Source organism: Mytilus edulis, chromosome 5 (assembly GCF_963676685.1).
Source record: "Mytilus edulis chromosome 5, xbMytEdul2.2, whole genome shotgun sequence".
NCBI classification, from domain to species: domain Eukaryota; kingdom Metazoa; phylum Mollusca; class Bivalvia; order Mytilida; family Mytilidae; genus Mytilus; species Mytilus edulis.
The window spans coordinates 1492200-1564288 of record NC_092348.1 but is presented as its reverse complement, the minus strand read 5'-3'; the positions used below and the strand labels follow the sequence as shown (position 1 = coordinate 1564288).

The window sequence follows — 72089 nt, the reverse complement described above, 5'->3', positions numbered from 1 at the left end:
AGCATGTCACCGTTATATTTAGATTATAATAAGTTATTTTAGAGACAATTGCACAAAAGCATGTCACATTTATATTTAGGTTATAATGAGTTATTTTGGAGACAATTGCACAAAAGCATGTCACCTTTATATTTAGGTTATAATAAGTTATTTTAGAGACAATTGCACAAAAGCATGTCACCTTTATATTGAGGTTATAATGAGTTATTTTAGAGACAATTGCACAAAAGCATGTCACCTTTATATTTAGGTTATAATGAGTTATTTTAGAAACAATTGCACAAAAGGATGTCACCTTTATATTTAGGTTATAATGAGTTATTTTAGAGACAATTGCAGAAAAGCATGTCACTTTTATATTTAGGTTATAATGAGTTATTTTAGAGACAGTTGCACAAAGGCATGTCACCTTTATATTTAGGTTATAATGAGTTATTTTAGAGACAATTGCAGAAAAGCATGTCACCTTTATATTTAGGTTATAATGAGTTATTTTAGAGACAATTGCACAAAAGCATGTCACCTTTATATTTAGGTTATAATGAGTTATTTTAGAGACAATTGCACAAAAGCATGTCACCTTTATATTTAGGTTATAATGAGTTATTTTGGAGACAATTGCACAAAAGCATGTCACCTTTATATTTAGGTTATAATGAGTTATTTTGGAGACAATTGCACAAAAGCATGTCACCTTTATATTTAGGTTATAATGAGTTATTTTAGAAACAATTGCACAAAAGCATGTCACTTTTATATTTAGGTTATAATGAGTTATTTTAGAGACAATTGCACAAAAGCATGTCACCTTTATATTTAGGTTATAATGAGTTATTTTAGAGACAATTGCACAAAAGCATGTCACCTTTATATTTAGGTTATAATGAGTTATTTTAGAAACAATTGCACAAAAGCATGTCACCTTTATATTTAGTTTATAATGAGTTATTTTAGAGACAATTGCACAAAAGCATGTCACCTTTATATTTAGGTTATAATGAGTTATTTTAGAGACAATTGCACAAAAGCATGTCACCTTTATATTTAGGTTATAATAAGTTATTTTAGAAACAATTGCACAAAAGCATGTCACCTTTATATTTAGGTTATAATGAGTTATTTTAGAGACAGTTGCACAAAGGCATGTCACCTTTATATTTAGGTTATAATGAGTTATTTTAGAAACAGTTGCACAAAAGCATGTCACCTTTATATTTAGGTTATAATGAGTTATTTTAGAAACAGTTGCACAAAAGCATGTCACCTTTATATTTAGGTTATAATGAGTTATTTTAGAAACAATTGCACAAAAGCATGTCACCTTTATATTTAGGTTATAATGAGTTATTTTAGAAACAATTGCACAAAAGCATGTCACCTTTATATTTAGGTTATAATGAGTTATTTTAGAGACAATTGCACAAAAGCATGTCACCTTTATATTTAGGTAATAATGAGTTATTATAGAAACAATTGCACAAAAGCATGTCACCTTTATATTTAGGTTATAATGAGTTATTTTAGAAACAATTGCACAAAAGCATGTCACCTTTATATTTAGGTTATAATGAGTTATTTTAGAGACAATTGCACAAAAGCATGTCACCTTTATATTTAGGTTATAATAAGTTATTTTAGAAACAATTGCACAAAAGCATGTCACCTTTATATTTAGGTTATAATAAGTTATTTTGGAGACAATTGCACAAAAGCATGTCACCTTTATATTTAGGTTATAATGAGTTATTTTAGAAACAATTGCACAAAAGCATGTCACCTTTATATTAAGGTTATAATAAGTTATTTTAGAAACAATTGCACAAAAGCATGTCACCTTTATATTTAGGTTATAATAAGTTATTATAGAAACAATTGCACAAAAGCATGTCACCTTTATATTTAGGTTATAATGAGTTATTTTAGAAACAATTGCACAAAAGCATGTCACCTTTATATTTAGGTTATAATAAGTTATTTTAAAGACAATTGCACAAAGCATGTCACCTTTATATTTAGGTTATAATAAGTTATTTTAGAGACAATTGCACAAAAGCATGTCACCTTTATATTTAGATTATAATGAGTTATTTTAGGAACAATTGAACATATAGCATGCCACCTTTATATTTAGGTTATAATGAGTTATTTTAGAAACAATTGCACAAAAGCATGTCACCTTTATATTTAGGTTATAATAAGTTATTTTAGAGACAATTGCACAAAAGCATGTCACATTTATATTTAGGTTATAATGAGTTATTTTAGAGACAATTGCACAAAAGCATGTCACCTTTATATTTAGGTTATAATGAGTTATTTTAGAAACAGTTGCACAAAAGCATGTCACCTTTATATTTAGGTTATAATGAGTTATTTTAGAAACAATTGCACAAAAGCATGTCACCTTTATATTTAGGTTATAATAAGTTATTTTAGAAACAATTGCACAAAAGCATGTCACATTTATATTTAGGTTATAATGAGTTATTTTGGAGACAATTGCACAAAAGCATGTCACCTTTATATTTAGGTTATAATGAGTTATTTTAGAAACAGTTGCACAAAAGCATGTCACCTTTATATTTAGGTTATAATGAGTTATTTTAGAAACAATTGCACAAAAGCATGTCACCTTTATATTTAGGTTATAATAAGTTATTTTAGAAACAATTGCACAAAAGCATGTCACATTTATATTTAGGTTATAATGAGTTATTTTGGAGACAATTGCACAAAAGCATGTCACCTTTATATTTAGGTTATAATGAGTTATTATAGAAACAATTGCACAAAAGCATGTCACTTTTATATTTAGGTTATAATGAGTTATTTTAGAGACAATTGCACAAAAGCATGTCACCTTTATATTTAGGTTATAATGAGTTATTTTAGAGACAATTGCACAAAAGCATGTCACCTTTATATTTAGGTTATAATGAGTTATTTCAGAGACAATTGCACAAAAGCATGTCACCTTTATATTTAGGTTATAATGAGTTATTTTAGAGACAATTGCACAAAAGCATGTCACCTTTATATTTAGGTTATAATAAGTTATTTTAGAGACAATTGCAGAAAAGCATGTCACCTTTATATTTAGGTTATAATAAGTTATTTTAGAGACAATTGCACAAAAGCATGTCACCTTTATATTTAGGTTATAATGAGTTATTTTAGAGACAATTGCAGAAAAGCATGTCACCTTTATATTTAGGTTATAATGAGTTATTTTGGAGACAATTGCAGAAAAGCATGTCACCTTTATATTTAGGTTATAATAAGTTATTTTAGAGACAATTGCACAAAAGCATGTCACCTTTATATTTAGGTTATAATAAGTTATTTTAGAGACAATTGCACAAAAGCATGTCACCTTTATATTTAGGTTATAATGAGTTATTTTAGAAACAATTGCAGAAATGCATGTCACCTTTATATTTAGGTTATAATATTTATGATATAAAAGAGGGAACACACTTCAATGGATAGCGAGTTTCCTTCCGGGGCCGATCACAACAGGTTGTTTTAGATGGAAAGAAGTCAGAAACATCAGACGTAGCATCTGGGGTTCCCAAAGGAACTATAATTGGGCCTCTTCTCTTTTCTTAACTACATAAATGACATGTCAGAACTAGTAACATCTAAAGCTAGATTAGTTGCAGATGATTGTTTAATTTACCGACAGATATGTAAAGAGGAGGATACCATCTTACTCCAGAAAGACCTAGACCTCCTACAGAAATAGGAGGACAAATGACTCATGCAATTCAACCCTGACAAATGCGAGGTACTACGGGTAACCAATAAAAAAATTACCATTAACTATACCAAACATGGAAAGACATTAGAAGTAGTGAAGAATGCTAAATATCTAGGCCTTAACATCAGCCACAACTTATCGTGGAACTACCATATAGGTACAGTAACCAAGAAAGAGAACAACATCAATTCTTTCTTGAGAAGAAATATCAGCTCCTGTCCTAATACGATCAAGGCCCAATGTTATACCACACTAGTAAGACCAATTATGGAGTATGCTTGTGTCATTTGGGACCCGATAACGCAGAACAACATCAGACAGTTAGAAATGGTGCAGAGAAGATCAGCACGCTTTGTAACTGGGGACTACAGAACCACTAGTAGTGTTACCCGGATACTTAAAGACCTGCAATGGATTGAATTACAAGAACGTAGAAAGAGTGTAAAGACCATCATGCTCTACCGCATAATACACCATCTTGTTGTAAAACCACCTGAGCAATACTTAATACCAAGGGGTGTAGCATTAACAACTAGAGGACATGACACCAGATTCCTACTACCCTACTCGAGAATACAAAACCACCAGCAATCATTTTTTCCATCGGCAATTCGTCTGTGGAATGAACTACCATCAGCTGTCATCACAGCTTCCACTGTGGAAGGATTCAAAGACAGCCTCCAGACAACTGCTTCATGTAAGATATTTCAGTTTTAATTGTATATAACACCACGATGGCTTTTAACCAAATGTTTGTATATAGTATGTTGGAAAGATGTTTCCTTTGGGCATGTGTAACTAGTCATTTGCGATAATACACCAGAGGTGGTATGCAAATTATTGGAAGAAGAAGAAGAAGTTATTTGAGAAACAATTGTACAATAACATGTCACCTTTATATTAGATTATAATGAGTTATTTTAGAGGGAAAAAATGCACTAAAGCATGTAACCTTTATATTTAAATTATATTAAGTTATATTAGATACAATTGAACATATAGTTATCAAAAGTACCAGGATTATAATTTGGTACGCCAGACGCGCGTTTCGTCTACATAAGACTCATCAGTGACGCTCATATCAAAATAGTTATAATGCAAAACAATTACACAGTTGAAGAGCATTGAGGATCCAAAATTCCAAAACGTTGTGCCAAATACGGCTAAGGCAATCTATTCCTGGGACTAGAAAATCCTTAGTTTTTCGAAAAAATCAAAGTTGTGTAAATGTAAAAGAGAAGATGTGGTATGATTTCCAATGAGACAACTATCCACAAAAGACCAAAATAGCACAGCCATTAAGAACTATAGGTCACCGTACGGCCTTCAACAATGAGCAAAGCCCATACCGCAAAGTCAGCTATAAAAGGCCCCGATAAGACAATGTAAAACAATTCAAAATAGAAAACTAACGGCCTTATTGGGGTTCGTGTTGTTTATTCTTTAGTTTTCTATGTTGTGTCGTGTGTGCTATTGTTTTTCTGTTTGTCTTTTTCATTTTTAGCCATGGCGTTGTCAGTTTGTTTTAGATTTATGAGTTTGACTGTCCCTTTGGTATCTTTCGTCCCTCTTTTATATAACAAAAATGAACGAAAAACAAATATGTAACACATAAACAAACGACAACCACTGAATTAAAGGCTCCTGACTTGGGACAGGTATTACTTGATTAAATTTACTTGACTGGGCGGAGTTAAAACGGTTCGCTCATCATTGACCAGTCCATCTACTGATAGGTGTTTTCTGATAAAGTCATCAATGACATGTTCAGTTATGGTCACTGTAAATGCGTTTGGTGACACTGATAGGTGATTACAAATCAATGATAATTATAACGGCAATCATCCTTATCACACATATCTTCCAATAGACTGTCCTTATGCAAATTAAAACATAAGCTTCTCCCGATCAGTTAAAATAACATTGGTAATACATACATAAATAATGTGGCGGGGTTAAACATGTCACCTTTCTAATTAGGTTATTATGAGTTAATGTAGAAACAAATACACATATAGCATGTCACCTTTATATTAGGTTGGTCCCCTCCGTAAAACATTCAGTATGCCTCGCTTTTTTCCAGTTTCCATTTTTTTTAATGTAAAAGGTACAGAAGAATAAGCATTATGTAATCACACTTTCACACAATATCACAATCTGAATACTGCTGTATAAAACTTACTTTGGATTCAGCGATATATCAGTTTGACAACTTGCATTGACCATCTCCACTTTATTTTCACTGTCTTTAAAAGCCATAATCCTTTTATACTAGTTCTGACATGACTTTGCTGTTATTGAGGTATAAAGAATGAATACTTTATTTGCAAAAAACATAACTCAGTACATGTACCAGGAACTGTTCTTATGTAATGAAAAACTTTCTGCAATTTTTGGTTTAAACATAGTCATACATGTACATAAACCTCTGAACCAAATATGACAGACTTACTAACATACATTTGTACATGCAGTTGGTTCCCTTAAAATGAAGTTATTACAGGCTGTAATATGTGACTGTACAAAAATTTCAAAGTCAATAAAAAAGACTTGCTGAGTTTAATCATAAAATCTTTAAATAATTCATAAATGTCAAATAAATGTCAATGCCTATACTTCTACACAAGATGTTTTTACAAACATATATCAAATATTAATAAAATACTATGAAAATAATTTACTTACCAGTTCTATTACTTCCAAACATCACATTCAGTGATTCAGTTACTGACTTCCACTCAGTACTGTCATTAAAAGTACACTCTGTAACTGTAGCGAGAAGATTTTCCTTCTCTTCTGGTGTCCATTTATTATAATTATTATTTCTATCAACACTACATATCTACAGTAAAAAGTACCGGTACATGTATTTGAGCAGTTAACAGCTGCACTGCTTACATGGTGTATATAGGATATAAGCAATAGACAACAATAGATTATTGAAATTTAAACCAATTTGTATATTTTACAATGAAGTACTTTATAATATTTCCCACAGAAAGTAACCAAAAGTTAGCGTGCAATAATATCAGATTATTACATGGTATTTTTCATATCGCATGTATTATCAGCCCTAGGTTCAATATCAGCCCAAGAGCCGCATGACTCGAGGGCTGATATTGACCGAGGGCTGATAATACATGCGATATGAAAAATGACATGTTATGATCTTTTTATCATATGCTTCATCAATGGAGACAAATAACAGATTCATATATTGATCCTAAACCTTTTACGTGGTTCCCAAATAGAAGTTCAAAGAGTGAAAAGTTCACGGACGTCGGACCCAAAATTTAACTACATTCGATAGGAAATCTTTCTACCTACAGAGAATTTTCTTTTTAATATGGACGAATCGACAAAAAAAAATTCAACAATATACATTATGAAGACTGTTAGGAAAAGTCAACCTTTTCAAAATAACTTTTAAATAATAAATAATTATGTTTGAAACTTATAAAAAATGCATTTATTTAATAATTTGTTTCTTTTGGTTTTTTTATTTTTTTATTATTATTGTACACAATATACTTTTCAGTATTTAAATAATTGTTTTGTACACTATTTTGTAATGTTTTTTACTGAAAACGTAGCATTGATGTGTATTTTCCGGAATTTGCCGAGTATCACCGGAATGCCATGCGATAACGTTACGGAAAGGCATGTGATAACAATCGAAGCATGTGATAAACTTTTCATATCAGCCCGCTAAGCACCAATTCGAAAAATATGGAATTTACGTAAATTTAATGCTATTATCATACAGTAAAAATCATATGTTATTTAGTCTAAGTATATGATAAATTCCAATATTGCACTAGTGCATTAAATCTTCAAAATTCATGACATCATGAACAACAAAATCTTAGTTGAAACCGATTTTTACATTCAAATGTTATATTGCTATACAATAAAAGGGTTATTGCATGAATATTTGGGATTATTCCATATTGATAAAATTTTAGTAGGGTTTTCTATATGAATTGGATTTTGAATAATACAGTCTGCACGGTTAGCCACTAGTCCGATGCCCCAGACTAGAAAAATTTCATTCGGACTAATAAGTTTTTGCAAAACTTTGTTTGGCCAAATAAGAAAAATGTCAGAATATTGGTCTTCGTCTCCGTATTAAAAACGTCTTATATTTGACTACCTGTAGGGTTCTACCACAGGTAGTACCCTACACCCCGTAAAAAAATATGTAAAATTTCCAAATTTCAATAAAACTTTTTTAGATAACGAAAAAAACGTTGTTTTCGTGTTACACTTTGTACCCGAATTTCCATAAAACTCGCGCGATTCAGACTAAGACCGGGGATAAATTCGTTATCTACGTTCATACCCGTAGATATGGATATGAACGTAGACAACTTATAATATTCATGCAATAACCATTATTCATGACATCATGAACAACAAAATCTTAGTTGAAACCGATTTTTACATTCAAATGTTATATTGCTATACAATAAAAGGGTTATTGCATGAATATTTGGGATTATTCCATATTGATAAAATTTTAGTAGGGTTTTCTATATGAATTGGATTTTGAATAATACAGTCTGCACGGTTAGCCACTAGTCCGATGCCCCAGACTAGAAAAATTTCATTCGGACTAATAAGTTTTTGCAAAACTTTGTTTGGCCAAATAAGAAAAATGTCAGAATATTGGTCTTCGTCTCCGTATTAAAAACGTCTTATATTTGACTACCTGTAGGGTTCTACCACAGGTAGTACCCTACACCCCGTAAAAAAATATGTAAAATTTCCAAATTTCAATAAAACTTTTTTAGATAACGAAAAAAACGTTGTTTTCGTGTTACACTTTGTACCCGAATTTCCATAAAACTCGCGCGATTCAGACTAAGACCGGGGATAAATTCGTTATCTACGTTCATACCCGTAGATATGGATATGAACGTAGACAACTTATAATATTCATGCAATAACCATTATTCTTAGGAGTATAAGCACTAAATATATGTATTGTATTCAATTCAGCAGTTATGGTAGTTTATTAGATGTACTTTTAACATGTTAATAAAATTGTATTGAATTAGACTTACTTCAGGTTTTTTTTTTATTCAGAGGAGATATTGATGGGGATGCTGTGTTTTCCCTTTTTCTCTTTAGAAAGCCTTCCATCTGAAAAATATTATTTGCAATATAAACAATCATCGAAAATAAAATCACCTTAACTACCTTTTATTTTTGTTTGACATTAGAATCTCGTTATAAAATCCGCGTCGCCAGGTAAACTAAATTTGCGACAGTAAAACTACCGATGGACGTCCTTAAAGCTTCAAATACAATACAGTTATCTCTTAAATGTCATAGTAATTTATTTCAACATCTGAATATTTTAGTTGGCATTGAAAAAATTGGAGAGAGCACAATCTGAATGTCAATGAAGACTTTGTGATTGATAAAATGTATAGCTTTCACCTCTAAATATGTTATATCTGCCATCTTAGGCTATCCAGTATCTTTTGTTCTTCAGCAAACAATAATCATACACTGAACTCAGGAGCTGAAAAAAAAATATATGCTTTTTTATATCACTTAAATCAACACTAATCATGTTTAATAACATTTAAGATAGTACACAGTTAAAAGTCTTTATTTTTGCATAGTTTTACTATTTCTTTTTTTGTAACTGTCCATTATATTTCATTTATGATTTTTGACCAAAATAGTAAGTGTCCATTTCTTCATGATATTCCGATAAGGCCTTTTATCATAAAGCTGTCATGGATGTGTGTGTTTCTAACAAATTGTCCAAAATTATATTTTTTTCATAATTTTCTTTTAGTAACAAAATATTGTTAACCTTTTGTTCATATGCCTAGTATTTCTTTGCCTCCAATTTTCAATTTATCTTTTCATGACCTGAGTCATTTTAGACTTTAAATCATATTCTTATCAGCAACCTATCTTAAGGTGTTGGATTACTTCTGTTCTTTTTTTCCTGATATTTATTTTTAAGATGTTTTCAATGGTTGTTTAAATGTGATGAGTCAATCTTTTTCAAAACATGTTTGAATATTGTTCTTTGTTGTTTTATACCACCACCATTCAATATTTTAATCACACAAAAAAATTGTTAACACTACATTATATATTCAGTTTCAAGAAGGCATTGCAAGTAACTTGATATCTAGAGGTCCATATTGGTTTATATTGATATTCTCCTACATGTGTACTTGTATCATAATTTGTATTTGTATTTTTGAAATGCATGCATTGTTTGTGTAAGTTGCTATACTAAAGTCATGATTGTATCCTGATCAGGACATAATGAACATCTATATATTGTATTGTTAAATAATAATTAATAAATTAATTACATTACATGTTACACTTTTGGTTTTTACTTCTGACCCTGAGTAATTTCATGTTTTGTTGTACTCATAAAAATGATAAAACTTGAGTATAATCTATATCATATCTGTTTCCAAGTGAGCCCTAAAATAGAGGTTAAATAAGCTGTCATATTCCTTCAGTATGGTTACATGTAAATGTAACAGTAAGGCCACACCAATTTAATTTCTTGTTCTACGGATTTTTGGACTTCAAAAATTGGGGCGAGCGAGCGATTTAAATATTTAATAAAAAAATATTTGATTTGGAAATTTTTGAGGCGAAGCTTGAAAAGTAAAGGCGAGCGACTATATTTTTTTTTGTAAACATAAAATAGTAGGTTTTGACAATTTTAAAACTTGATTTATCACTTGTACTTTGACCATGTTGACATTTCTTTATTTTTTGGAATTGCTATATGTATGTGTGCCAATTAATGAGACAATTCTTCATCCTAAAAACAATTTTATAAGTATCCCTTTTAATGAGGGGTCAATATAAGTTATAATGTATTTTTTTGTAAATAACACTTTTTAGTACAAAAGGCCTCATCTTTTCCCAAAGAACTATATATCTATCTGGTATTAAATGATAAAAACATGTCCAAGAATTTTGTGATATTCCTGGACCTTAGACATTTTAACACATTTTATTTAATATTATTTAAAACAAATGGACACCTCTAGTTTTTTAAAATATGATGTATTTCACCTCTTTTTAAGTAATAAAATTGAAGTTTTTCAATTGATTTGTATAGAAGCACTATACAAATCCTTAGTATTTCTTTTCTACAACAGTAAAATGATCCCATATGAGCTCTGTTAACACAGGGCATTGACCCAGACCAAACAGCAAGCTATAAGGGACACAAAATTATAAGTAAAATTGAGAAAGGAAATTGGGAATGTGTCAAAGCAACAACAACCCGACCATAGAGCAATCACAATTCGAACTGGAAAACCAACGATCTTATTTATATATACAAACGGGAAAATAACAAATGATTTTTAAACATCAACAAACGATATCTACATTGTAACTGCTGAATGACAGGCCCCTGAAGCAATCAGGAAAGTTGCTTAAACATGCGGCGGGTATGGATTAGTTTTGTATTACCAGCATACAATATAATTGCAGTTGAAGGCATTTCTTTCCGAAGTTCTTTGAAGTTTATTCTAACAACGAAAATTTCTTGATAGAGAATTTAAGTAAGGGGAAGGAAACCAATGTTTTGTTTTGACTGGTATTTTCCTCTGTTACATATTTCTATCGGAGCACTCCCACTTTAGTCTTGGGATAAATGTGTATCATGCTGAATCAAATATTATTTCAGATATTTACACAAATGGGGTGCTTATATGTTTAAAATCGTTATATACAGGTAAGACTGTATATATCTTTTTATAATATTTACAAAAAACGGTGCAGAAAATGGACACGATAACATTTCCCGATGCAGGAAGCGGAAATAAAAAAAAATATTCTGTTTTGAAAAAAATAGGTGCGGGCGGGTCCGTCGAACAAGGAATTAAATTGGTGTGGCCTAATATAAAATTTATTGTAACATTGGAGGGTAATTGTGGGAATGCAATGTCGGGTAAGGAACCAATTCATCATGAATGTAACAATAATATTTGGTTCTTTATAATACAGTTGTATTGTTACATTTCCATCTATAAACTGTAGCCAGTGCTTTTTTTTTTAATTTGCAATAAATTTTTGATCTGTGTTTTAGGAGTAGAATATTGGGAACAATCAGCCTGTGAATTAGAAAGGTTCTCACTAGCCCTTCTTCTATATATATAAATGATGCCTTTAAAATCTATTTCATATTTGTGGGGTTTGGATCGATCCTTCCATGGTGTCAATATTATGTGTCTTAATTATTTTCAATTTGACCCAAGTACATCAATCAAAACCTTTTGTCTAGGGACAAAATTCTACAAGGCAAATCCTCACCCATATTCACACCATAAAAAGTGCAAAATAAAATAGTGGGTTGAAGGTGATTGCAAGAAATTCTGAAAAACTGGTCAAGACTCGCGATGTCAGAACGATTAAAAAATGTTTTTCAGCTCATTTTTCGTTAAAGTAGCTATTTATACACTTCTTTTCATGAAGAAATCTATATACAGTGAAAATACAGTGAAAATTATGATAATTTATGGTTTACATGGTTTGTTTCGTCTCCTATTAGTGTAATTGAAGCTGGTGTTGCGAGTAAAACATAAACAATGGACAAATTGGCCACTTCAAAAGCTTGCCCATTTGAGAATATAGGATTTGCATATTTAAAAACAGAATAATATCGTTCAGATGATATATAAGTTTCTTATTTTCAACTTGGGCAACACAAAATTACTTCAGTCAACAGTTTCAGTGCTTTATGTCCTGCTCTCACATCTTTGAAGCGAAGAATTTGAACGACCAGGGTGAATGCGCATGCTCGGAAATCGGCTGTTTGAAATAGTAAAATTAGCCCATACCGGACGGTATTGTCAAGAATTTCAATAACGGCCGGGAAACAGACTACCTTTATATTTACATCATAATGATTTATTTTAGAAACAAATGCACATATAGCATGTCACCTTTATATTTACATCATAATGATTTATTTCAGGAACAATTGCACAAAAGCATGTCACCTTTGTAATAGATCATAATGATTTATTTTAGAAACAATTGCACGAAAGCATATTACCGTTGTGTTTAGGTTATAATGATTTTTTTTAGAAACAATTGCACATAACGCATGTCACCTTAATATTTACATCATAATGATTTATTTTAGGAACAATTGCACATTTAGCATGCCATTTTTATATTAAGATTGTAATGAATAAATTTAGGAACAAATATTGTATAAATATCGCCTATTTATATTCTGTTTGCTGTCGACGTTTTGTCAGATTTCATTTATAATAGCCCGTTTATTTTCCACAACTTCGAAAGAGATCTATGTAAATCCAATGTCGATCTTTTTTTGTACAATAAAAGAAATAAAATTGAAATTATTCTTATTCCATTTAATAAAGTCAAGTTCGTACATTTACAGATTTAAAAACTTGGGCATATTTGTATACATGTACGTGTGTTGCATGTTTTATGGAAATGTGCCGAGCAGGTGGTTGTGCATATTCTTGAACCACATGTCAATGATGTTTTCTTTCTAAAATAAGGTGTCAGACATAATAATAATGAATATAGGCACTTTCCAATGTTACTTTTGAAAGAAAAATGTGCCGGATTGTATGAGGATGAGTCTGAAATCAGGGGCGAAAGATACCAGAGAGAAAGGCAAACTCATAGATCTAAATTGAAATAACAACGCCATGTCTAAAATAGAAAACGACAACCAGACAAATAATAGTACATAAAACACAACAAATAACACTAATAATTAAGCAACACTTGGGATGATATCATGTGCTACGGTAGGGTAGGCATGATGATAGGTCTTCACTTTGATCGGTATATACAGTAAGTAAACCTATCCGAAATCCTTCAAACGTTGGATGTAGTGACAAAACTGTTCCCATGACCTTGATCTCGGCTGAACTATTCTCACCAAAGTTTATCGAGACTGTTCTGTAATGAAAATTGCATTACGAACCTTTTAATCGTTCCAGGGTCTTTTCCCTGGGTTTAATTTTAGCGAGCAACGTCAGAACCAAATATTTAAAAGCAAATCGTGTGTATAAGTCGAAATTTGAGAAGAGCTGAATAACCCAAATAAGACCTACAAATAGTAGTCAAATGTCTGTAAGATCAACTTTGCTTGAAAGGAATCTATGTCATTACAATTTCTAAATTTATCAACGGAGTATAAATAAAGGGTTATAACAAATTATGTTAAAATCTAAACTTTTGGTATTGATAAAGGCAAATGTACTTTCGCGTTGTTTAAAAGTCATAAATCGATTGAGTGAAAACATATCCGGTTTAAAAACTGAATCTGAGGGAAACACATCAACTATAAGAGGACAACAAACTAATCAAAATTAATGAAAGCTTATTTTGTTTTTGTATCACAATATCATCATGTTTGTTTATGACGTCTTTTCGCTTAATTTATTAAACGGACAGGTGTTTCAATGTTTAAAAGGAAAATGTCAGTTTAAATCTGTAAATAAGGAATAATATTAGATATTAATAAAAGGATTTACTAAGGTTATAATATTGAACTTCAAATTTTTTTTTATGCACTTATTTCCACCTGAAAATTGAACAGAACATCAAGATATATACATAAATGTTAGAATGTCGATGGAAAAGAAAATTTTCTCCCCTTATAAAATCGGTGAACTGGAGTTAAAATAATAACATCGACATTGTTTATGATTTTATTACATGATATGATTTGGATGTTAATAGAATCTAGGAAAGACTTTTAATGATGAGTAAAGATATTCTTGAATTTCCGTCTTTCTCAAGTAATGTTTCGAAATGCATATTATCCATCATCTTACCTTGGATGATGTCCTTGATACATGTCTGTCTGATTCTTTTTCGTAAATATAGTTGCTACTAGTACACACCCGTGATATCACGGGTCCGTGACTGAATTAAAGTATATAATTATGCGTAATATAATTATTTTAATATTGGTATTTTCATCTGATAAAGTCATGCCGATTATAAGATACACAGTTTTCTCTGCTTTCAAATCTTTCTGTTTGAATCCGTCGACCTTGAACTTATCAATTATTGGTAATATTAATTATTTGGAAAACAAAAGGTCCTGGAATGGAGTATTTTTTAATCAACAGCACTGCTCTATATTAGTTATAAATGAGGTAGAATTATTTGATTCTCTGTTTTTACATCATGCCCGCTATCAAATTGAAAACTGTACCTATACGCCTTATTTTAAGTCCAGATTTTTAGTATTCGTATTGTAATCTTAGAAAGTCTTACTGATTAAAATACTACAATAAGGAACAATTTGACAATGATTAAATTAAGTAGTTTCAACCCTGTGATTATGACCCGTGTATACAACAAATTCCTACGTGTAAAAAAGAAGATGTACACCGTTTGGTGGTGCGCCTGTCAGATGCGGAACGTACAGATAAGGTAATAGGTAACAGCTGAATATACTTTTGGTATCGGTATCGGATTTGACCCGGAACTTGTTAATTATTGGCTATATTAATTATGTGGAAAACGGAAGTGTCTGAGGTGGTGTAATTATAATCTACACCATTGTCCAATATTAGCTATATATAAAGTTAAATTCTTTGATTGGTCGTTTCTCTTATATTTGAGTGTGAATTCACTTTACTATAAGACGTGTCACTGTACTTTTCTATGCCAAATTCATGTATTTGGTTTTGATGTTATATTTGTTTTTCTAATCGAATTTTGTCTAATGCTTAGTCCGTTGCTGTGTGTGTTACATTTTAATGTTGTGTCGTTGTTCTCTTCATATATTTAATGCGTTTCCCTCAGTTTTAGTTTGTTACCCCGATTTAGTTTTTTGTCCATCACTTTACGAGTTTTTAACAGCGGTATACTTCTATTGTCTTTATTCTATGACGGCTGACAAATTTGACCTCGTTATTTTAGTATTATAGATAAATAAGACAATTAATTTTTTCGTTTGAAGTGTTTCTAATGCGTATAACTGACGGCCGTACAATGACATATAGTTTCTGATATCGACATCGTTTAAACTTTGATGGATAGTTGTCTCATTTGCAAACATGCTGCATTCTATATTGTTAAGATCTGGTCGGTTGAAAAGTAAACTTTACGACAAGATATGACATCAGGTATACTCATAGAGCTTTTCATATTTATTCACATATCAGTAACTGAAAATGAATTATATATCTCTAACTAAAGTTGATATCATTTATAAAGGCAAATGTCTATAACAAGTGCATGGGGTTTTTCTATTTAAAAAGACGCTTCTGAATCAAGGATTTCTCGTGTTTAGTCTCAAGTCTCTTTTTGAGTTTGTATTGCCATCATAATAATTTAGTTGATTAACATGTCAAATATGTTACCAGGTAAGTAATAGCTCGGTCCACATGCAAAGCTCGAATTCCTAACCAGATTTGCCTACAATTTAGTCCTTAAGGCGAAGTGTACGTAATTGCACGCCTCTAGCGGAATACGGGATTAAAAACGTTCGTCGTTAGTTACGCAAGTTATCTCCCTTACTCCAAGAAAGGACACACGAAAGAGAAACTACTTTCTGCGGTCTATAATGAATCCAACAAGCACTCCTATGCTGTCTTAAACCTCATAGAAATTATCTAAATACTGAACTCCAATTAGAAATCACAGCATTCTGTACGTTGTTTTGTGTGCAGCCTGGCTTAAAAACACTTGTTTTTTTTTTTTTTGTTTTAGACGCGTAGGAGAAGGCATTTCGTGTTTATGATATCAACAGAAAGAAAAAACGCCTCACAACAAAATTATAAACAAATAAACAAATAAACATGTAACAATTTGTCTTCTATTGATATCAAATTGATTAAAATGAAACCTGAATTGACCCAACAATATCGTTTTAAAAAGCCGTAGTCTTGAACGAAAAACACAGTACTCAACGTAAAGTTTTATAATAGGTAACAAATAATTAATGAAAGACGTGTGAATTTAATTGTCTAATTAAAAATACGTTGAAATGTTCGTATTTTGTGCAATTGAAAATTTAAGGACATGATTTATATTCATATAAGAAATCAGACGATACAAGAGAATAATTTGACCACTAGTAGTGCAACACTTACAGGTCGGAAGAACAAAGACGGAAAACATACAAAAAATTAACAAACTAGGCCCCAAAAATTATTCAGTAACTTGAAAGTTGTCTCACTCTAACATTTATCTTAAAATAAGTAAAAAATATGTCATTCAACTCCCAGTTCTCAACTTTTTCTACATGTGCAGAAAATAAACACAGGTGTCTTCTATTCCGTCCGCAATTTATGGGAAAACTAAATCTAAATTTAGAACCATATTGAAATTGTAAGTGCACATGTAAGATAAAATATAACATGTCATTTCTTCTTTCACAAATTCCAATTTCGAAGAGATATATAGCGAAATCTGTTTTCTTTTATTGTGCCTGTGTGTATCATTCAAAATTAGAGAATGTAATTTTGAAGTATCAAGTCTCAATTGAAGATTATGAATGAATAGAATATAGAATTACGGGGGGAGGGGGGTAGGACCTTTATCGGAACTCCGGGATCGGGTGTTTTTAAGCTCGGGATTTCCGGATTGAACCTTTCGGGATCTGGGAATTCTATTTCCGAATTTCGGGTAGTCCGGATTTAATTATTTTTAAATTCAGGACCTCGGGATGTCGTGTTTTTAAGCCCGGGATTTCGGGATCTGGATCCCTCCATCCCTCCTCCCTCTATTATGGTTAAAGAAAAGAGGTCAGGGAAGGTTTGTGATACTTGTAACTGCAATTTAATATTTAGTGGAATGAGAGGTGAAATGTGTTCAGACTTTTACATTTGGATTTTTTTTAAATTTAACCCAAGTTTACTGCAAGGGGTGTTTAACGACCTCGATGATTATCCATGAGGTTCGCACTCGATCAGCTCTAGGTTTTCACCTAGTTCATGATCATACAAGAATTGAGAAGCCTGTGGTTTACTAGTCTCATAATATGAGACTTTGGAGTTCATATAATTTACATTCAACGGTTTTTTATTGAATATTTCAAGGATTTTGGCTATCAATGTTGACTCCCCCCCCATCCAAAATTGATTGGATAAAATGAATGGATTACCGCCCCTATTTCAAACTAAAGTCCAATGAACTGACTGGTATTCGAATTTGTTAAAAGAAAAAATTGGTATTTCTATTGATTCAATGCCGTAATGCCGAAAAACAACCATTTGTTTCCGCGAATTCCGAACAGCTAGAAATATATTCCCGAGTTTCAATTTGAGTAACTCGAATAATTCAAGCCCTTTCCATGTCCGATTTTCTCCCACACGAGAAATGTAGCATTCGTACATTAGCTGAATAATACGACTGAATTATTAGGGTTACAATTTGTGTAAATCCCGAATGCACATAAAAGTAAAGGTCTAGCCCGACTTTCGGGAAAGGACTGTTGTAGATTTCAGATTGATTTCTAGAAATAAAAATCATACAAAAATGTTTCACGCAAATATTCGTCTTCAAACGTGTAAAAGTTATACAACGGTTACTAGCCGGTCTGAATTGTGATAAAAAGAAGCGCATGCAATGCATAAAATATTGTGACGTTTTTGACAGATAACAGTGCCTAAATTTTTATTGATATTGTTTACATAGTTTTGGCTATAGTTCTTCCAACCCTACTTTGTATTATTCTATTAAAGCAGTAAATGTGTGTATTTTATTTCATTATTACCTATTCATGGTTTGATCGTTTTGATATTGTATGTTCCAGAATGACAGAAAACGTGTGTTTTCTTACCGGCAGCTTTTGATTAATTTTACGTTACTTTCACTTTCGCTTTTGCCGGAAGTCACGAGTATTATTATAAATATAGTGACAATAGAAATCGTATAATTTGTAGACTGTTCGGGACATGTTTTAGTTATATTTTTGTATGTTTTTCAAAATAGGGATAAATGTTAGAGTAAGGTTTATGTAGAACAGAGTTTTATTCCTGTTATTGTAATAAGTTCTTATGAACTATTTTTGCACCGACGTTGCGCACCTTTTCACAGTAATTGGGTTGTTATGACGTCATTTGATCAGACGTTAAGTGCAAAGATATGAACCTTATAAGGAAGTTTCCTTATTAGGTCATTGATTTCATCCATATTTGGAATTTCTCCCACGCGAAATAACAACAAGGAGAGTTGCTGATATAATCTGTGTTTCCTGAATGTTGATTTTTGGTGTAGCTATTTTAGAGTATTATCTTATGTCCGTCTAATCTATACGGACTATTGTTAATTGTTGATTGTTGTTTTAAGAGATTTATTGCTGTTATTCCACGTTCCAGTTGTTTTTGATATTATTGTCTGGTGAATAAAAGTTATTATACACTTGAAACTATTTTGTGTTTCCATTCAGAACATCAAACTAAAGACTGAGCTGATACTTGATTACATTACATATAAAAATCCATCCGACTTACACACACACACACACATAAAAGACTTGGCGCCGACCTAGAAACTATATTTGTGTGATATGCAGTATGCAGTAGCAGTATTAGTAATTATTTCATGTATTCTGAGCCTTCATATTTCCTGTTAAATTCTTTTGGTTCGTTGTTGGTGTCTGTCTGGTCTGGTGGTTGGTTTGGTTGGTTAGAAAGATTCTCACTGGTTTACGAACACGTTACAATATATAATGTCGTGGCTCAGGGATGTGTCGTATTATAGAGATGCTTATGCGGCACAAAGATAAGATTAATTTACCCAAATGTACTAAGAATTACCACACAACTTAAATTTACTTAAATATTGATTTGTTATCCTGTGCCAGACAGATGGCTGATATTCTGAGAAGAGACCTTGATGAAATGAAGTTTTATGGGAACAAAGATTTTGAAAACACGCCGCAGTGTTTAGATTTTAACAAAAATAAGGCACCAAGGTCGAAAATAGTTCTAGTTCATAATAAAGAAAATATCAACCGTTTTCTAGCTTGGCGATCTCCGCACGCACCCGAATATAAAAGACAAATACAATACAATAGTACACAAAACGTAACATAAAGAACTAAAGACCGAGCAACACGAACTCCAACAAAACGGTATATATTTCATACAAGTATAGAACTATATGAAGCGTCGTAACTGTTACGGCGACGTCAATAACGTTGTCGTTGTTTTTTGTTTTTTTACACTCAAGATTCAACTTTAACAGGGTATAGCTTGAAAAGTAGCACGGTTGCTAAGGACTTTCTTTGCACCAATCGATTCCTCAGACATTTTAGAATCGTCTCATAAATTTAAAAAAAAATCGATTGTCTAATATAATAGAAAATCTTGGAAATGTAACAATTCCTGCCGAATTTCACGATTTTACCTATATATCCTTGGTAATTTTGGTGTATGATGCTGTTAACTTCAACAGCTCGTATCTCAAAAACGAAAACGGTTACCCCCTTTTTTTATTTTATTTTCCGATTTATTTTTCCAAGCAGAATCTACATGTAAAATTTTTTAAAAATCCATTGTGTAGTTTAATTACGTACACTTCGCCTTAAGATAAGCTTTTCAATTTTTGTATAAGTTTGTATATTTTTAAATATTTGGCCTCGATCTACTTGACTGAGAAGACTAATTGACGAAATGCTTATCTTATACTGTGACAGAAGAAAATGGTTCCGTTATGTAATCACTACTACTTGGTTGATACCTCTACTGGTGGATTGTACCAAATGGTATCATTAAACGAAGAAAATTATTGTGGTTGAATTTTGCTGTTGAGGAAAATTTGAAATATTTTAAAATTAAGTAATATATCTCATGTTCATAAAACTTATCCATTTTTGGGCTACTATTTAGTTCCCTTTTGTTTTTAATTCATTGACTCTGCAGATTGATTCAAGTTTTTGATTTGCAAATATTTGGCCTGGAGCATCTCCAAAATGACATCATTTTTCGAAATGCACGTCTGGTGCAGTCAAATTTGTTCTATTTATCATGTAGCGACCCTGGATGAATTTGTGTTGTTATAAAAATAATTTAGTTACTGATAATCATCGAATTTAAGTTTTAACTTGTGATAAACACCATACAAGGAAGTGATGATGATGTTTAACTTCTTAATAACGTGTTAAAGTGTTCTTTTATTGTCTTTGTAACTTATTAACCTATACTGTTTAGTCCATATTTGGTAATACCATTTGATGTTGTGCTGTGGTCATTTTAATGATATTGTCTTTCATTTTTGCTTATGTGCTTTTTCCTTTTTGCCATTTTGTTTTTCATTGTTGACTTTTTGTTTATTTCATAGGAAGGAAGATTATAACGCAAAGTTATAAAACACAATGTTGACAGCTTTACTCTTATTTTGACATATTGTGCATGTTTGCTTGTTTAGTTAACACAATGGTTTCAATGCAATGGAATTGTATGGGCTGTCATACAAGTGAGTGGTTCAGCAAGCTATAAGTTTTAATCTTCCATGTAATAAACCAGGAAATGCCTATAACATTTTAGGTAAATGAAAGTTGATTACCATTCGTTTGCTGTGTTTGAACTTTATATTCACCTATTTGTTGACCGTCGGATTTTAGTTGTTCTAGTTTCTGTTGTTTTACTCAACCTAAACATATAACCCTTTCTATCACCAGTGTATTTTCTAATGTCTTGAATTGTCTGTGTTGTAATTGTTTGGCTTTATAATCGTTTTGATCTTAGCGTCACTGATGAGTCTTATGTAGACGAAAAGCGCGTCTAGAGTATTAAATTATAGCCCTGATACCTTTAATAACTACACTGGGTCGATGCCACTGCTGGTGAACATTTCGTCCTTGAGGGTATCACCAGCCGAGTCGGTGTTGACCTGAATATAAATTATATGGCCATTTTTTTTATAAACTTCCTGTTACAAAAGCTATAAGCTATAAGCTTAAATACGTGACCAGCCACATGATATATAAATTTATAATTGCTGTGGTACTTGAATTTTACTATTACATTTAATCACAGGGTTCCAAAGTTAATTCGCCTCTTTTTGAATCCTGGGGACACGAAAGACCAACTTGGAGCCTAAAAAATGTTATTCTACTTTTTTTCCATATAATATAAGTTATATATGAATTTGGAACAATTGGATACCGATTTCATGTCGTCTTTTTTGAAATTCGGGCTACACGAGTAAAGCAATCACGTTATATGTCAACAATCTAACCTTACTGGTTCTGTTTAAGGTAGATGTTCAAATATTAGAGGCAAATTTCAATAGATATCTTAAACTAAAGACTAAAAGTAGACAATAATGGTGGCATTTCTTAACGTCATTAGAATGTCGTTCTATTAATATTTGTATGATTCAATATGTGTTTGAAATAAAACAAGATATGTATTATAGAAACTTCTTTTTTTCATCAGATTTAAACATTATATGTTATATCCAATATTATTAAACCCTATCCAGAAATAAATATCTTTACTGAATGAAATGAGAACGTCAGCTCCATTTTAGATGGGAAGTATGTAAAAAAAAAAAGTCGTATTGATAAACAAAATTAGTTTTGGATTTCAATATATCACAAGTAGTTTTCATAACTCTATCTTTCAATTTAGGTTTTTTAATTGTTTGAGCTGTGTCTGTCTCATTGAAATTGAAGTGTTATAGGAACAACTTTTTGTTCTCTTTTAAATTTTAGAGTAATAAAGACAAGGAGGGTTGGTTGAATACTTAAAATTAAAGACATTACATCAGTTATTTCTCATATGTATAAACATATCATTTTCTGCACATGGAGTATGTGTCTTTACACAGTGTTTACGTGCTTGTGTCACCAATCGTACTTCCACCCCGAATGTGATCTACCGAATTAGACTATTTACCGGATTTGAAATATCATGAGCAACACGGTTGGTACCACATGTGGAGCAGGATCTCCTTACCCTTCCGGAGCACCTGAAATCAATCACCCCTAGTTTTTCATGGGGTTTGTGTTGCTATGTTTAGTCTTCCATATTGTTTTTTGCTTCTTTTTTTTTTGTCAGTTTGTGTTGTTCTTTTTTCGGTTTGTTTTCGAATTATAAGTTTGAATGTACTTCAAGTATCGTTCGCCTCTCTAATTCAAACTTTTAAAAGAATTAAATATAAAATATCATTCGCTTAAGTATATCATTCATTTCAACGTTGTCATGATAAGATACAAAATAATTTCTATCACTTATAAAACGATGATTTGCGTTATTTTTCTTCAATCATTATATGAGATCAAACATACCTCAGAAAGTCAGGCACATGTTTATCTATTCATCAACATTTATATCGGTATAACATATAAAAATATGAATATGAATATGTGTTATGATTGCCTATGAGACAAATCTAAACAAATATCCATATGAAACAGAAATTTATTATATATGTCACTGTACGACCTTCAGCAACGAGTAAAACCCATACTGCATAGTAATCGAAGGAAAGCCATATGAACATTGGTAATCTCCTTAGGTCATCGCGATGGGTATTCACTCATGTTAGATAGCACCCAGTCTCACATAATGTACGGAAAGTGTGCTTTTTTCTTTAAATAAATACGAAAAATATTTTTAAATCTGAATTTAACATTCTAAATGTCCTGCTGATTTTTAATAGCATGCATAAATAAATACAAAAAATATTTTTAAATCTGAATTAAACATTCCAATTTTCCTGCTGATTTTAAATAGCATGCTATGTGTGAGATTCAACTTTGTTTTGCAGGTTGTTATTTAAGACTGTTTTAATGGTATGCATATATTTCAGTCAAAAGCTCCTTACAGTTGGTGTTGTATGTTTGGCTCATGCATGTTTATTGTTTATAATAGAATTACTGAAATCAAATAGAGATTATATTATTTCTTTGAGTAATTGTCTATTAGTGGTTCATGCTTCGAAAAGGTATTATAACAAATATTGTAGTAATATCCTTGCAACGTAATACATTTCAACCAATGTGAAATGTCATTAATGAATCAAATAAAGTTAATGTTATTTCAACTGTTCTAACTTGGTACTGTTACACCACTATCCCCGGTGAAGGGGACGGGTGACACCTTAAAAACGAGCTTACCCCGCCACATTATGTATGAGCTTGAAATTTAGTGGTTGTCATTTTTTGCTGTGTAACATATTTGTTTTTCGTTCATTATTGTGTATATAAATGAATTCGTTCTCGTTTGAATTGTTTTACATTTGTCATTTTAGGGGATCTTATAGCTGACTATGCGGAATGATCTTTTCTCATGGTTGAAGGCCGTACAGTGATCTTAAGTTGTTAATTTCCATGCCATTTGTTCTCATTTCCAATCATGCCAAATACTGTTATTTTGATAATTGATGAATTTTGAGTAGTAATTACCCTTGAATACAGCGTTAGTATTTCATTTTATTTTCGAGGGAGGGGCTAATTTTAATTAACCATTGTGTATGCCTGTGTTAAACGGATTGTCATAGTTTAACACTATCAGAACAGAAAGAGAGCGAATAAAACAGGTTTTCATTATGTGCATATACCGTACGAATCATTGTTCACAGAATTATTGAGTATGTGGAAAATCAAACAAAGTTTTTTCTTCAGAAAATCAACAGCCTTCATCACAGAGATATTTGTTATAATATTGCAAACATAAATTATTCACTTGTTTTTCTATATTATGCTACCGTTTTCAAAATGTCCAAACAATGTTAGTTGTGGTTTAACTTTCCCGTTGAATTATTTTACACTTTTGTGTATGCGGTGTATGTTTTGCTAATTGTTAAAAGTCGTACGGTGACCCGTAGCTGTTTTTCTATGTCATTTGATATTATAATCCACATTTTCCTTTTTTTGTAATTGCAATACAAAAAGTCGAGCGCACACTAGAATATTTACTTAGATGATCTATATTTTAACTAGTATCTTTATATGATTTTTTCTATTTAATTTCATTATGTTATGTATTTAAACAACAAAAGGGCATATAATCTTTAAAGTTTTTCGTTGGTGTTAGCGTTAAGAATTTGTCACACAGTCATGGCAGCATTAATATTCATTTCTACCATAATAAAGAGGTAAACAATCATGCAATCTTTGCTTATTATCAAGTCAATCTGTTCGTGTTTAAATTCACTTTTACTGTCAAAAGTGATTGATCTTATCGATATCTGGACGTACTCTTAAGATTATCATTGTCGGGATTAACATATATTTGAGTTTACAATTGTTGGTAGGATTTGTGAACATGTTTCATAAAGATATAAATCATTTATCATACCTAAGATGATAAACCGATCGAATATTGAACATTCATTTTTAAATTTGAAAAAAAGTATAAAAGAATGAGATATTCGATTTGTGTCAGTTTTATCATTTTCATACTTTACTCTTTGTATAGTTTCTGTGATGCGTGTTTGGCTTCTTCCAATTATTGTGATGTTGAGAGTTGGGGCCCATGGGGGAATTGTAGTGCTTCATGTGGAGGGGGTAAACAAGTGAGACAAAAATATATATGTTGTTCATACAATACATTGATGGACTGCTTACAAGGATGTAATATTCCTTTAAGTGTCTGGAAAGCAAAGGCGACCGAAGAAAAAGTCTGCGGGAAATGCAAGCACCATGGAATTTTTAATTATACACTTAATCGTTGTATCTGTAAAAGTGGTTATGGTGGAAAATGTTGTAATGGTGAGTTTATTCTTAGTATTAGTTATGGTGGATACTGATTTAATTGTGAGTAAATTGTTCGTATCTATAAAATTAAAGTAACTATGGTGGAGAATAATGTAATGGTAGGTTTAGTGTCAGTAAAGTTGTATGTCCTTGTATTGAATAAAACAACGCAAAATGTTGATAAACAATCAATTATAATCTATATGCATACACGAAAACTCTGTAGATTTTCTTTGCGCTTTTAAATTATTGTTTTACAAGCCACACAAAACAATATCACACCATTTCGGAAATATATATTAAAATATTACATAAAATAGTATTCTGCATTCCGTGCATTGTGAAATATGCAACGACATACTTAGTTGCTACATAAATAAATGTACGCTTGTAGTATCATACCAAAAATAGTTAGTTTAACATAGTAATAACACGCAATTGTAAGTGCAAACAAAACATTACGTATTTGAAACAGTAGACACTACATTTGAGCAAAGTAGCTTTAAAGTTACACTAAAAATACAAATGTTTCAATCAGTAATATTTCGGATGATAAAACAGATAAATGCAATGGTTTTTCGATTTTCAGTTATCTTTCATTGAACAAGTACCGTATGCAAAATTTTACTGAAGTTTGTGACATAACAAATTAACTTTTACTTGATTAATTGATTGGTGGTGTTCACTCGCCACTTTTGAGCGCCACTTTTGGGCTATTTTGTGGCGGCCAGTTTTTATTAGTGGAACAAGTCCGAGTGACCGGAAAATAATTACTGACCTTCAATATGAAAACTGACAGTATTAGTCAATTTAGATTGGAGTCAAATGCATCTACATGAGCGAAGTTAGAACTCACAACCTCAGTGTTGATTGGCTAGTGATTACAGTAGTAAAACTACTTAGACCACTTGGCCACCGAGGCCTCCACTTTTACTTGACCTTATGTATACCCATATTTGACATATTCGCAAAGAATTTAGTTACTATGGTTATAATGGTTTGTTTTACTTCAACTTTAGTTTTGATTGCCCTCTAAGTGTCCTCTCTCCCAGCAAATGCTATTGACAAAATTTAGGTTCTCTTTTTTTATAATTAGAAAACACGAACGCTTCGATGATAATGTCGTTGTGTATATTTGAATTGTCTTTTGCAAGAATTTTAACATGTTATTGAAAAATATCAATATTTTTCGTTCAACTTCATAGCTTATTGCTTTAGCCTTCTTGTATTCTTAGCGTCTGGATTTAACATTAGAATTCTTGAAATCTCCTTTTAAACTTGCAATTTTTGTTCGCCTGCTGCGACGCTTCCTACATTGTTATTATGTGTGAAGTCATGACGTTATCAATCTAAATTTGGCAAGATTTGTTAAATTAAAAAAAAAAATCACAAAAATACTGAACTCTGATGAAAATTCAAAACGGAAGGTTCCTAATTAAATGGCAAAATCAAAGGATAAAACACATCAAACGAATGGACAACTGTCATATTTCTGACTTGGTACAGGCATTTTCAAATGTAGAAAATGATGGATTGAACCTGGTTTTATAGCGCTAAACCTCTCACTTTTATGACAGTCGCATCAAATTCCGTTATTTTTACAACGATGCGTGCACAAAACAGACATATTCGGTAAAATAGTCAAAATATGGTTACAGCAGTCATCACTATATTATAATCTCAAAACAAACAAACATATACAAAAAAACACAAAAAGCATCTATCAAATTAAAATACACATTCCTTGTTTCTCGTGTTAGGCGTCAGAAAATAAAAATGTCACAAAAAAAAGATTTTGTCGTTCAATGTCTCTTCTAAACAATTATAATTTAACATGGAGAATAGTGGTATGAAGGGTTATAAAATCAAAAGTTATGTTATGATTAATAACAAAAACAGACCGACATTAAAATTTATCCAGCAGTTCTTTAGAATTATTAAGAAACTATATATGGTTAATGCTATTACGCGAATGAAATAATTTTGTCGGTTGTCGTTCAAAGGATTATCAAATTTATAATAGAACATAAACTTAATGACATATAATAGAAAAATAACATAATGCCGGGATCTCTAAAAGTACATGGTCACGTTATAAGAAACAAGGAAACACAAAAAGTCGTATATAAAAAACACACCAGCAAAAATGAAAGATAATACAAACACATTGACGGGATGAATAAGTACCGAGCCACGTCAAATGGATATCACATAACAGTCGGAAAGCAAGCCCTTAGAGACATTTTTTGTCATTGTAGATTTTTGGTCTTCTACACATCGATGTCAACTAACATCTGAACACAATGTACACACATTTAGTGTATTTGTTTGAAAAAGCAATGGCGAGTTCAGCTGTGAAAATTTCACTGGATTAATATTTCTCTTCAAGTCAGTGAAATGCCGTTTGACTTAACTAAATACAAGGTAAAGAAACCTTCTACTGTCTTCGCACAACAAAACTCATTCATTGTTTATTATATTATTTTTTTTTTTGTGAGGAAGGAATCTTGCAAAAGTAAATGAAAAAGTCTTCTCCTAAATTTGAACTTATACAATCTCTTTTAAACTAGCATTTTGATCAATCTTATTCAGAGCATGTTCATACTGACATGAAGTATGACTTTTAAATTTTGACATATTAAATTAAATCATATGACATAATTGTTGACTTAGCACTCATGCAGAAACTGCTCTGAAATACTTTTATATGAATATAAAAATTAATAGTTATTTTTTTTTCAAATAGGAGAAGAAAATATAAATAAATAAGTCTTTTTTGTTCTTATCTATTTTCAAGTTCATGATGAGCACCATTCATTTGTTGGTTTAGTGGGTTCTTATTTTATAATTTGAGTCCATTCATTAGAATTAGCATGGAATCAATGACTGAATGAGACAAAATTTATTATTATATTTAGTTTGTTCATACAAGGATTGCAAACTAATTTACCTTTTATTTCAAATAATGAAGAATTTACATTCAGAACACTTTCATTATGATCTCTTAAGTATAAATGAAAAAGTTAGGACCAAGTATCAGTAATGAAAAGGAATTCCTGTTTTTAATCATCTTAGTCCTTTCTTGATCCATTATTCATGAATATTTTGGCTACCCCTTGTATTAATGTAGCAGAAATTTTAATTCTGTTTTGAGATAATTTAGTTACAGCAGCAACAATACTTACCAAAATATAAATATTAAATTAACTCTTGGAATAATAATATTAAATTATTATCCTAAATATGGCACATACATGTAGGGCACTGAGACTAAGTTCTGAAAAGTGATAAAATATGTTTCTCTAGTTTGTTTGCACATATCTTAAGTATCAAAATATATTTAATAAAATTATTTTAATAATATCCACATTTAAATAACAGCATATGATGCTTAATATAACCATCGTTTGTTCATGATAGTGTCAAAAAAAGGGACGTAACTCATAAATTACCGTCGGCCCCAATTTGTCAGAAATATCGACACAAAGAAGTGGCACATTTGCGTATTACAGCATATTAAGTGACACAAATTTGACATATCATAGTCCAAGTTATGTTACATACATGTAACATAATTTAAATTCAGCATAGCTTCCCGAATTGACATTAGAATTATCAGTACACTTCAATATCGTTGAAAACATGTCGAGGCGATGTGTTCGACAGACTACCAGAGCCTATCCCCCCAGCAAACACGCCAAAACAGTAGTGGAAAGTCGCATTATATTTTGCGTAGACCACATAATAATGGAACTGGAGTGGCGTCTGATATCATCAGAAAATCGCTTCTTTGCGCATTATCTACTTCCTCGTGTTGTCGGTAATACAACAAACGAACAAATCGCTGCATTGTTTGAGACATAAAAAACTTGCCTCGCATATAAATTGTCAAATTCAATCGAGAGGTCGTTCGATGGCAAACACGAGTGATAACGCGGAGATATCGTTCAGTGTTCTACATCTGTTGAAAACATATGTATGATTAACCATGAACAACTACAGCAAGGTTATCATCGCTAGCATTACTGCATTATATTACGGGATGTCAAAAGTAACAGAAACGTTCATTTCTGCTAAGACCCGAAGAGCGGATTTTGGACAATTTTGAGTAAATTCTGTATCACAAAAATGTGTTGCCTGCATATCCAATTAACCATGCTTTACTTTATTCAGAAGTCAGACAGACAGACAGACAATTTTATTCTTTAAAACCACTGTATACACATTGGTACAAGATTTCTGAATAGTTTTGCATTCATGAATTGATAAATAAGTCCTATTTACATCACTACATGAAGCTCCTATTTTAACGTCCTCTGACCGAAAACTGAAAAAAAAAATCTGCATAAAAGGGTCCCAAAACTTTTTCGACTCGCTTCGCTCGGCGGTAGTTGCTTGCAGATATTTTCTGTCTACCTACGCCCCTGAATTGGGTTGGAGAACATGGCTATAAGGACACGCATGTGAAGTTTTACATTTCATTCGAATATAAAGATCACATTTATTTTAAATAGAGCAAATATAGAATGATAGAAAATGATTAATATTAATAAGAACTGTTTTAAAACAATTCTTGGATTAATTAATTTAATTAATTTTACATGTAGATATAGACAACTGTGCCGATGAGCCGTGTGAGTATGGAGTTTGCGCAGATAAGGTCAATGATTTTAGCTGTGATTGTATGGCGTTTTTCAAAGGAAAAATGTGTAACAAAAGTAAGTCAGAAAAAACTACTCGTACTGTATTAACATAGTTTGTTTCTGTCATTTAAAAAAAAAACTAAAATATATAAAAATTTTAATCAGCAGGGATATAAAAATTTTAATCAGCAGGGATATAAAGATATAACAAGCAGTTCAGGATAGCTGACAGAAGGATATCTGCTTTTATTTTACATACTGTATGGCATTTGCCAGAAAAGTTACAAATGAGTAAATAAAATCACTCCCTGCATATATGATACACCATTCTATATAACAAAATATAACAACTATTCTACACACCTTGAAACTGTTCTTTTAAAAAAAGATAAATCTATCTATTCATATGCAAAAGACTATTCTAGATTCCATAAAAAACCTTTGACATGTGCAGAGAAAATTATTACAAATTTGTTGAATCCTTTTGATAATATAGTGTGAATACTGATGGTTAGGAATTTTAATATTCTCGTATTTAAAAGACAAGCTCTGTTACATAAATTATTTAGCCATGTAACATAAGTATTGCTTATTATGAATCATATTTTTACATATGTTCTATTACAGTGGAAGCCTGGGCTATTGCTCTCCTATCTCTAGCAGCCTTAGCGTTCCTTTTAACCTGTTGCTGTTGTTTCTGGTGCATCATGGGAACGTTAGTACTCCTGTATCAAATGATTATTATTTTGAGAAAACTCTAACAAAAAAAAAACAATCCGAAATTTATTTGTCAGTATAAAAATCAGGATATATGTGTTATGATAAATTATAAGACCTCTTATCACCAGTAAGGCAGAAATGTCGTAGCCATACTGCACAATACCAATACAATCAAATGTAGAACAAATCACACGAGAAAACAACAAACTAACTTATCAAAACATTAAAGGACAACACGTATAAATACAGCAATTAACTACAACAAATGAATTACACACATCTACTTTAGATCTAGACACAGATTGATTGGTTGTTGTCTTAATACCACTTTTAATACTATTGTGTTATTTCGAGGCAGTCAGTTTTTTATTGGCGGAGGAAGCTACGGAACCCGGAAAAAAACAACCGACCTTCAGGTGTCACACCACCAATTACTCCCTCAAATTTAGAACGTGAAAGTAGGCCTTCTTGGACAAAAAATAGTGCATTTGATGTCATTGTTTACTTAAACTAACCGACAAATTGGCAGAATTGAAACTTTTGCTGAAAGAGATATATACTAAGACCATTTTGAGCTAAAATTTACTTGTTTATGAGTTGGCATTAAAAATTGAAGATTAATGCACTCCATAGTATACTCATTTAAGATTTCCAGAAAATCAGGGGTTATTTTTAGTGGTTCCTTTTTTTTTTATATGACTTTAAACATCTTTAAACATCTGTTGAAAATTGGCATGTAGAAAGCTGATACATGTACAATTCAGGATATACCTAGTTTCTATGAAGTTAAACTTGCAAAATTTGGTTGAACAGATAGGGACTTTTAATTGGTGGTATGACACCTTCAGAGAGAAAGTTCCGGGAAATAGCATCATTTTGAATAACCAATTCTCCAAATACCTATGACAAATGTGTAACAGCACAATATAAGAACAAACAGTAAACAATCGAAGCAGACGGTATGTTGAAAATCATGTTTTTGTTTATCTTTTGTGTCGATTGGTTGCTGTCTCATTGACAACAAATAACAAAATAAAATGAACAGTAACAGCAAAAACACCAACAGGGCATCGTGCCTCCCCAAATAAATATTGTCTTTTAATTTTGTCAAGTTGTATATCTCAACCCATACAGAGAAATGTGTATAGTGTTAAATAAAAGTACTTAAAATGAAATCATAGATCTTCCATATGCACGAAATTTGCTATAGGAAATCACAACAAAAAAACCATAAAAACCACGTGCACCGACATGGTTATATATAAAAAACAAAAACCCACTCTAATTCTATTCTTACTATGTGACATGTACAGAAATAAACTGAATAAAGGAACGTAAGGTAGCTTATTTTGTTTTTCGTTTACAGATATGACCGAGATGATGAAAAGCGAAAAGTTCGACCATTAAAAGAAAAACCTCGCCAAAACCCAAAAAAAGACCTCCTAGTTACGATTGGTTACAAAGGCCCTTCATCGAGCACACATAACAAGCGCACCATGTAGAAATATATAAAGTCTCTTCATCGACCGGTCATTCAGTCATTGTAGAAATATATCTATTAACTTATGTAAAGTTTTTATTATCAGTATAACCAGCTAACGCTGCTTTTGTTTTCAGTAAAATAATTATTATCGTAGTGGAGAAAGTAGAATAAATTCGTAGAGAATGCCATGTTGTGTATTGTATGAAAAATAATAAACTGATAGACGTATTCTAATATTTATTTTCAAAAACTAATCGATTATGCACTTTCCTTATGTTCCAAATGGTGAAGTTGAAATCATCACTTCGTAAATTTTACGGACGCCATTACGAGTTGGTTGACCGTTATGGAATAACCATATCACAAATGATATCGGATATGTTCCTTACGTCGTAACTACAATCCCCTTCCCTTTCCTGAATGTGACCTACCGAATTAGACTATATACCGGATTTGTTATCACATAAGCAACACGACGGGTGCCGCATGTGGAGCAGGATCTGCTTACCCTTCCGGAGCACCTGAGATCACCCCTAGTTTTTGGTGGGGTTCGTGTTGTTTATTCTTTAGTTTTCTATGTTGTGTCATGTGTACAATTGTTTTTCTTTTGTCTTTTTCATTTTTAGCCATGGCGTTGTCAGTTTTATGAGTTTGACTGTCCCTTTGGTATCTTTCGTCCCTCTTTCCTTAGCTGTATTTGGCAAAACATTTATATAGGAATTTTTGGTCCTCAATGCTTTTTAACTTTTTACTGTATTTGGCCTTTTTAAATTGTTTTATTCGGGCGTCACTAATAAGTCTTTTGTAAATACAAAATTCCAATTATTTACACCGATTGAATTTAAATTTCTGCATTTTCCATGTAGACTTGTCGAGCGATTTGCTGTCGATAATTATAGGATTCTTATTAAGACAAATTTTGTCTGTTGTTGGGAAAAGCCAATTCCTGAATAGTGATTCAAGGAAACAGAGTTGGATACAGATCATTAAAAATCTTCCCCACAACAATTTCAAAACTTTTGAGAGCAGATTATGTTTCTAGCTCTGATATCGAATAAAAAATATAAAATTAATTTCACAATAGATTGTTTTAACCTCCAACCCAGTTTTTCGAAGTCATCCAATTCAGTATATTTTGACATTAAGATACAGTTTCTATTTGTGACGTCAGTGTATGCATTAGTGTCTGTATACACGAGTGGATTAACACAACTAACGTCGTGAAGAAGGATTCACCTTCAGTTGATTGGGGAAGATTCTTTTGCTTAATCTATTTTTTTCTTCTTTCCCGTTCTAATCATAGACTAACAGTGATAAAATTTCACATTTAAATGAGCTAACAAATCACAATAACAAATCACGAGTAAATTGCTTACAATTCATAAGCAAATCATTAACAAATTGTGAAGAAATTGTTTTGAAATCATTAACAAATCAGAAGTAATTGACTTCCTACTTCAAGCAAATCACAAACAAATTGTTTTTAAATCGTGAACAAATCGTAAAGAAATTGTTATCAAATCATTAACAAATCAGAAGTAAATCATATTCCTACCTCAAGCAAATCATAAACAAATTGTTTTCAAATTATGATGAAATTATAAACAAATCGTTATCAAATCTTAAACAAATCAGAAGTAAATCATATGTTTCTACCCTAAACAAATCACAGGCAAATGGTAAATAAAACGGCATCAATCATCAATTCATAGATTAAATCATTTACATCCAAATCAAAAATATGTTCTGCCCCTGAACCCCCCAAACTTTGAAGCGCAGGTCAAATTGGTCATTAAACTTATTTGTAGATCTTACTTTGTTTTCAAACAGAAATAGCAACTTCATATGAGGTGGCATTATTATTACAAAGCTTCTGTGAAACTTTGTTTTTTAGTTGACAAATAGAAAAAAAACAGCATCAGTTTAGCAATTTATTATTTCTTGAAATTTCTGTGCGAAATATGCATATTATGATGTCAACATTATAATGTGGTTCTTATCATTTTATATGTCTTGATTTTATGGGTATTCCCTATTTCAGTAGTACACTTGAAGAAGTTGACAAAAAAATATCAAAAAACAACCTTGGGCCATAAATGTTCCTTTACATAATAATTGATTTCTGATACATTGTTTAGAGACATACAATAGTTGTTGCCTCACGACTTGGTTTTGATTTTAAAACAACATTATTGCTTTCACACTTCAAAATCTGACGAAAGGTGAACAGTTTAACCTTTCTAGCTTTTAATGAGCAAATATCATTGGATATGATCACGTGATTGTAACTAAAAAACTGAGGACGCTTTCTCAAACGCGTTATAAAAAATGATGGGTTTGTTATCTAACATTAGTGAAAAACTTAATTAGTGTTCTAAGAAAAATCAGTTCGTCATGGGCAAACTAGAAGAGGATTTCCAGGATTTATTTCACTTTGTTATTAGCGGTAATCTCGCAATTGCTCAACTACAGCTGAAGGAATATACCTATGTTAACTTTAAAAACTCTTCAAAGTCTACTCTACTTATCACGGCATGTCGGTCAAAGGCCAACGAAAAAGAAATTCTTCATTTTGTACAGTTTTTATTGAACAAAGGGGCGTACATCATGAAGAAGGACTCGTCCGGAAGAACGGCTGTGGACTATTGTGAACAAAATAAATTCTTCCAGGTTAAAATGTTACTGTGTTAAACACTAGATAGCATACATTTTGTAATTATGGACAACATCGCTGATTTCTTTTGACGGCGCTTCGTCACATTTTTTGGTTAGCGGTATTAACATTACGCAGCTCATGTAACATGTGTAATGCTTGACACAAACAAAAAAGCCAAACTGATTCAACGTATAGCAACAAGTTTTTGGCAGGATGAACCAAAGGACGAAAAGAAAAAAAGCTGCAATGGGTACAAAGAAAACCAAGAAACAAGGCCATGTTTTTACTTGCATGAGACGTATGACGGACATCAGTATCGAACATTTTTTGTTTCTTTTATTTATGAGATATTATTTCGGTCTGTTTTGAATGTTATTGTAAAATGGAATCTGAATTAAGATTGAATCTATATATGTAAAATGATATTTGACTAACATAAATAAACGATGCTTCATACTTTATATAACAGGCTTACTAGTTGTTATTGTATTAGTCAATTTTAATTGGAGTATAGTGCATTGTTAGTTCGTACTATGAATAATTTCCTTTAATGAATAACTGATTAAGTTTATTTTGTATCATAAAAATCACATGTGATAATTTTCAAATGCGATTTGCCTCTTCGAAATGTTAGTTTAAAATCAAACTTCAAATATGCTGTTCTCTATAATACATATAATACAAATTAACAGGTGCTCCGGCAGGGTCAGCTCTACATGTGGCACCCGTTGTGTTACTCATGTTATTACACATCCGGTATATAATCTAATTCGGTAGGTCACAATCGTGAGAAGGGAACGGGTATTGTAGTTACGACATAAGAAACATATCTGATATCATCTGCACAAAAATCACTCACATGGAAAATAATTAGAATTGTGATTACTTGAATAAATAGTTCCCGTTTGAATGATTTTACATTAGTAATTGTTTTATGCCCTTTGTAGATTGCTGTTCGGTGTGAGCCTAGGCTCCGTGTTAAAGACCATACCTTGACCTATAATAATTTACTTAAATAAATTGTGACTTGTATGGAGAGTTGTCTCATTGGCACTCATACCACATCTTCCTATATCTATATATCCATGGTCATCTTTTTGACCGCTTGTCCATGTTAGTCAGCAAAGTATCCCCTGTGCGTAAATGATTGATTGGCGATACAAACACGTAATCACTTCATCAATTTGAAGACAAATACTTCATGTGAAAGCACTGATATGTTGATAAATATGACAAAGTATTTTTGACTCAATACATTGTCTTTAAGTTTAAGTAATCAAACAACCCTTCTTGTCAGCATTGCTCTTCAAGTTAAAAGAGTACACTTCAATTTCAGCGTGACAAACACTAACTCAAACAATTAAAAAACCACGAAATTTATCAATGATGTAAAAATGTAAACTACATGTGCACGGCTGGTAATCTACACACGCAGAACATTTGGTCCTGCAATGAAAACCGTGAGAGGATTTTCAGTTTGTGCTTGAGTGGAGTAATTGTCACCGCTTCAAAATGTATGTACATTTCTAAATCGCAATTTTCTTATTCAACTGATCAAAATATTGAAAATCGGAGAATGCTATTCTGTGGTGAATACTTTAACGAAGAGATACATGTATCATTTACTGTTGTACGTGGAGTTGAACTCTTACAAAATCAGTTGCCCCACGAGAAATTGCCTAAAAATGTAACATTTATGCTTTGAAATGGTTCTTTTAACAGTAATTAAGTTCAATTTTTTTTTTGTTACGGTCAATCGGAATGCATGTCGTTTTGGGCAGCGTGTACCCTGTCCGGTGTTGATAGACGTCTTAATAACTCTAAAAACCTCAAATTTTCATTTTTTCATGCGTGAGGGGATCAGTTCTGATTAAGGACATGGGGAATGCGTGAGGGGACGTGACATTATGTCTTTATATCCAAGCTATGAGTCGTTGAAAATTGCCTAAATTTGGGTTGAATGTTCATGAAAATACATTTGTGTGCATAAAAAAATATGAGATAGAATTTTGAAATAACAATAAATCACCAAGTTGTCTTTATATGAACAAGCAGTCTAACCAAGAAATTGCAAATGTGTCTCCAAATTTGCGGATTTGGGCAAATACTAGGTCTAGTGTGGAGACATATTTGCAATTTATTGGTAGACTATTTATTCATACTGTGGATTCATTATTTTTCGTTGGATACCAATTTTCGTGGGTTTCGCGATACAGGGTAATCACGAATTCAAATGTGCACCGAATAACATATTTTCAATAGGCTTTGTATACAGAGATTTTCAAATCAAATATCCACGAATGTGCAAGTTTTTAGCAATCCAGGAAATTTGATACCCTAGAAAATAAATGAATCCACAGTATACAGAAAACTTGGTGATTTGTTGTTTAAATCTAAATATTTGAACAAATATCAAAATTTCTGTTTGCACAATCTTTTTTTTTCAAATAAGCAATTCAAGAGAAGATAACTCTTTTCGTAAAAATATATACTGGGCTGATAGGTAAAATTTTAACTTTACATAATTGGTAGCAAGAAACAACATCGTTGACATGATTTTTTCTTTTTTTCTTCGTAAAACATATTATAATTACTATCTTCTCACAATTTATTTCAAAATTCTATCTCAAAATATTTTTTTTATGCACACAAAAAGGTTTTTTTCATGAACAATGTAACCAAATTTAGGCAACTTTCATCGACTCATAGCTTGGATATAATATGATTTCATGTCCCCTCACGCATTCACGATGTCCTCAACCAGACTCGATCCCCTCACGCATAAAATCAAAGTACTGAAGTACTGAACATCAGAGGACCTCAAGTTGTGTTGAATTATTGATAAATGACAGGTGTTTATATTATACCTACCAGACAGATATGTTCACCATACAATATAGTACAAATATTAAATATAATATGCTATCATATATAAAGGCAACAGTAGTATACCGCTGTTCAAAACTCATAAATCCATGGACAAAAAACAAAATCGGGGTAACAAACCAAAACCGAGCGAAACGCATTAAATATAAGAGGAGAACAACGACACAACATCGAAACGCAACACACACAGAAACAGACCAATCATCAGACAAAACACCACGAGAATAACAAATGTAACATGAAAACCAAATACATGAATTTGGGATAGACAAGTACCGTGCCACGTCTTATCTCAATATCTCAAAAATAAGAGAAAACACAAACGACTCAACGTTAAAATGCAACACAAAGAGAAACGAACAATATATAACAATGACCATCTTCCTGACTTGGTACAGGACACTTTTAAAGGGGGAATAAAAGTGGTGGGTTGAACCTGGTTTTAAGGCATGCCAAACCTCGCACTTTAATGGCAAAGTTAAATATAACATTGAAATGACAACATAATATTACAGGACTACAATACAAATAAATAGGAGAACATATTAGACACAGAAAAACATGATTAATAGATAACAAAAAGTATCAGGTTTAAAATTCAATACGCCAAAAACGCGCCTTGCCCACACAAGACTCACCAGTGACGCCCAGATATAAAAGATCGAAAGTGATATATCTGAGATACTGACTTGAACTAGGAAACTTAAATTTGTGAATTATCAATGATTACTTGGTCAAATGAGAACTGTTAGATTGGCATTATGACCATATAAGAAGAAGAAGATGCTTTATTTCCATAAAATGGGCTCACAAGGAGCATAATATAATATCATTGTAATATAATATTCTTTTACAAATATAATAAACAACACAAGTTACAAACACAAATAAGAAACAACAGTTATCACATATTAGTATATATATAAAACCTTTGTCTCAGGCACACCTCTGGAAAGTAACAAAAAAGAATACTGTGAGTAGGCTAAATATATCTAGCTGAACTGCAAGAGGCACCTAGGGACGGTGTTTTTTATATGGCATATATATATGCTATATGGCATGGTGGGTGCATATTAAAATGTGTTTCGGGACATTAATGATATGGTAAGATATTGTAAGAAGTTGCACATGAATGGTATGTCATCCTCGTGCCTGGTGCAGAGGAGTCAGTACTATTTAAAGTGACACAACTGCAAGAGGCACCAAGGGACAATGCTAATTGACATGCCAAAGTGCACAAATTACAAAAAAGATAAAATATTACCAGTTTAATAAAAAAAATAATAATATCGCAAACAAGAAGGTAATAGAACTTGTACGATGTGTCCTGTACCCCACCATGCCAACCTTGTGCCTAGTGCAGAAAGCCTGATTAAATATTTATCTTTAAAGTTATATTTTATCTTCATCAATTAACTCACAGACAGATATCAAAATATCAAGATTCTCTACATTAAGAAGCCATATCAGTTTTTGACTAGGAGTCAAATGCTTAAAGTTTGGGCATAGTAAGTCAATAGTGGAATTCAAATAATTTCTCTTATCTTGTGATGATGTACATGAGAATAAAAAATGTTTTTCATCATCAACTTCATTTGAGGTGCACCTGAGACATATTCTGTCTTGTCGGAGAGTACCCTGATAGCGACCTTGTTCAATTCTTAGTCTGTGAGAAGAAATACGCAATCGAGTGAAATTTCTCCTCTGCTCAGGTGATTGTAATATAGTAAGGTATCTTTCAAGACCAAAATGAGTCTTAAAAGTGCTATAGCTACAAAGCTTCCCATCAGCACAATTGTGCATTTGGTTTCTCCACTGTATTTCATAGTGCTCATACAAAAACTTTTTAATTAAAATTTTGAATCTAAAGTTGCTTGCAAAGGTTAGACTGTCAACCCCATTAATTTTTTTTTGCAAATAGTTTAAAGATCCATACCAAGAGGGAATTTTTGATTCAAATAATAGCTTTGACTCTAAATATGCATCTTTTAGTAAGGGAAAGGATGAACCCAAATTTTCAAGCCGGTGCCAGTATCTGATCATAGATTTGGTGATATCAAAATGTAAAGGAAATCTCCCAAGTTCTGAAAGAGTGGCAAGGTTTGTTGCTCTTTTCCCCACACCTAGTAATAATTTACAAAATTTCATATGTAATCTATCTTAAAAAAGTTTAGGATAAGCTTGATCAACTGTAGAAGTCTGAGAATTTAATTTTTTTTTGAAAGGATTAAAAAAGACCCAAATTTCCGAACTATACAAAAGAATGGGTTTAATTGTATGATCAAATACATGGAGGCTGTTCTTAATATTGGGATTCAGTGATAAAAAGTCCTTTCGTAGCTTGTAGTATGCTTTCAATGCCTTATTGTACAATTCCTTCTGAGCAAAGGAAAAAGATCCTGATGCACTAAATGTTATACCTAAATATTTACAATGTTGAACACAATCTATCAACATGTCATTAAAATAAAAATTATGTTTTATATGCCTGCCTGCTTAAAAATATAAGCAGGCAGGCATATATATGCACACATACAAAAATCGTTAGCGTATAACTTATAATAGAGAATCAACATAGCAAACAATTCTTCGAGTAGCTATAACGTCACTCACTGAACTATGAAAAAGAGGTTCAAGACAATCATATCAAAACAGATAAATTGTAATATTGTGGCTAATTAAAAAATAAAGTGGGGAAAAATATATTGTTTTGGCGAAAGAGGTGGCGATAAAAATAATTGACCCAGGGGAAACTCTGGGGCTAAAGATACCAGATGAACAGCAAACTCATAAATGGAAAATAAACTTACAATTCCATGACTAAAACTGAAAAAGACATGCATACAAATAAAAGTACACAAGAAACAACATAGAAAACTAAAGACTGAGCAACACGAACCCTACCAAAACAGGTGATCTCAGGTGCTCCGGATGGGTAAGCAGATCCTGCTCTACAAATGGCATTAATTAACAATGTTTGTACATGTAGTATCCAGGTCTTTTTTCTGAAACATTTAGCTTTTGGATCAATTGCTAATTAAATGGATGTTAACACAGCAAGATTACTATCCCTTATTCTAGATTTTTGTTGCAGTCAACACAAACTCTTTAAATGTTCATAAATAGCTTCACTGAGTTACATTTGTATCTTGGTTTTATTGTAACACAGTCAATCATTTATCCATTATATTTTTTTTTTAAATTAGCAGCTATACATGTACATTGTAGGTTCTGTTTTCTAATAAGGTCTACCTATTGATTTTGTTCTGATTATTAATTTTTTTTTTCTTCCGCCTAATTTTTTTTCTTGCGTAATTTTGTTGTTTCAAAAGATGTCGCTTAGATATTTGGAATATGATATCGTATAGTTTATACGCTTTAAAACTGACAACCGTGCAGTAAGAGTTATCTCCCCAAACACTGTTTTTCTTGTGGCCACTACTCCTTCGTAACCGTAAAAGATTACAACAAATTTATTTTACCAAATTGCTCGTTACATCTTCAGGATTCGGAGTTTAGTTTTAACCGAAGCTATCCTGATACTCCATATGAGAGTTATTCCCCCTTATGTATTTGATATAAGTGATTTGCATTTCTTACTGGTAAACCATAAGTGATAGAGACCTAGGGTCTTTTAATTTGAGATCCTTGGTCCAAAAAAAATTAAAATTAGGTCAAGGTCAAGGGTCAAGGTCATATTCTAAATTTTTTATTTTGGCTTATTTTTACTTATTTTCAAAACCTTATAACATATCTACATCTTATTTTCACTAAATTGTTAGTTGCGACATGCCGTTACTTATAAATTTTTGTTGAAAGGGTGCGTTAACAATAAATAGGAGTTTTTGCCCATCTTATATTTAGAATTATGCGTAAAGTCATATAACTCATTAACCATACATAATAAAGACCTAGGGTCTTTTGATTTGAGATCCTTGGTTTATGACCTTGAAATTGAGGTCAAGGTCATAGGTAATTTGCACGTTCTAGATTTTGACCTTTGCTTAAAATTCATATTTATATATTATAAAGCCATAGGAACTGACATTTTAGATTGATTTTTAATATTTTGATAATAAAATAGATCTTCACTTGTGGAAAGACCTTCAATTGTTCTTTGAACAATTGGTTTTTAATTATTAAATGGTTCATTGTAAATTTTACAATGTATTATATGTAGATAGCCATTTGCTAATGATGGTATTTTTGTTAATTGAATATCACAACATTTGGATAGTTTTTCAACCGTTAGGTTTTTTTTACTTTGTTCTGGATTTAATACTTTGGATACCACTGGTTTAGCAATGAGAACATTTTGCACTATACATATAGAACACAACTACCATATTAATGTGTCGGTCCTTTGTAAGAAACCTGTAAAACAGGCCTTGTAATTTTTTGGTGTATATCTTGATTTCCCGATTGTACATTGATGTGGCCATTAGTTTTCTTGTATATATTGTTTAACATTTGACATTTCATGGCTATTTCTAACTGATTTATGTATAGTTTTTTTCTGATTGTAAAAATGTTGTATGGTTATAAGCTTTATTTCTTTTTCATCATTTCGTCTAGAGCTGGTGTCTGATTTATACCAATCATACCTCCCTTTTCTTTTTTTATGAATAATGACAACAGTTTGGTTTTAATTTTCATTTATGTATGTACATGTAACAATATAAAACAGTATATATATACATGTGTACAGGGTTTCCCCTGGGTCAATTATTTTTTCGCCACCTCTTTCACCAAAACAATATATTTTTCGCCACTTTATTATTTTTTTCGCCAAGTAACATAACTATATTTATCGTTTAAAATTTACCTTTTTTTCTTACCACCCCCCCCCCCCCCCCTTTCCCTTATATAAGGTGATTTTGCCGCTACCTACATGTACCATCCAAAATGTTTTGTAACCAAAAGAATCCAAATCTGATATATATAATTCATCAATATAAAAACTTTTTAGATCTTGGATGACAGCCAAGTTTAATTATGCCAAAAACAATTAAACTTAGTTTTACCATAGTTATCTGTGGTATAATTTTCACAATTATTCAATGGTTTTGTTGTGTCTGATTTTCGAATAGAAAAATAAAGATGGCAAGACCTGAACGATGCCGCCGAATTTTTTTAAGTAACATATGAACAACAGAGTCAGTGTGGGGCCACTAAGCTAAACTGCCCGCTTTGCACCAGCCAATATAAATGAATGCCTAGGGTGGGAATCGAACCCACATACACCAACTCTGTTGTCCCTATATTTTTTTTAAAAATAAACAAAAAATTGTCAAGAACAAATTTAAAAATATAGCGCTCATAGGTTTGTCTCAATAAAGATTTGCGTAGTTTGCTCATGCAGTATCCCAATATTGCTCTCAATAGTATAAATAGGCTCATGTGTGCTCAAATAACCATTAAGATTAGTCTCAATATTGATATATATCTAACTCAATTGAGTAGATCTAGCTCAAATTTTACTCAACATATAACTGATCATATTTGCTCAATTTAAGATCTCATGGGTGCTCATAGATAAAGTTAACTGATTGTATTTCTCATAGATATAACTAATCATATTTGCTCAATTCAAGTTCTCATATGCACATATGCATGTATATGTGAACAAATGTCTAATATAAGTTACTAAAATTTGACATGGATATGGTTACACATTTAAATTAAATAATGCTGTAGAGAATGATAAGCACAAGTATGTCATCAAATTATCATATAATTTTGGCGATACATGTCATGTATGGTCAAAATAATACAATACTACAAGCTAAGGAAGACTTAAAAAACAGGACAGTTAATCTATATTTATATCTCCAAAACTGTAAGGTTTCTCCCAATATATCTATAGTAATTCAGTAAATGTGATTAACCCAAATTCTGACATTTCAGTGTAAAGTAAGACTCTTGATTTCACGAGCAAGAGTCTTTATACACTCAAAAAGAGTCCAACTCTATAGGAAGAAGAAAAAGTCTTCTCTGAATATTATATAAACAATAAATTCAACCAATAATTATATATTAGAATTACTTACATAGACATAGTCAAAGTCATTACAAATTCCGCGTATTTTCCAGTCAAGGGGACATATTCACATATACTATTGCAACAAACTAAGTCGGAGAAGGAGCGAAAATCCGAAACAGTATCTTAAAAAACAGAAAATAGTTCCGTGTGTGTGTCCAAGTGATCAATCTACTTGTTATTTACGAAGAAAAGAAATTTAACTCAAAAAATTGTTGAGATCTTTATAAAAACAAATTGTTGTTATAAAAAATACACAAATAGTAACCTTATCTTTAAAGGCCTTGCAGGTTCTTCTTACTCCTACCCAATCTGCTGGTATTTTCAAAATGGCTGCGGGGGACGTGACCTGATAATTTATTTTAATATTATGACAGATTAAATTATTCTGGTTTTGCTACGTTAATATTATAGACAAATATATGCTACAAACGGTTTAAAATGGTTACTCCAAATCAAATAATTGAAATATAATTACCTTTCTGTGTATAAATGTGTGAATTGATTTCCTCTCGATTTTCCACACGCTCGCTCTTGCCCTCTTGCGCACTCGTGGTATTCATCCGCAACAACAATTTTTTGATATAGAAGATCGTTTGATTAAAATACAAATATTTCTAACGACAAAACATTTTCATATTATAAATTTTGCATTAAGAATAATTAAAAAAAACTGAGTATCCATTGAAAATATGAATTTAAAAGAAGTGATACGGAATTTTATTCTGCACTATATAGGTCCGCGGGTCTATAATGTCGGTTATTATTCCAAAACTAATTATATATGCATCTCTTTGATCTTTGCGCGAATTGAAAAGTAGGCGATGGCAATACACCCGAGGCCCCTCAGGGGCCTCTGATGTAAAAATGAAAATTTGAGGTTTTTAGAGTTAGTAAGACGTCTATCAACACCGGAAAGCGTACACGCCGCCCAAAACGACAGGCATACCCATTGACCGAAAAAAAGTACATTTAAACTAGTAGGTCTGTTAATAGAACCATTTCAAAAAAGAAATGCAACTTTTTTAGGCAATTTCTCGTTTAATAATATTCAATATCATAATTATAATGTTTAAATTTGATAAATCAAAACAAAGTTTTCTAATAGAATTAATTGCATAACAGTGTGGTCGACAGTCAAACGTTTGTAGGTTGTAACTTGTTTGTCAACGGCTATGATTTTATGCTCACCCAGTCTGTCAGAGGCCTTCCAGTGGGGATTGAAATATTCACTTGTTACACATTCCGATACATAAAATGAAACTTTCTTTTTACAAAGCTTGAAGGGAATTTGTTTTAAATATTTATTATAATCATCACATACAACCGTGTCATTTATAAGAATAATAATGTTCAGAGAGGATATTATTTAACAATAATAAAAAATAAGTTTATCCATTGTAAAAAAACTATTAAGTTGAATGGGTTCATTCACAAAATATCTTATTGATTAAGAGCACAACTACTTCTACGGTGTTATCATTTAAGAATGGCCTACTATTTATTCAATGCGTATACATGTGGTTTTTGTTTGTGAAGAGTTCTGGATAATTAAAAAATCATTTGATTTCTTTGTTTAATACCATAAAACGATTCATTCTTTCAGATATTTGTCACTTTGCCTTATCTTCAAGTCCAACACAATTTCTCACGTTTCTTACAAAACTTATATTCTTGTGATGTATTCTTTTGTCGAAAACAAAATGTATAGATATAGATAGATATAGGAAGATGTGGTATGAGTGCCAATGAGACAACTCTCCTCCCAAGTAATAGCTCATAAAAGTAAACCATTATAGGTCAAGGTACGACCTGCAACACGGAGCCTTGGCTCACACCGAACAGCAAGTTATACAGGGCCCCAAAACTACTAGTGTAAAACCATTCAAACGGGAAAACCAACGAGAAACGAAAAACACATATGAACTACATAAACAGACGACATCATGCATTGTAACTTTTAAAGCCAATTAAGTAAAAAAAAATAATCTGAAAGAACGTGCGATATCATATTAGGAAAATTGATGGTCAAACCATAACAAAAAATCAAGTAAAGAATATTAAGTATTCAACCTTTATAGCTTGCTGTTCGGTGTGAGCCGAGACTCCGTGTTGAAGGCCATTTTTATTTATTTTCAAATTACAAAGGTTATTCCTGATTAGTATTTTTAATTATTTTATTTAGGCGTTTAGAACCTTTGGTGACCTCACAGTTTAAATTTCTATGATAAGTACGTCGTGAGCAGTGGGCATTACAGACGAACGTTCACCTAATTTTCCCCAGTCAATGAATGGCCATAGCTACACTGTTATGAATTTCATTCTATTTGTCTTGTTTCATCTTATGCAGACACATATTGAATCATACAAATATAAATAAGACGAAAATCTAATGACGCTATTAAATGAAACCATTACTGTCTCCTTTTAGTCATTATTATATAAAAAAGAAGATGTGGTATGATTGCAAATGAGACAACTATCCACGAAAGACCAAAATGACACAGACATTAACACTTATTGATCACCGTACGGCCTTCAACAATGAGCAAAACCCATACCGCAAAGTCAGCTATAAAAGGCCTCGATAAGACAATGTAAAACAATTCAAACGAGAAAACTAACGGCCTTATTCATGTAAAACAAATGAACGAAAAACAAATATGTAACACATAAACAAACGACAACCACTGAATTACAGGCTCCTGACTAGGGACAAGCACATACATAAATAATGTGGCGGGGTTAAACGTGTTAGCGGGATCCCAACCCTCCCCCTAACCTGGGACAGTGGTATAACAGTACAACAATGTCTTATTTTAGTCTTTAGTTTAAGAGCGCTATTGACATTTACCTTTAAAATATTCAACATCTGCGTTAAAACAGAACAATAACTATTAGATTCTTGACCTATTACGTGATCGCTTTAACTCGTGTTGCTCGGATTTCAAATTAACGACTTCAATTTAAATTCTACTTGCACATGTGCTAGATCCAAATTCATTTTAAATAATTAGTAATTGAAGCAAGGATATTCGTTGACTCATTGACACAAATTAGAATAAATAAACCAAATGGATCGATAATTACACATGCTACATCGATCTACCTCAAATCTTGTTCGTGTGTAAATTAAATCTCATTTCATCAATTGGTAGGATATAACAATGATATTTAGTATAACTAGTATGGTTTCATATTTGTTTGTTTTTAAATTTATTAGTATCTGATTATAAGATATACTTCAAATATATTATGCACATCCCGTTGTGGGGTCTTGACAACAAAAACTTGTCTAAATCCGTTTAGACATAACCAATTGAATTGTATACTTAATCATAAAGTTAGTTTGGAATAACCAGTACAGACTGAAAAACAGACCAAGGACATCTCAGTTAAAAAGGTTAATAATCAAGATTCTTAATGTTGTAACTGTAATTTAATTGTATTTCTCAAACGCAGACTATTATACTAATGATCAATATTATGTTACGGGGAAATAGGATGAATTACTATTGATATGGTTATATTTTTAAATTAACTGTTTACAAAATTAAGAATTTTTGAAATACGAAGGCTTTTCTACCTCAGGCATAGATTACCTTAGCTGGATTCGGCAAAACTTTTAGGAATTTTGGTCCTCAATGCTCTTCAACTTCGTACTTTATTTGGCCTTTTTAACTTTTTTGGATTCGAGCGTCACTGATGAGTCTTTTGTAGACAAAACGCGCATCTGGCGTATACACATAATTTAGTCCTGGTATCTATGATGAGTTTATTGACTATTTCATGATTTACGTAAACTAACCAATTTAAGAAAAGAAATCAGACATAAAATCAGCTTAATGAAATTACTTACTAGTATTTATTTATTTCCCCTATGCAATCAAAATCTACAAAGGTGAAGGAGATGAAAAATAAGATCTTAAATGACAATAATGATAACGATTTAGTTTTTGTTTGGTTGTTTATTTGACGTTTTCTTTAATTTATTTTGGTTGGTCTTACTATGTTTTTCAGTTTTGTTCATTTTTGTCGAAACTGCGACTTTTGTCGCAAAAGCGAGACATAGAGATCATACATTCCGTCGTCGGCTAATTCGTCGTCGTTGTCGTCGGCATTGTACACAAATATTCACTCTGTGGTTAAAGTTTTTGAAATTTTAATAACTTTCTAAAACTATCCTGGATATGTACGAAATTTGGACAGAAGCTTGTTTCTAATCAAAAGCTAGTGTCTACAAGGACATTTTGTAAAAATGTATTCCCTGTTTTTCCTTATATAACTTATGAATTGACTAAGTCTTTTTGTCAAGTTAACATTACATAAAGTCTGCAGTTGATGTTTTTTAAACATGTATTATGATTTTTATATTAGTACTTAAATTGCACTGTTACACCACTGTCCCAGGTTGAGGGAACGGGTGAGATCCCGCTAACATGTCTTACCTCGCCGCAATCGAACGGTTGTGCCTGTTCCAAATCAGGAGCGTGTAATTCAGTCGTTGTCGTTTGTTTATGTGTTACATGTGTTACATATTTGTTTTTCGTTAATATTTTTGTACATAAATTAGGCCGGTAGTTTTCTCGCTTGAATTGATTTACACTGTCATTTCGGTGCCTTTTATAGATGACTATGCGGTATGGGCTTTGCTCATTGTTGAGAGCCGTACGGTGACCTATAATTGTTAATTTCTGTGTCATTTAATCTCTTGTGGAGTTTTGTCTCATTGGCAATCATACCACATCTTCTTTTTTTTAGATAAAAGATTCACAAACTGTCCTGGATTTTTGCCAAACTTGGACAGAAGCTTCTTACAATTAGAAGATAATATATCTAGAGGAAATATTTTAATATTTTCCCCCATATTAGTTGAGCCTGTGACTAACAACAAAAGTAAGCGAGACACTTGGTTCCGTAGAATCCTTGCGAATATTTTGGAAATACAATTTAAAAGAAAACCCTAAAAGGTTTCGGATAAATCATTGCAAGACATTATTACGTCCTTATGTTGATCCATGTTCATTTAATTAAAATCTAACTAGATAGTGAAGAATTTTGTGGCTATGTTGAACAAATCTTTACGCCAAAAGGGATAATTTCAGATTTTTCCATATCTATGTAGCAATATTTCAACAGAGCCTGCATAATAACTTCATGCCTTTAGGGTGATATAATATTCGAAAGCTAGCCTTGTCTATCATTACCAAAAAGAAGATGCTTCATGATTTCCAATGACACAAATCTTGAAAAGAAACCAAATGACACAGAAATTAACAACTATAGTTTTTTATACAAATAAGGCCGTTAGTTTTCTCGTTTGATATTTTTATATTGTTATTTCGGGGCCTTTTATAGCTGACTATGCAGTATGGGCTTTGCTCATTGTTGAAGGCCGTACGGTGACCTATGATAGTTGTCAATTTCTGTGTCATTTTTGGTCTCTTGTTGACAGTTGTCTCATTGGCAATCATACCACATCTTCGTTTTTATATATAGGTCACTTTACGGATCCACCCCAGTCAGCTATAAAAGTCCCCAAAATGAAAAATGTACAACAATTCAAACAAGAAAACTAACGGCCTAATTAGTATAAAAAAATGAACGAAACACAAAAACGAAAACAGCAACAAACGATAACCAATGAATTACAGGCTCCTGACTTGGGACAGGCACATACATACACAATGTGCCGTGGTAAAACTTCCCCTAACATGGGACAGTGGTGTAACTTGTAATTTATTAGAAAGAATTTCCGCTGTCATTGCGAATGTGGCGAAATATACCAACAGGACATCCAAAATCAGAAGTCAAAAATAATTGACAACGGCATGGCTAAAAAAGAAATATTCAACAGACAATCAACAAGACACAACGTAGAACACTAAAGACTGAGCAACACGAACTCCACCAAAATTAGGGTTCAAGCTGATATCAGGTGCTACAGAATGGTAAGCAGATCCTCTAAATGTAGCCCCCGTTCTGTTGCTCTTATTAGTACAATCCTGGTCATACTTCTTATTTGGAAGGTCACATTCGGGTAAAGGGGGACAGAATGGTAGTTACGAAAATAGGTAACATGTTCGCTATGATCTCTGTGAAACAGATATTCCATAACAGTCAACTTCCTTATGAGCTCTATCAAGGAAATCATGGTAGGTAAAACAAGCCGTCGAATATCGTATTACCTGGGGGATGTATACTTCCATACATATGTTATGATGTAATTTTGCTACTTTTCTTTAATCATTTCCTTCTATTCAAGTTAGATTAAATCTACCAGGAATGTTTTAATTAGTAAGACAAATTTCTTATCCGATAATTTCAGGAAATTGTTAAAGAGATGGGAAGTGCTGGAAGTTATGAAAGTAGCAGACAACAATGGAGCGGTCATTTAAACGTCTATCCTGATATCGGTGGAGATTCGGGGCAAATGTTTTATGTCAGTCATGACGATGTTTTACAAATTCACAAAACAATTGCTAGATTTGAAGACAATGACATAATTACTGAAATATGGTATTGTGTGACTCCAGTAAAAGGTACCGTTGGATGCTTGAACCACGCCTTTATCGTATTCAAAACACAGCACTGTTTTTGGTCAAAAGAAAAACACAGTAATTGTATAACAATGCTAAGAAACGAAAATGTAGATGTTTTAAAACAGAAATTCGTAAAAGACGAAAAGGGAACAGTCATAACAGAAAAAACAAAGCCATGCAGAAAAACTATAAGAGGACTTTTGACTTGGCTTCACTCGTCACGTCAATTTTTCAAACCATACCACGTCCTTAGTGAAAATTGCATAACATTTGCAGGCGATGTTTTCAATTTTTTAAAAGCCTAAGTATTAAAACTGATGTTTGCTGAATGCTTTTTCAAATGAATTTGACGTTTTATTATATAATGAATATATTGAATATATATATATTGCTCATCTGTTTGATAATATTATTTTACAGAGGGATATTAGTGCATTATAGTAGTAAAACTTAACAACATTGCATGCTTATAATTTGGTACTCAACACTAATGTTTGAATATAAACAGTTGACTGGCCAAATAAAATACGTTAAATGAACATAAATCAAAACCTTATGCAAAAAGTAAAATCACAAAAAAACTGAACTCAGAGGAAAGTCCATAATCACATGGCAAAACATTTGACAAAACAATCAAAAACGAATGGTAAGGAACTGTCATATTCCTGACTTGGTACGAGCACTTTCAAAGGCAGAAAATTGTGAATTTAACTTGATTTTATAGCGCTAAACCTCTCCCTTTGATGACAGTCTTATCAAATTCCGTTATATTTACAATGATGTGTGAACTAAACAGGCATAATAGATTAAAAAAAGTCAAAATATGGGTACATCAGTCATCTTCGTATAACAATTTGAAAAGGAACAATTTAACAGAACACAAAAACATCTATCTACAAACACATTCATTGATTCGCGTGTCTGACGTCAGAAAATTGTATACGTCAAATATATTTGTCGTTCAATGTATATAACGTGACGGTACCCAAATTGCACCTATTTTGACAGTTTTTTCATCTACGTTTTTTTATGATGAAAACAAAAATGTCCATTCTGTGTTTATTTTGTAGCCCTATCCTTCTTTATTATAAAGGTACACCAATTTGATTTTTATTCCATATGGAATCATAGAAAAATTGGTCTAAACTGACCTCCAAATCATCAATGATTCTGAAATGAGGAGTACCCAAATTGCTTCCATGCTTAAATTCACATAGTCAAAATTCTAATAACAGAGCTTTTGTTTAATTTCTTTAAATATTTTGAACAATTGGATATTAGTCCATGCTTACTCTTCATTATTTTTTAAATGGATACTTGTAACATATTGTATTTGCTCTTTTTAAAAAGATGACGTTTTGATGACGTCGCATGGCGACGTTTCAGTACATTTTGCTTTTTCAGTAAATACTTCATCTGTTGATTGATACTGTGAACGTTTTGTGCATATCTAAATAGTTTTACCTATGTTGAAAGATGTGCTTAGTATCAAATCATAAAAAAACAAATTGTTTAGTCTCAAGAAAATCTTGTAAGATTTTCACTGCTAGTTTTGCTAAATAAGTGCAATTTGGGTACTCGGTGCAATTTGGGTACCGTTACGTTACAAACAATTTTAAAATTTCACATGGGCAATATTGGCATACAGGGTTAAAAAATCTAAAGTATGTAAGAAGTAATTTCAGAAATAGACTGTTATTTAAAATAGTACAAAAGTTATATAGAATTTATTATAATTTTGACGTTTGTGGTTCAACGTATTTTCTAATTCATAATAGAAATCTATCATGATGACATATAATAGAACAATATCATACTGACGTGATCTTTTGAAGTACAGAGTCAAGTTATAAGAACTAAAGAAACACAAAAAGTCGCTTATACAAAACACACCAGCAAAAAATGAAAGATAATACAAACACATTGACGGGATGTTTAAGTACCGGGTCACGTTAAATGGATATCACATAAAACAATCCAACAGTAAAAGTAATATTAATAATAGAACAAAGACAAATGAAAGACCAATATAACACGTTGTTAAGATGATAAACAACATCAGTACGCAGAATCTGTACATCAAAACCATCATGTATTATTTGTGAAGTTGACACGAAATATTTACCAACAAGGTCTTGGTACCTTCCGTTGAACTATTTAAGAAAAAGGACGAGACGATCTTTGACATATCCCTGGTTCATCAACTTTCTACTCAGACACTGATGACGTTTTACAAAGTCTGGGTAGGAGCTGCAAGCTCTTAAATATCGATATAGTTGGGAAATATGTATCCCATGTACAGGTGAAGTTGGTATATTTCTACTAAGGAGGGGAAATTTATAATTTCAAAATTCAAATCGTCTCGTTTGTCATAGATTCTGGTATTGAGATGACTGTGTAAGTCAAATTCGAGATATAAATCTAAAAATGAGACGTAGGAAGCCGTGTCTGTTGTTTCTTTAATTTCTGCACTGTACGGCTCAGACTATCTATACCTTACGGTAGAAAACTTAGAGTTTTGATTCAACATTTCACTATCTGTCATTGTAAAGTAAAAGAACGAAAATGCAGTGTTTAAGTTCACCACTACGACAGTCAAACCTTATAAAGCGAAACGCCTAACTCCATTGTCATTTGTTATTCTTGTTATAAAGAATACAAAACATACAAAACGCTTAAAAATTTGATACGTCATGTCAAATGTGCGTGTTATCTTTAATAGAATGAACTGGAATCAAACAGTAAGAAGATCCATTATGAAGCTGAAGTGAACTGAAACCTTATCTCCGACATAATGTGTCAAATTCGACTAAAGGTATATATGTTGGGATTCAATATTTATAACATCTAAGTTACACATTCCATGTCAACACTTAATCGCTGACTTATGGGCTAGTGATATTCTTCAGGATGAAACATCAACCAACAGTGACTTTGAGATAATATTATCAAAGATTACATGATAATTATTCGTTCACCAGATATGCTTTTCGTCTGTATCAAAGTCACAAGGCGCTATTGAAACAGTGTGTAGTAAAAATAAAAAGCATTGCAAATAACAATAAATACCAAAAAAATGTGCAAGGAATGAATACGACAATCTTTTGATGTTTGTCAAGTAAAAAACAAATTAGCATATTTGTCAATGTTTGAATATTAAAAAAAACCAGTAAATCTACAAAAGTTAAATGTCAATCTAAATAGGCATCGACCCAGTAGTATTCACCGTGCATTCAAATGAAAAATATCAAATCAATTACTTAAATGTGTCCCTTCCATTTTGGTGGTACCATCTAGTATCACAAAAAATCCGCAACGGATTGGAAAGGGCAACTGATAAAAGTTAATTTTGTAAAGGCAACCAAACAACTTAAGGTAATTAGCAAATATATTAAAATTAAAAAAACAATTGTTCAGAGAACCATTGATGGTCTTTCCACCAGTAAGGATCTTTTTTATATGAAAATATTTTTATTTCCGGTTTAAAGGTAAATTTAAGCGTCAAATGACAGCTTATTGAACGCTGATTCCAAAATAATATGGTTTCTATACAAAAAGATATAAATAAGGGAAATCATTTTTTACTTCCGGTTTAAAAGATGTTACTTCCGGTATGTTTTGTTAGTTTACTTGACACTGATTCCAAAAACATACAAAAAATAGCTACTTCCGGTTTACAAAAGTCACTTCCGGTTGGCTTTTTCAAGGTCACATGCAAATATTCCCATGGCTTTATCATGTATACATAAGAGGAAAGAGCAAAGGTCAAAATCTACAACATAAAATTTACCTATGACCTTGAGCTCAATTTCAAGATCATCAACCAAGGACCTCAAATCAAAAGACTCCATGCCTCTACTTTATATTGTTAATGAGTTATATTACCATACAACTACTATATGATATAAAAGGAGGGGAGAAAACTTGCATTAAATGTTACGTACCCTTTTAAGTAAAATTAACGTTTAATTGTCTGATATTTTGTATGATTTCTGAAAATAAGAGATAACAAGCCAAAATCAAAATTTGAACATGACCTTGATCTTTGACCTTGACCTCATTTTCATTATTTTGGACCAAGGACCTCAAATCAAAAGACCCTATGACTCTATCATTTATGGTTTTCCAGTTACAAATTTACTTCACTAATTTCAATACAAAAGGGGAAATAATTCTCATATGGGGTCTTTGTAAAGCTTCGGTCAAAATTAAGAAATAATTCATGGAGGCCATAGATTTGTTGGAAATTTACACATGGCCTGGGCCGTGATATTCGAATTTTACCCTGAGCGTTAGCGAGGGATAAAATTAACGAATATCAAGGCCCAGGCCATGTGTAAATTTACAACAAATCTATGGCTTCCATGAATTATTTCGATTCTAATAGGACAAATACGATCATTAAAAAACTGAAGGTATGATGGGTATACCGTGTATGTGGCTGTTCTATTTTACCCACTGTTCGATAAATGTAAAAAATATTTAATAAACCTGCATGAATGATTTCTTAACTAACCGCTAGAAAAAAATGTCATTCCTTTTGTTACTTCTCAGTAAACCCAACATTTGCAATTTTAAATTTACATTTTTTATCGTAAGCTACCGTCAAATTCACTGTTGACATGTTGTAACAAGGAGCCGCCATGTTGACTTGCTGAAATCAGTAAATGTGCGAATAATGAAATAGAACAGAAAACAAGCAACACCTACCCCAATAATTTATTTTAATGCCATTGTATCCGAGTTTAGAAGGTAAACGCAATAGAAAAACCTTCAGCTTTGACGTTTTCATACGTATGACGTCATGTTTTGAAATGACGTTAATGCGCCAAAATCATTACTGGAATTTCGCGGAATTTTAATTTATTTTGTTTTTGTCCATTTTTCCGTTCTCTAATGTGTAAATTCTTTTTGTTATGCGTCAGAATCAGAATAAATGTTCTGTAGGGTTTTATTCAATTGTAATTGTTAACACAGCGAAATCCACAACCGTTTACACATAGGTTACGATACATGTGGATTTACGTGAGAGGCATATTTAAACAGCTATTTGTGTACATCTTGGAGTCTGCGCTAAGTATAGATATATCGAGAATTTTATCACGGTGTTGTTTACAAAGCGAAAGAAGCACGTCATATTAGAATAAAACCTAACATCCTGAGGATATAACGAGCAATTTGGATAAATATATTTGTCGCTTTCTTTTACGGTTGCGGAGGAGATCTGATAACAAGAAAAACGAAAAACAGTGTTTGGGGAGATAACTCTTACAAAGAAAAGTGTTCGGTTAAACAGGGTCTGTTTCCAAAGCTTATAGACTGTATGATATCATATACAAAAAAAATAAGCGACATTTTTTTAAACATTTTTACACCGCAAGAAAAAAATTAGGCGGAAGAAAAAAAAATTAAAAAAATAAAATATAAATCAATGCTTTTAAAAAGCAGTTGTAAACGGTCTTTCCCCCTTTGAAACATGATTGATTGATATGTATGTGTTTGATTGTTTGTTTGTTTTGTTTGTTTGTTTGTTTGTTTGTTTGTTCGTTTGTGTAAGGGGTCTTTATTATTGTGTTACCGGAGAAGTTTCATGTTTAGTTTGGAAAGTTTTTATTTTGTTTCAGGTCCAGCGCGCGACTCTCGAGCCAGATTGAGGAGACATTACGTGGGGCAGGTTTATAATATCGAAAACTTAGTCTTTTTAATTTTTTTCATGTGGGGATGTTGAACAGACAACATGTATAGAGACGGAATGTACACAATGTATTTCTTTTGTCATTGTAGGAAATTGACATTTTGATCACAGTTCACAAGCAGTGCATGCTTTGGATTTAATTGATCCGGTGTAACTTTAAAACACGTTAAATGATTATTTTCTTATAAGGAACATTTTTCATCACCAGTTTGTAACACAGATTAGTATTTCAATCTAGGAGCGGACATTGTATTGTAGGATTTCACTGAGATTTACGGACCTAGCAAGCGATTTTTATGGCATTTCAATTTCTTTTCTTTTGGCAAATTCTTGAGAGGTAGCTGCACCACGTTGTTTATGAACTTTTAGTACATGTATGCCCTGCTGTCTCCAAATTTTGAGTTCGATTGGACTTGTAGTTTCAGATTATAGCTGATAGCAAGGATGTGGGTTTTTTTCAGAAGAGATGTAAGAACAATATTAAAAACCAATTGTTCAGAGAACCATTGATGGTCTTTCCACCAGTAAGGATCTTTTTTTTATATGAAAATATTAAAATTTGGTTTTAAATGTCAATTTTAGCATCAAATGACAGCTTATTGAACGCTGATTCCCAAAACATATGGTTTCTATACAAAAAGGTATAAATAAGGCAGATCATTTTTTGCCTCCGGTTTTAAAGATGTTACTTCGGGTATTTTTTGATAGTTTACTTAATAGTATCAGAGGTACCAGGATTATAATTTAGTACGCCAGACGCGCGTTTCGTCTTCATAAGATTCATCAGTGACGATCACATCAAAATATCTTTAAAGCCAAACAAGTTCAAAGTTGAAGAGCATTGAGGATCCAAAATTCCAAAAAGTTGTGCCAAATACGGCTAAGGTAACACTGATTCCAAAAATATATGGTTCTATACACTTTTACATTAATTTAATACAAATTATTGCGACTTACGGTTTACAAAAGGTCACTTCCGGTTGGATTTTTCTAGATCACATTGATTGCAACCTAATGCAATAAGCCCCTTGGCTTTTTCATGTATACATATGAGCCAAAAGCAAAGGTCAAAATCTAGAATGTTAAATTCACATATGACCTTGAGCTCAATTTCAAGGTCATCAGCCAAGGATCTCAAATCATAAGACACTTGGCATCTACTTTATACTGTTATTGAGTTATATTACCATACGACTAATATTAGATATAAAAGGGGGAAACTGGCCTCAAACGTCTACGTATCCTTTCATTTAAAATTTAAGTGTTACGACATGTCGCAACTTACAATTATGTGAAAATAATCTGTCGATATCTTATAAGATTTCTGAAAATAAGAGATAAGGAGCCAAAATCAAAATTTTAAACAAGTTGACGTTTGACCTTGACCTCATTTTCTTTTTTTGGACCAAGGACCTCAAATCAAAAGACCCTAGGCCTCTATCAATTATGGTCTTCCGGTTAAAAATACATTTCAAATTTCAAAATTTTAAATACAAAAGGGGAAATAACTCTCATATGGAATCTCTATACCGCTTAGGTCAAAATAAAACAGAACATCCTGAGAATATAACGAGCAATTTGGAAAAATAAATTTGTCGGTTTCTTATACGGTTACGAAGCCTAAGAGATAACGAGAAAAACAGTGTTCGGGAAAACAGAGTTGGTTTCAAAAGCGTATAAACTGTTCGATATCATATTCCAAATATCTAAGCGACATCTTGCGAAACAAAAAAAAAACAGTGAAGAAAAAAAATTTGGCGGAAGAAAAGAAAAAAATAATAATCAGAAGAAAAGCAATAGGTCTTTCCACGGAAAAGTGGAAAGACCTGATAGTTAGAAGAAATTCAATAGGACGGAAAGGTTTAAAGACCTAATAATCGGACAAAAAAACTTTCAAACATGACTATTGAATAAGAAATTTGATACTGGGTTCGAATTTAAAGAAAACTAGAGGCTCCAAGGAGCATGTGTTGCTCACCTGATACAATTGATGCATGAAATAATGCAACCATTATACTGTTTCAGCCAAGAACTGCATTTTGTTATCAGACACACTATTAAACTTGATACTCTAATGGTGATTGTGGCCTTTGTCTCAGTAGTTTCTGAGGAGAAGATTTTTGTAAAAGATTACAATAATTTACGAATGATTGTTGAAAAATTGACTTAAAGGGCAATAATTTCTTAAATGGTCAATTGACAGTTTTGGCCATGTTGACTTATTTGTAGACTATACTTTGATGAACAGTATACGTGTAGCTGTTTATAGTTTATCTCTATCTATAATAATATTCAAGATAAGTATAAAAAAAAACTGCAAAGTTTTTATAAAAAGTTACCCAACAACATGTTATCTGATTTGTCTGAAAATTTCAGCGCAGATGATGAATAATTTTTTTATTGTCAGATTTGCTATAAATGCTTTGGTTTCAATAGATGTTAGCCAAAATATAGACTTTACCTCTATGTTCATGTTTTGTTGTATGTTCATTTTAAAAAGTATATCCTCTGCCGTAAAAAGATACATACATGGTGAACGTCTTATAATACTCCATGCAACGAAGTTGCGGAGGGTATAATGTGTTTGACGCGACAGTCCGTCTATCCATCCGTCCGTCCGTCAGTCCTGTTTTTGTCATTGCAACTCCTCTGAAACCACACAAAAGAATTGCACAAAACCTTTTTAGATAATAATGACATACTTTGTAGATTTAAAATTGAAAATTGAATTGGGGAATGTGTCAAAGACACAACAACCCGATCATAGAACAGACAACAGCAGAAGGTCACCAATAGGTATTCATTGTAGCGAAAAACTCCCTCATACAGAGGCCTTCTTCAGCTGGCCCCTACACAAATATATATACTAGCTCAGTGATAACGGACGTCATACTAACTCCAAATTATATACAAGAAACTTAGATTAAAAACCACAAAAGACTAACAAAGGCCAGAGGCTCCTGACTTGGGACAGTCGCAAAAATGCGGCGGGGTTAAACATGTTTTTTTTAAGATCTCAAACCTCCGCCTATACCTCTAGCCAATGTAGGAAAGTGAACGCATAACAATACGCCAGTAAAATTCAGTTCAAGAAAAGTTCGAGTCCGATGTCAGAGTTACAAAAAAAAATAAACAAAATGACAATAATACATAAATAACAACAGACTACTAGCAGTTACTGACATGCCAGTTCCATACCTCAATTAAACTGCTTGAAAGATTATGTCTTCATCGTATGAATATCAGGCACAATCCCTTCCCGGTAAGGGTATATTATTATACCATCATAAAATATGTGAGAAGAACATAACCAGTGTCATGCTAACAACTGGTTTTTAAATAAATGTGTTTAATTCCGATGCAAAGACCTTATGCTGAATCACATGCTATCTTTAATGACAACAGTAGCGTAACTATATCCCTTCTTAATAAGTCTGATTAAAGGTTTTGTTAGCTTCTGAGGTGAATACTGAAATTTGTGCGCTTCGTAAAGAATATTACCATAATAAATTGGATGAGAAATACCTGAACGTATAAGAAGTCTGCATATTAAGTTATATATACGAATGATGGCTATGTACCGATGATAAAATTTAGTAAATGTTTTGACTAGTTTATGATATCGAAAACCTAGGTTTAATAATTGTTCAGTAATACATAATTTTCATTAAAATCTAAAACGTTGTTACATACACGAGCGAATCGTACAAGTTGAGATATATATACACATGGAAAAAAGTATTGCAACACCTTGATTTTTCAAAAATTGAAAAATCAGCCTCTTTTTTTGGATGATATATAATAAGATATTTGTATAATATTATTGAAACGAACAAAAAATGTTTAAAAAAAAATGATTTATATAACCACAATTTTAATAACAAAATGAAGCGTTTTTTTGTACAAAAAAATGCATTTTACAACTTTGACTGTAGTGGAACTTTACAATGTCAGACATTTCAAAATTAATCTTCAGATGACTGTTCACATCATGGTTGATCATTACACGCCAAAGAATTAGTACTTTGTGCGCAGCCTCCATTCAAACGGATAACCGCATCTTAACGTCTTCTGATTCCTGCCAAAAATCGACAAATTTGTTGCTAAGGTAGCAGCAACCATTTCTGATGAAGGGCATTGTTTATTTCATGATGTGTTTGAACTGGGGTGTCCTTTCGCGCACTTCCCGCCCAATAGTGTCCCATATATGCTCGATATGATTCAAATCTGGTTTACGATCCGTTCACGGAAGATGACCCGAATTCCATTGGAACAATGAATCTTCCTCCATGATGCTAATTTTCAATTTTAGCGAGCTCTGCACTACATTGGATACGGAAAACTGTGTGTCTGTTCGTGAACAAAGGTCTCCGAAATGGTCTTATCGCACGATAACCAGTAGCAATGAGTCAATCTCGAACAGTTTTTGTTAAAAGGTCCCTGTATGCCAAACACTCTCTTTTTTGGATTGTATTGTATGCAAGGGGTTTCCTTCTGACCAACCTTTTTTATGCTTGATTTTCCCTAGCAAATGGTATAGAGGGTCTTCTTTATTTCGGAAGGTCTTTAACATCGTTTAGTGCCATTTTTAATTCTCAAAACGACTTCTAGTGGAATGGTGATGACCAACAATACGTGCAGTTATTACAGCGACCTCCTGCTTCACTCATGCTGATAATCTGTCATCTTGCTGCAGTTAAGAGTTGTCGATGATCCATTACAAGGTGTCAATCACATAACTTTAAAATGTTGGTTATTTAAAGTGTTGAAAACAATGAGGATGAAAACACCTGTTTTGCTGTTTACGGGTACAGTAGCTGCATGTGCAGATAAAAACTTACCGAGTCGATATTTATTGATTAAACTCAGGTGATACTTAAATAATGTTTAAGTAGTTCTATTTTACCAAATTATATCACAAAAAAATAAAAAGTGTTTTTTTAATTTCAATTTCAATTTGGTGTTGCAATACTTTTTTCCATGTGTATATAAACACCGAAAGATGGTGACAAGGGAACGTCACCATCTTAAAATGGATAATTTACGATAGGAAATGAAAAATCATCTCTTTTATTATAAATTTTTGTATTAAGCTTTCCGTTAATTATATAGATATCAAGATCGAGGAAAGGGCAGTGGTCATTGTTAGTATTAGCTTTATTTAAAGTTAGTTCAAAAGGATAAGTTATTTTAGTATACATACAATGTACTAAAGTCGTCATAATTGAGAGCCAATATATCATCCATATATCTAAATGTATTATTAAATTTTTGTATCAGATGTTGTTCTGATAGTCCTTTGCTGATTTTAGTCATAAATTGTAACTCATAGCAATACAAAAACAGGTCCGCAATAAGTGGTGCACAGTTAGTCCCCATTGGAATTCCGCAACCCTAAACTATCCAAGATTTTTCCCGAGCCACCTGTACTGGCTTCCCGTATGCCAAAAAGCCTTAAAGACTTGCTGCTTAGAGCTGACTTATCCTCTCAAGCAGACTCTTCGTTTGTGGGCTCTTGTCAGGGTTTCGGAAACAAACGATGTCTGACTTGCAAACAAATACTGGATACACAGACTTTTAATTGTCACTTCACTGGTACAGAATACACCATAATTAGCAATGTTAATTGCAAGACTACAAATGTTGTGTATCTCCTGCAGTGAAAATGTGATGAGGAGTATGATGACGAGTCAGAATTATGTATGTTTGTGCCTGTCCCAAGTCAGTAACCTGTAGTTCAGTGGATGTCGTTTGTGTACGTGTTACATATTTGTTTTTCATTTATTTTTTCATATAAATGAGGTCGTTAGTTTTTTAACATTATCATTTCGGGCCTTTTGTAGCTGCTTACGCGGTATGGCCATGGGCTTTGCTCATTGTTGAAGGCCGTACGGTTACCTATAGTTGTTAATGTCTGTGTCATTTTGGTCTCTTATGGAGAGTTGTCTCATTGGCAATCATACCACATCTTCTTTTTCACAAACCCTATTTCCATTCTCAATTTTATTGCTTTATTCTCCACTATATTTATGAACTGCTGCTTTTAACTTTTCGTTTAAACTTCCATTGCTACATATACATGATATATAAAAGTTAATAAACAAGAATTTATGAAAAGTCATTTATTCCTGTTATGGTTATCAAAGTTACCAGGATTAAAATTTAGTACGCCATTAGCGTGTTTCGTCTACATAAGACTCATCAGTGACGCTCATATCAAAATAGTTATAAAGCCAAACGTACAGACTGTTAACTAGGAAAAGGCGAAACATATGACTAATAAAGGCAACAGTAGTATACTGCCGTTCAAACTCATAAATCCATGGACAAAAAACAAAATCGGGGTAACAAACTAAAACCGAGGGAAACGCATTAAATATAAGAGGAGAACAACGCCACAACACTACAATGTAACACACACAGAAACGGACCAAGCATCAGACAAAATCCCACGAGAATAACAAATATAACATCAAAACCAAATACATGAATTTGGGATAGACAAGTACCGTGACACGTCTTATCGCAATGTGAATTAACACTAAAAAATAAGAGAAAACAAACGACGCAACGTTAAAATGTAACACACACAGAAACGAACTATAATATAACAATGGCCATATTCCTGTCTTGGTACAGGACATTTTTAAAGAAGAAAATGGTGGGTTTAACCTGGTTTTGTGGCATGCCAAACCTCCCTCTTGTATAGCCATGTGAAATATAACATTAAAATGACAACTCAACACCACAGGACTACAATATAAATAAATTGGAGAACACAATTGACAAAGAAACACACGAACAACAGCCAACAAAAATGCAACAAGTTCAAAATTTTAATACGCCAGAAGTGCATTTTGTCCACACAAGATCTACTAGTGACGCCCAGATACAAAAGTTTGAAAGCCGAAACAAGCACAAAGTCGAACAGCATCGAGGACCAAAAGATCAAAAAAGTTGTGCCAAAAACGGCCAGGGTTATCTGTTAGTTACCAGAACATTCCTATTTTTTAGAATAATTTATACTTTTGCAAACAGTAAATTTATAAAATTACTATACAAAAGATGTTCATGATAAAACTGAAGTATTAACTAATTACAGGAAATAACTGAAATACATTACATAACCAGACATTTGCAAAACAAAATGTAGACACATCCGAATAAGTTTAAACCTCAACGCCAAGTGATGTTATATTTGAAATTGTAAAAAATGACAAAAAAATGACGTCATTTGAATTTGTAAAACAGATCATCAGAAAATGAAAAATGACGTCACATTTGAATGAATAAGAAAAAATTAGAATTGATTTAAGATTATATTTGAACTAAATACTGATATTGCATTTAATAACAATGCACATTTTAATACTTATTAATAGCAAACTAACCGGCCACGTGTACTTGTATTTTTGTCCATCTGATGAGTTAAGCCTTTTTTCAACTGATTTTTATAGTTCGTTCTTATGTTGTACTGTTATACCACTGTCCAAGTTCAGGGGAAGGGTTGGGATCCCGCTAACATGTTTAACCCCGCCACATTATTTATGTATGTGCCTGTCCCAAGTCAGGAACCTGTAATTCAGTGGTTGTCGTTTGTTTATGTGTTACATATTGTTTTTCGTTCATTTTTTTACATAAATAAGGCCGTTAGTTTTCTCGATTGAATTGTTTTACATTGTCTTATCGGAGCCTATTATAGCTGACTATGCGGTATGGGCTTTTCTCAATGTTGAAGGCCGTATGGTGACCTATAGTTGTTAATGTCTGTGTCATTTTGGTCTTTTGTGGATAGCAAATTTTAATAACACAAAAAAACCGTATTTTCATGCCAGTACCGAAGTACTGGCTACTGGGCTGGTGATATATATGTTACATATACATGTGCTTTCATAACATTACCCCATGAATTACTATAAAATTAATGTTGAATTACATTTTGTATTCAAAGATTTGATTTAAATATTCAAATATTATTTGCTTGCATTTTCACATGGTGGTGAAATTTTGACTGACTGACACAGCCCTCTTCAAAATGGCTGCAATATTGGATTTTTCAGAGTGGATTCATAGCTTTAACCGACTGTTATTTATAGACCTACCATTTTGCAAACTGGTTCAATCTATACTTTTATCATTAAATCCATCATTCTTCTAGAAATATGCACAAATAAGGTATGATTGAAGAAGTTGGAACAAATCTTTAAAAATTTTAAGGAATTCATGTTGGTTTGACACAACTGGTTGAATTTTCCGCATCACGATATATCTAAAGCTCTTCTTTAATTGTTAAAGTGGTAGGAACTTTACAAAGATGTTACGTCTGGATGACAAATCGACTATACAATGTATATCCTTCTATTTTGTTTATTTGTTAAGTATAAACGAGAGGTTCTTACCATGTACCGTCTTTTTTGCGTATTACCAAATGCAAATAAACAGCTGCACCATGAACGCATGCTACGCCCTTTGTTTTGTGTGAAAAGTTTTATGCAATTATCAGAAATAGTTTCTGAGATACAGCGCGACATGTGAAAAAAAAACGTTTTTTACAAAAATGAAATTTTGAATCATCACCAAAAAGTATACAGATATTTGGATTTATACTGCACTCGTTCTATTTGAGCAGTCAAAATGCGTTGACTGTATATTTCTATGCCATATACCTGACCTGATATCACTTTTCCTCATGAATATTTAAATAGAAATTGTCGAAATTTTATAGACAATAACTGTTTAGTGTCTTTAAATATCAGCTGTATTTGTACGAGGCTAGGAAACAAGGTGTATGCGAGCTTTGAGCGAGCTACTACACCTGTTTCGAGCCGAGTACAAATACAGCTGATATTTAAAGACACTAAACAGTTATTGTCTTTATCCTGCAATTAATTCTGTATATTGTTTGTGTTTTGAAAGACACAAAAACTAACATATTTAGCATTTATTTTCGATTTGTAATCCCTTGAGGCCCGCGTAGTAATATCAAAATCACACATTACGCTGAAGACGGGTTCGCAAAAAAATAATCTCGAATAGTCAACAATAATACATCGCTCAAGGTGAATAATTATCTATTTTAACATAACAACTAATTTCAACAGTAAAAACAAATAACAAATTAAAACATTGTCAAATTTAAAACAGAAGTGTACGAGTTGTCCTACGCTTCAGACTTGACATTCACTAAACATGCATGCTGAAATTGACATGGTTGGTTTTGTAACACAATCATACACATTCAAGTTTTGAAATCGACAATTGTCATCGTCATTGGAATGTAACTGGAATACACATTCTGAGGTCACAAAGGTTCAAACAATACTCAGTCCGGCAGTGGGCGGAGCTTTAAAGCGATATCTGTATAGTATACAGATACAGCATAGCGATATCTGTAGGGCTGTATCTGTATAGTAGGACACCCAATTGCAGGATAAATTTAAATATTCATACGACCTCTACGACCTGTTCTTGTTTCCAATGTAAACAACGATGCGTTTAAAGACTCAAACTTGTTTCTTTTGCAATTTTTGGGAACACATATTTCACTTATTAATATTTTTTTGTTTGCAACCTATAAATCATTATGTTTTATGTTTATTGTTGATATTTTAGTCTGCAACGAATTGATTGCGGTAATGATGTACATTTCATCGTGTTTTATATTTCTCCGTCTGTGTGATATGAGGCCTTTTTAAAGGGGGATTTTTCCCAATATTTAAATCAAATAAATAACATTAACACAATAAACAACAATTGAAAATGTTTTTTTAGATTGCAGTATAAAGACAATAATAGTGCATTGACTTGACATATCAACGATATAAGGATTCGGCCCGAAACGGGGAAAATGCTCGGCACAGCCTCGCATTTCCCCGTTTCTAAGCCTCATCCTTATATCGTTGATATGTCAAGTCAATGCACTATCATTGTCTATTAATATAACTAAGAAGTGTGTGACCTTTTTATTTAAAAAAGCAATAATCAGAAATCGTTCTTGAGATATAGCGCGACATGTAAAAAATACACACCCCTGTTTTAGTTATTAAGTCCCGTTACTCAAAAAGTTCAAATACTATTTTCACCAAAAAGTATACAGATCACTGACTATCATAAGAAACAACTATGTTAAGTTTCATGAAATTTGGATAAACGGTTCTCAAGTAACGGTGTGACATGAGGACACCGGACATACAGAGGAACAGACGGACGCCGGACATCTGTATACCATAATACGTCCCGTTAAAATTTTGACAGGCGTATAAAAAGACTATTCTTTATTTTTCAAATGTCTATTTTCTTGCAAACTGGTGGTGTTTATGCGAATTACAAGTCCTTGAATTCTGCATTTCATGTAATAATTACTTATTTTAACACAAAGCCACTAAGTGTCTGGGTAGAATCTTAGAGCATTAACCAATAGTAATTGTATGAAATGGAAACCTGAGTGATTAAATAATGATAAACAACAATCATCGGTGGATTAGCAACAGCTTCCTGTTCCCCTGATCTACCAGAATTATTTATTGAGTTAATTTGTTCCGAGCAATCTGTTGGCTTTTTTGTAGCGCTTTATGAACTGTTTGTTCTAGTCTGTTTCTGTATTATTGATCATTATTCCACTTGTGGTTTTTATTATTTTTGGAATTTTGGATCCTTAATTAATGCTCTTCAGCTTTGTACTTGTTTGGCTTTAAAAATATTTTGATATGAGCGTCACCGATGAGTCTTGTGTAGACGAAATGCGCGTCTGGCGTACTAAATTATAATCATGGTACCTTTGATGTAACTATTTTTACTAATTTGTTATAAATGAGTCCGAGATTACTCTGACGTCCAACGGCTGTTTTGCCAGACAAGCTGGGGACGTGGGACATCAGAGCTCGTCCCATATCAAAAAGTGGATATTTGCCCACCCAAAATAGATGCGCTGCTTCGTCGCTTCTGGTGCCGACTGGCGGCCTTGGAATTATATAAATCGGAGATCCATCTGTTGATTTTTAATTTATCACTTCATTTATGTAAGTTTGGCATGGGTTTTGTCAGTTCGATTTCGACTTGTTAATTTGAATATTCGGATTCTATTGGTATCTTTAGCCTCTTCTTTAGAAAGTATTTTAAGAAATGCTATAAGTTTTATATTTTAGGGAATGAAAATAATATTAAGCTACAGAAAAAAAGTGTCTTTTTTGTTGTTTATTTACAGTTTAATTGTGACGATTTGAAACTATATAGATCTATATAAATCAAATATAATCAAAATGGTACGTAACTTGTATAACTTACAGAAGAGACATTTTTTTATTTTTAACAGATTAAGTTAAGTCCAGTTAACTCGTGACATACAGGCTCAATTGAACAAACAATTATCATCGTTTGTCATTACGTTTAAAAATAGAATAAATACGATTATCGTTCTTGAATTTACGTAGTTTTATATTTATGTCTAAATTCTTGTAAAGTTATTTTCTGTATTCCGGTGATATATCTTAAACTATTTAAATGTAGTAAGTGTTCATAAAATAAACTTAGTTTACTCTTATTAAGTTCCAAACTACAAACATTTGCTGCATTTATGCAAAATTTATACCTGACATTAATTAAAACTAAATACCATACTAATCTTTATTTTGACTTCACCCGTGTGAGATCTCAACCTTTGAGACCATAGAACAAAAAAATAATTTGTGGCATATGTGTTTCTAAACTGGAAGCATTTCATATAAAGATATAATAGAAATAAAACGGTGCCGGAAGGCTTGGGAGATACCGCCGAATTAAATATTACTATAACCTCAACTACAAGCTAGAAATATGTGCTTAGGAAAAATTCCATATGAAATTCATAAAAGAAATTCTAGGTGTTCATTGCAAAGCAATTAATGCTGCTTGTAGAGCTGGACTTTGCAGGCTACCGTTGTGGTAAAAAATGTCATTGTCTAGTATTAAGTTTTTTTATCATATTTTAAGGTCTGAAAACACACTTGTATCCAAAGTTTTTCTGGCAACTGAAAAAAAGAACCCCTGGACAAAGAAACAGTCTAGGATTTTCAAACCAAGCTGGGGAAAACTTTTCTATTAAACAATATTTACCAAGTATTAAACAACGAGTGATTGATCAGTGCACACAGGATCAATCATCAAAAATTCATGATTCATCAAAACTAAAATTTTACCAACAATTTCATAATTCAAATCAGCGTAGTTCTTATGTTGATGTTCTAAGTAATAGATTAGAAAGGTCATCTCTGTGTAAAATAAGATTGAGTGCACACAATCTTGCTATTGAAAAGGGGCAATATTTAGGTTTACCCACCGATGAACGAGTTTGTAATGTATGTAAAATCAGGTGAGGTAGAAGATGAAAATCACTTTTTACTGAAATGTGAATTTTTTTCCAACTATAGAATTAACTTTAAAAAATATTATATTAAATATACTTCCTACATGTTGTAGTGAAAATAAGCTAAATATTAATTAGTTGCATTAATAGTAATTCTTTAAAAGTCCTGAAAGTGAGTCGTTCTTATTTAAATGTCTGGTGTATAGAAACGAGATATTAGCTTCTTAATTAAAACATATTTAACTACTAGTATGCTGTATTCATTGTTGTAATGCACTGAAATATGGGCCTTTGCCAATTATTGTAATTGTGTTTGTGCCAATAAAATATTTGTATTTGTATTTGTATTTTAATCCTAACATATATCCTTGCAGTTTTGTGCAGTGCAGTCACATTATGGTAATAACTATTTTGCCACAAATATTGAGGTGGTTGGTTCTTGTTAAAAGGTTGATATTATTATATCAAATACATTTCAATTAATTCTTAGACATTTTATAGTATGTCTGGGTTCATTTGCAAACACAAAGTATTATATAAAAAGGTTATGGTTTACGACCCTACATGTACAACAAAACTTAAGTCGGTGCCTGTAATTCAAAACGAAGTTCTTAGCCTTTGTATCGATAATGATAATAATACTATTGTATTCAATAAAATATCAAGCATATGAATTATTACAAGACAATATATATATATACGATACATAAAGACAATACTAACACATACTTTGTAAAATACAATGGCTTTTTTAGTGTAGTTTCCTTAATTGCAAGGGGGGGGGGGGGGGGGGTAAATCTGGTATTTTATCAGAGATAACCCATGAAAGCTCTAAATAAAATTGAGAAAGGAAATGGAGAATGTGTCAAAGCGACAACAACCCGACCATAGAGCAGACAACAGCCGAAGGCCACCAATGGGTCTTCAATGTAGCGAGAACTCCCGCACCCGGAGGTGTCCTTCAGCTGCCCCCTTATAAAAATGTATACTAGTACAGTGATAATGGACGTCATACTAAACTCCGAATTATACACAAGAAACTAAAATTAAAAATCATACAAGACTAACAAAGACCAGAAGCTCCTGACTTAGGACAGGCGCAAAATTGCGGCGGGGTTAAACATGTTTATGAGATCTCAACCCTCGCCCTCTACCTCTAGCCAATGTAGAAAAGTTAACGCATAATAAAATAACTAAAGTTTTTTTCCATCGGGGTTCCTTCGTGTAATTGGCTTATAGTTTTATATAAGCATGCAATCTTATTTCATCTTTAAAAAGACAATGAACGTTGAAAATGTTTATTCCGGATACAGATTAGGGGAAAGGCTATACATTACACCTTGAAGATATTACTCCCCAGAAACATAAATTCTACAAGGAAATACATCCAACAATATTACAGCGCGTGTAGGCCGATAAGAAGAAAGCAATAACTGTTGACGATTTTAAAATATGAAACAAGAAGATGTGGTATGATTGCCGATGAGATAACTCTCCACCAGACACCAAATGACATAAAACAAACAATCAAACAAGTAATTTATTAGAGTCTCACCTCTTTAAAACATATGATATAAAACACAATATAATATTAACAATTTATAAAAGAGCCACTCTAAAAAGAATTATGAGAGACTGTAAAAACACAGATTAAAATACATTTATATTACATCTATAACATATATCACTATATCTTAGCATAAAACACCATACTATTAAAAACAATTATACAAAAGAAAACCAACAACATTATATACACTTATTACGAGTATAAAATGCACTTTCTCTTAAAAAGTACTTCATGGCAGATTTTGGCTGTAAAATAACAAACTCTATCATTATGAAACATAAATAAAAACTTTTCTTCATTACTTAAATTACTAAAACTTCTTTCTATATTACATACACTGTTACAAAATATCGTTCGCAAATCTGCATATTCTGGGCATTCTAATAAAACATGTTTTTCATCTTCAATTATATTCAAATCATTTTTTCTACAATTAAAACAAAACCTTTCATTTACATCTATACCTTCATATCAGCCAGTTTCAATTTTAATCGGATCAACACCTGCTCTAAATTTAGCATATGCACTTCTATATTTACAGGGCATATAAATACTTAATTTTTTTTCTGTACAATAGTTTGACTTAAATAACCTGTATTATTTTGGTACATAATAAATAGTTTGTTTTCAATATCTTTAATAACAGACTTGCTAAAAAAACATTCATTGAATTACAATACTGATTAAGATCAAGTTCTCTAAACTTTGTATTCACTCTACAGCTCCAATTTTTTACTTTATTAAAACTGATATTATTACTCCAAAGAAAAAATATTTTATAAAGTCTACAATTAGAATTCTTATTAAATCTTGACCATGTCCTAAATATGGAAGTCCATTGTTTAACAATACATGGTTTCCATCCCATATCTCCATAAAGTGCTAAGTTAGGGGTATACCTATCCACTCCCATAAAAAATTTCATAGCCTTATGTTGAACAGCGTTTATACATGAAAATTCTTTAGTACCCCAAATAGAGGCACCATAGTCAATCACTGACCATACAATTGAATTGAACAATTTTGTAAATACATCATATTGAAAACCACCATGAGCTTTACATTTTGCTATTAGTAACCCTAATGCCCTACTGGCAGATTTGGCAACTGCTTTTGCCATATCCTCATAACTCAACTGTTCGGTTAATAATAAACCTAAATATGTCACATTTTCCATAAAAAAAAAAATTAAAAATTAGTACATGGCACAGAAGCTGTTCTAAAGTGCATAACTTTTGATTTTTCTAAATTAACCTTTATCATGTTTCTATCACACCAACATTCTAAAGTATTCAAAATGATTTGTAATTCACTTTCACTTTCTGTTAAGAAAGCTACATCGTCTGCATATAACATTATACACACTTTTTCTTCACCTATGCTAATACCAACATTTAACTTTTTTACTTCATCAATCAAATCATTAATGAAAAAATTAAACAATGATGGTGAAATTATACATCCTTGTTTCAAACCGGTATTAACAGAGAACCAGTCAGATAAAATACCATTTAACTTAATACAAGACTGAGCATTATTATACAAAGATCTCAATGCCTTTATCATTTTAGAACTAACACCAAGTAACTCTAATTTACTAAATAACAATGCTCTATTTATAGTATCGTATGCCTTTTTAACGTCAATAAAAGCAGCATATGCATGAAGACTGTTTACGTAGTTTTCTAGACTCTATTATACTAGTTACTGTATAGGCAAAAGGTGATCAATGGTGTTACGATCTTTTCGAAAACCATTCTGCTCATCATGGATAATGTCCGATGCATCAAACTTTTCCCGCAACAGACAGTCAAAACGACCACAGTACAACTTGTAAGTAGCTGGAGCTAAACTTATTCCACGATATGAAAGAGGATCTCTGGGGTCAGACGACGAACATTTCGGTACTGGTCCAATTAGACCTTTGGCCCATAGAACAGGGACCTTTCCCGTATTGTAAAATTATATGTCATACAACTATTTGTTATCGTACGCCCTTCAACAATGAGCAAAACCCATAGCGCATCGTTAGCTTTAAAACGACGCGAAATGACAAATGTAAAACAATTCAAACGAAAAACGACCTG

At 32.1% G+C, this 72089-nt stretch overlaps 1 protein-coding gene and 2 long non-coding RNA genes across 3 annotated transcripts; 2 read left to right on the top strand and 1 right to left on the bottom strand.

The window, feature by feature from the left end:
• The first annotated feature begins 3760 nt into the window (after positions 1 to 3760).
• Positions 3761 to 4477, top strand: LOC139522643 (uncharacterized). The gene has a single exon (XM_071316110.1). The coding sequence runs from the start codon at positions 3761 to 3763 to the stop codon at positions 4475 to 4477; it is 717 nt and encodes a 238-aa protein (XP_071172211.1).
• Positions 4478 to 5942: 1465 nt separating this feature from the next.
• On the bottom strand, positions 5943 to 12553 carry LOC139522270 (uncharacterized). Its single transcript, XR_011664366.1, has 5 exons — positions 12483 to 12553; positions 9206 to 9290; positions 8827 to 8905; positions 6446 to 6602; positions 5943 to 6051 (listed from the first exon to the last, which is right to left on the bottom strand). It is a non-coding gene; the product is annotated as an uncharacterized lncRNA (long non-coding RNA).
• A 34657-nt stretch (positions 12554 to 47210) lies between these two features.
• Positions 47211 to 50796, top strand: LOC139522269 (uncharacterized). The gene is made up of 2 exons (XR_011664365.1): positions 47211 to 47258; positions 50184 to 50796. It is a non-coding gene; the product is annotated as an uncharacterized lncRNA (long non-coding RNA).
• Positions 50797 to 72089: the final 21293 nt, after the last annotated feature.

What these genes read in the sequence shown, in the direction of transcription:
- LOC139522643 (XM_071316110.1), top strand. Translation starts at nt 3,761, where the DNA reads ATGCAATTCAACCCTGACAAATGCGAGGTACTACGGGTAACCAATAAA.